The sequence below is a fragment of the Magallana gigas genome, chromosome 8 (genome assembly GCF_963853765.1).
Source record: "Magallana gigas chromosome 8, xbMagGiga1.1, whole genome shotgun sequence".
Taxonomy (NCBI): domain Eukaryota; kingdom Metazoa; phylum Mollusca; class Bivalvia; order Ostreida; family Ostreidae; genus Magallana; species Magallana gigas.
Genome location: NC_088860.1, coordinates 21,289,149 through 21,361,237, shown reverse-complemented (window position 1 = coordinate 21,361,237; position 72,089 = coordinate 21,289,149). Strand labels below are relative to the sequence as shown.

The following is a 72,089-nucleotide window of genomic DNA, read 5'->3' as shown; positions in this document are numbered from 1 at the left end:
TAGGGGTGAACAGGTCACTGACCCCTTGTAGATCTACCCATGACCTATCACCAGGGTCTGTATACACATAACCAGGGTCAGTATACCCATCAGCATTGTCTCCAGGGTCAGAGTACGTATCACCAGAGTCTGTGTGCCCATCACCAGGGTCTGTATACCCATAACAGGGCCAGTATACCCATCACCAGGGTCTCCATACCTATCACCAGGGTCAGAGTACGTATCACCAGAGTCTGTGAGCCCATCACCAGAGTCTACACCTATAACCAGGGTCAGTATACCCATCACCAGGGTCTCCATACCTATCACCAGGGTCAGAGAACGTATCACCAGGGTCTGTGTGCCCATCACCAGAGTCTGTACACCCATAACCAGGGCCAGTATACCCATCACCAGGGTCTCCATACCTATCACCAGGGTCAGAGAACGTATCACCAGGGTCTGTGTGCCCTTCACCAGAGTCTGTACACCCATAACCAGGGCCAGTATACCCATCACCAGGGTCTCCATACCTATCACCAGGGTCAGAGTACGTATCACCAGAGTCTGTGTACCCATCACCAGGGTCTGTATACCCATAACAGGGCCAGTATACCCATCACCAGGGTCTCCATACCTATCACCAGGGTCAGAGTACGTATCACCAGAGTCTGTGTGCCCATCACCAGAGTCTGTATACCCATAACCAGGGCCAGTATACCCATCACCAGGGTCTCCATACCTATCACCAGGGTCAGAGTACGTGTCACCAGAGTTTGTGTGCCCATCACCAGGGTCTGGATACCCATAACCAGGGCCAGTATACCCATCACCAGGGTCTCCATACCTATCACCAGGGTCAGAGTACGTATCACCAGAGTCTGTGTGCCCTTCACCAGAGTCTGTACACCCATAACCAGGGCCAGTATACCCATCACCAGGGTCTTCATACCTATCACCAGGGTCAGAGTACGTATCACCAGAGTCTGTGTACCCATCACCAGGGTCTGTATACCCATAACAGGGCCAGTATACCCATCACCAGGGTCTCCATACCTATCACCAGGGTCAGAGTACGTATCACCAGAGTCTGTGTGCCCATCACCAGAGTCTGTATACCCATAACCAGGGCCAGTATACCCATCACCAGGGTCTCCATACCTATCACCAGGGTCAGAGTACGTGTCACCAGAGTCTGTGTGCCAATCACCAGAGCCTTCAACCCATAACAGGGCAAGTATACCCATCACCAGGGTCTCCATGCCTATCACCAGGGTCAGAGTACGTATCACCAGAGTCTGTGTGCCCATCACCAGGGTCTGTATACCCATAACAGGGCCAGTATACCCATCACCAGGGTCTCCATACCTATCAGCAGGGTCAGAGTACGTATCACCAGAGTCTGTGTGCCCATCACCAGAGTCTGTACACCCATAACCAGGGCCAGTATACCCATCACCAGGGTCTCCATACCTATCACCAGGGTCAGAGTACGTGTAACCAGAGTTTGTGTGCCCATCACCAGGGTCTGGATACCCATAACCAGGGTCAGTATACCTATCACCAGGGTCTCCATACCTATCACCAGGGTCAGAGTACGTATCACCAGAGTCTGTGTGCCCATCACCAGGGTCTGTATACCCATAACCAGGGCCAGTATACCCATCACCAGGGTCTCCATACCTATCACCAGGGTCAGAGTACGTATCACCAGAGTCTGTGTGCCCTTCACCAGAGTCTGTACACCCATAACCAGGGCCAGTATACCCATCACCAGGGTCTTCATACCTATCACCAGGGTCAGAGTACGTGTCACCAGAGTTTGTGTGCCCATCACCAGGGTCTGGATACCCATTAACAGGGTCAGTATACCCATCACCAGGGTCTTCATACCTATCACCAGGGTCAGAGAACGTATCACCAGAGTCTGTGTGCCCATCACAAGTGTCAGTATACACATAACCAGGGCCAGTATACCCATCACCAAGGTCTCCATACCTATCAACAGGGTCAGAGTACATGTCACCAGAGTCTGTGTGCCCTTCACCAGAGTCTGTACACCCATAACCAGGGCCAGTATACCCATCACCAGGGTCTTCATACCCATCACCAGGGTCAAAGTACGTATCACCAGAGTCTGTATACCCATAACAGGGCCAGTATACCCATCACCAAGGTCTCCATACCTATCACCAGGGTCAGAGTACGTATCACCAGAGTCTGTGTGCCCATCACCAGAGTCTGTACACCCATAACCAGGGCCAGTATACCCATCACCAGGGTCTCCATACCTATCACCAGGGTCAGAGTACGTGTAACCAGAGTTTGTGTGCCCATTACCAGGGTCTGGATACCCATAACCAGGGTCAGTATACCTAACACCAGGGTCTCCATACCTATCACCAGGGTCAGAGTACGTATCACCAGAGTCTGTGTGCCCATCACCAGGGTCTGTATACCCATAACCAGGGCCAGTATACCCATCACCAGGGTCTCCATACCTATCACCAGGGTCAGAGTACGTATCACCAGAGTCTGTGTGCCCTTCACCAGAGTCTGTACACCCATAACCAGGGCCAGTATACCCATCACCTGCAGGGTCTTCATACCTATCACAAGGGTCAGAGTACGTGTCACCAGAGTTTGTGTGCCCATCACCAGGGTCTGGATACCCATTAACAGGGTCAGTATACCCATCACCAGGGTCTTCATACCTATCACCAGGGTCAGAGTACGTATCACCAGAGTCTGTGTGCCCATCACAAGTGTCAGTATACACATAACCAGGGCCAGTATACCCATCACCAAGGTCTCCATACCTATCAACAGGGTCAGAGTACGTGTCACCAGAGTCTGTGTGCCCTTCACCAGAGTCTGTACACCCATAACCAGGGCCAGTATACCCATCACCAGGGTCTTCATACCCATCACCAGGGTCAAAGTACGTATCACCAGAGTCTGTATATCCATAACAGGGCCAGTATACCCATCACCAGGGTCTCCATACCTATCACCAGGGTCAGAGTACGTATCACCAGAGTCTGTGTGCCCATCACCAGAGTCTGTAGACCCATAACCAGGGTCAGTATACCTATCACCAGGGTCTCCATACCTATCACCAGGGTCAGAGTACGTGTCACCAGAGTTTGTGTGCCCATCACCAGGGTCTGGATACCCATAACCAGGGTTAGTATACCTATCACCAGGGTCTCCATACCTATCACCAGGGTCAGAGTACGTATCACCAGAGTCTGTGTGCCCATCACCAGAGTCTGTACACCCATAACCAGTGTCAGTATACCCATCACCAGTGTCATCATACCAATCACCAGGGTCAGAGTACGTATCACCAGAGTCTGTGTGCCCATCACCAGAGTCTGTACACCCATAACCAGGGCCAGTATGCCCATCACCAGGGTCTAAATACTTATCACCAGGAATAGTTTACGAATCAATAGGGTCTGTGTGCCCATCATTAGGGTCAGTATATCTATCACAACAGTCAGTGCACTTATCTTCAGGGTTTGTACATCCATTACCTTGATCAGTAGACTTTCACCAGGATAACTGTACCTATTACCTATCACCAGAGTTAGTTTACCTAACGGCCGTGTCAGTGTACGCATCCGTGGGTCTGAGGGCCCATCTCCAAGGTCAGTATACCTATCACAAGAGTCAGTACATTTATCACCGGTATATCTATCACATTCTCTATCATCAGGGTCAGTATACCTATCGACAGAGTCAGTGTACGTATCACAAGGGTCTGTAGCCAATCACAGGGGTCAGTATGTATCCATCACCAGAGTCGTGTAGATATTCTAAGGGTCAGCATACGTAACACCAGAATCTCAAAATCTATAACCAGTGTAAGTATAACCATCACCTGAGACAGTATACCTATCACAAGGATCATGAGTGTACGTATCACCAAGGTATGTGTGCTCTTCACCAGGATCAGTATACCTATCACCAGGGTCACTCTACTTATCAACAGGGTCAGTATTACCTGACTCAGGTAATGGATATACAAACCCTAATGATAAGTGCACTGACTGTTGTGTTAGGTATACTGACCCTGGTGATGGGCACACAGACCCTATTGATGCATGCGTACACTATCCTGGTGAAAAGTATTAAGACCCTGGTGAAGGGTAAACTGACCTTTGTTATGAATTAACAGACCATGATGATGGGCACACAGACCCTAGTACTACGAACACTGACCCTACTAAAAGGTATAATGACCCAGGTGATATGTTTACAGTTCTGGTGATACGTACTCTGACTCTGGTGATAGGCATTATGACCCTGGTGATAGGTATTGAGACCCGGGTGATGGGTATACTGACTTTGGCTATGGATGTACAAACCCTGGTCATGAGCACACAGACTCTGGTGATACGTACTCTGACCCTGGTGATAGGTATTGAGACCCTGGTGATGGATATACTGACCCTGGTTATGGGTGTACATACCCTGGTGATGGGTATACTGACCCTGGTTATGGGTGTACAGACTCTGGTGATACGTACTCTGATCCTGGTGATAGATATGAAGACCCTGGTGATGGGTATACTGACCCTGGTTATGGGTGTACAGACCCGGGTGATTGGTATACTGACCCTGGTGATGGGTGTACAGACCCCATTGTTGGGCACACAAACTCTAGTGATGGATATAATAACCCTGGTGATAGGTATGGAGACCCTGGTGATGGGTATACTGGCCCTGGTTATGGGTGTACAGACCCTGGTGATAGGCACACAGACTCTGGTGACACGTACTCTGACCCTGGTGATAGGTATTGAGACCCTGGTGATGGGTATACTGACCCTGGTTATTGGCGTACAGACCCTGGTGATGGGCACACAGACTCTGGTGACACGCACTCTGACCCTGGTGATAGGTATGGAGACCCTCGTGATGGGTATACCAACCCTGGTTATGGGTGTACAGACCCTGGTGATGGGCACACAGACTCTGGTGATACGCACGCTGACCCTGGTGATAGGTATGAAGACCCTGGTGATGGGTATACTAGCCATGGTTATGGGTGTACAGACTCTGGTGAAGGGCACACAGACTCTGGTGATACGTACTGTGACCCTGCTGATAGGTATGGAGACCCTGGTTATGTGTATACTGGCCCTGGTTATGGGTATACTGACAATTGTGATGGGCACACAGACTCTGGTGATACGTACTCTGACCCTGGTGATAGGTATGAAGACCCTGGTGATGGGTATACTGGCCCTGGTTATGGGTATCCAGACCCTGGTGATGGGCACACAAACTCTGGTGACACGTACTCTGACCCTGGTGATAGGTATGAAGACCCTGGTGATGGGTATACTGGCCCTGGTTATGGGTGTACAGACTCTGGTGAAGGGCACACAGACTCTGGTGATACGTACTCTGACCCTGCTGATAGGTATGGAGACCCTGGTGATGGGTATACTGGCCCTGGTTATGGGTATACAGACCCTGGTGATGGGCACACAGACTCTGGTGATACGTACTCTGACCCTGGTGATAGGTATGGAGACCCTGGTGATGGGTATTCTGACCCTGGTTATGGGTATCCAGACCCTGGTGATGGGCACACAAACTCTGGTGACACATACTCTGACCCTGGTGATAGGTATGGAGACCCTGGTGATGGGTATACTGGCCCTGGTTATGGGTGTACAGACTCTGGTGATGGGCACACAGACTCTGGTGATACGTACTCTGACCCTGCTGATAGGTATGGAGACCCTGGTGATGGGTATACTGGCCCTGGTTATGGGTATACAGACCCTGGTGATGGGCACACAGACTCTGGTGATACGTATTCTGACCCTGGTGATAGGTATGGAGACCCTGGTGATGGGTATACTGGCCCTGGTTATGGGTATACAGACCCTGGTGATGGGCACACAAACTCTGGTGACACATACTCTGACCCCGGTGATAGGTATGGAGACCCTGGTGATGGGTATACTGACCCTGGTTATGGGTGTACAGACTCTGGTGATGGGCACACAGACTCTGGTGATACGTACTCTGAGCCTGGTGATAGGAATGGAGACCTTGGTGATGGGTATACTGGCCCTGTTATGGGTAAACAGACCCTGGTGGTGGGCACACAGACTCTGGTGATACGTACTCTGACCCTGGTGATAGGTATGGAGACCCTGGTGATAGGTATACTGGCCCTGTTATGGGTATACAGACCCTGGTGATGGGCACACAGACTCTGGTGATACGTACTCTGACCCTGCTGATAGGTATGAAGACCCTGGTGATGTGTATACTGGCCCTGGTTATGTGTATACTGACACTTGTGATGGGCACACAGACTCTGGTGATACGTACTCTGACCCTGGTGATATGTATGGAGACCCTGGTTATGTGTATACTGGCCCTGGTTATGGGTGTACAGACCCTGGTGAAGGGCACACAGACCCTGGTGATACGTTCTCTGACCCTGGTGATAGGTATGGAGACCCTGGTGATGGGTATACTGACCCTGGTTATGGTTGTACAGACTCTGGTGATGGGCACACAGACTCTGGTGATACGTACTCTGACCCTGGTGATAGGTATGGAGACCCTGGTGATGGGTATACTAGCCCTGGTTATGGGTGTACAGACTCTGGTGATGGGCACACAGACTCTGGTGATACGTACTCTGACCCTGGAGACCCTGGTGATGGGTATACTGACCCTGGTTATGTGTATACAGACCCTGGTGATAGGTCATGGGTAGATCTACAAGGGGTCAGTGACCTGTTCACCCCTAATACCCCCCCCCCCCCCCCAACAAAATAGCTCCTGAGTAAAAAAAAAAAAAGGAAAATAGATTTCCTCTTTTTTCCCCTCCTAGTCTTGGATTTTTTATTTATTTTGGACTAAGGTATTTGTAGAACCTGGTGAATGGAACAATGCACGAGATAATATTGGTTTACATAAAGTCTTTATACTAGCATACATGTATGTAATGAAACCATGATATTTTGCCACGGTTCAGGCACCTAGCATCGTAGCAAAGTGGGTTGAGGGCAGACTCATCCAATCTTGCCTTGAAAAAAAAAACCCAACTCAAAAATACTTTTTAAATAATTGAAAATCCTAATCCGTGGGGGTAGGGGGCTAAGTGTACCTTTAACTTCAATTTCACAGTTTATTTCCTCTCTTTCATTTCAAATTTTACATGGTCCCAAAAACATTGGGGGGGGGGGGTGCAACTGTATGTTAATTTCCTTTTTTATAAGTAAATCCAAGAAAAATATTTGCTGCGAGAAAACGTGCGCTGGAGGGGGGGGGGGGGCAGTCCCGTCCCCCTGTCCCTGCCCCCATTTCAACCCCACCCCCCCCCCTCCGATGCTAAGTGCCTGTTGTTTTCCTGTAACATTGGTTTTGATTGTTCTCTCAATTATTTATTTAATTTTTTGGTGTAAAATCTAATGTACATAACATTTTAATCACTTCTGATCATATTTTTCATATAAAAATCGCATTTTTAAATTGCACATATATCAGTTCGAAGTTCCTCCAAATAGCTTTCGAATTTCCTCCCAATCGTTTACCGATCCCGATGGAAAGTTGATTCACGCATGCGCACATCCTGGTTATAGTGCCTGGTTATGGGATATAAAAAGTACCCTATTCTATACCTCAAGTATTGGCGTGTGTTTGTTACAATTGTATTTGTAACACGTGATTAACAAAAAAAAATGGCCGACCGTTTGTTTACAAATGTCTAATGAAATTAAACAAATTCTTATGAGACATATGTATCAGATTTTTTCTTTATAACTATATTTTATTTACATGTACTGATGATTTTGCCAAACTAAATATGATAGAGCCATATATAGTTTACTGACAAGTTAGTCTTGACTTGTCCAATTTTCACCGCGATTCTAAGCACGGTCATATTCTTATTCAAAATATAGAGGTGTGAAAATATTATGTTCATCACAGAGCAGGTTCTGCATGAACACACAGAAATCACAAATATAATTAGATGCCGATCAACTAACGGGGTCCGATTAACAGCGTTCACCCGTACGGTGAATTTACAACTAAGATGAATTGATGGCAATTATTTTACAGTTACACATGTGCACTGATTGGTCATACGATGAACAGTATGTTAAGAATACTTATGAAATTAAAATACAAACGCGTTAAACAAGCCGGGAAATAAGACGTACACGTCGGACTGATATATAAACAAAATATAATTTAATTATTTGGTATACTTTCTACATAAAATGTATACGAATGTACATTGTAGAATCAAATTTTAATAATTGATTAAAATCACGTGCACCACATGGCTAGTGCTGGATTTTAAACTGATTATGTAATATAACGTATAACTTCAGTAAAATTATAAATAATGCTTATTATATCTTATAACAGAAACATGTGCATGTTTCATACACATGTATCAATATCTGTGTTTACAGTACAGAAAGTAAATACAAAGTATAGAAATGCACGAATCACATAGACGTCGAACCGGGGGGGGGGGGGGGGGGCTTAGTGCAAAGTTAGACTTAACCATTAGGCACATAGCCCCCCCCCCCCCACCACTTTTTCTCGCCGGAAATGTAATTGTTCCTAAATTTACCTTGAAAGATTGAGAAGTTGGAGTAAAAGGCATACTAGCCCCCCCCCCCCTCCCCCCGACACGGATTAGGAATTTCATGATTTCGGGAAAAAAAATTTGGGTAGGGAAATTTATTTTCGGAAGTATATAGTATATAGGTATCATTCCCCCCCCCCCCCCCCCCCACACACACACGGATTAGGATTTTCATGACTTTGGGAATTAGGGTTTTTTCCTCAATATTTCTGAGGATTAGTCTAGCCCCCCGCCCACTTTTAATTTGCTTCCGACGCCAGTGAAGTAAAGTCTGAAATGCATGTAAATAATTAAACAATTATTATATTAGACTCAAACTCCAAGTGGGTTTTACTTGTTATTATCAACTGTAGAATTAAAAAAAAAAATCCTGTGTACATGTGTTGGCGTGGTATTAAAAAAAGAAATGAATTAGCTCTAAACTTCAGGTTGTACGAATATTTGGTATGATTTGTAAAAATTTACAACGACTTTACCTTAATTTGTTTGCTTAATTAGTTACTGTACCTAAAGGTTCATTCAAATGATAACTAAAGGATTTAAGAAGGAGTCTTACAAAATAGGTACATTAATTTATTGAGTGTATGAAGTAAAATACTTCTTCATACACTGTTTGCGATATACAACTAGCTAGATTTTTTTTTACTACATGATTATAATTTACTTATCAGTTAAACTAACTCGGGTACACACAAATTGAAAAAAAAATCCTGCCGGGCTCCAGTTATAAACTCACGCTTCGTACTGTGTATATATGTGTTATGTAACAGTCTTTTGTTCACTCCTGACAGAAAAACCCTGCAATCCACACAGAATATACAGGAAAATCACAGAGGAGGTCACCTGGACAAAGAATGTATACACATGTATACACATGCCCGAGTACCTAAGATTAATGATTTCATCATATGCATTAAACAATATCAGACATCAGTTTTTCTTCTCAAATTCAATTAATTACTTAGTAAGGTTTTTAATCGCCTTATTTTCCACATTTGAAGATAGTTACATGTATACATATAGTTTCAGTCACGCTGAAACCTTTACTATACATTTTAGTATGTACGGATTCATTATCATTAGGCTAGAATTAAACTTAAATCTGTTGAAAATAAATGATATCACTATTAAACTCAAATTAATTTTAGTAATAGTTTCAGCAATGCGTAAACCATTTGGAATCTTAACTTAAAGTTTCAGCATACTGAAACCTAGCGGAAATGTTCTGAAACTGATTGATATTTCCATAATAATTTACACAACTTTTCACACGATTCAAATTAAGTTTCCGCATTGCGGAAACCATCAGGAATCTTAGACTAAAGTTTCTGCTGACTGAAACCTAACGGATACTTGCTGAATCGATATAATGGTTTCCGCATTGCGGAAACTATACATGAAACTTCAACTTCAAGTTTCAGCAAGGTTTCCATATAGTTTCAGTTTTGCTGAAACTTGATTTTTCATCCAGTGTTCATATTTTTCTTTTTAAATTGAAGGGCTATTTCAACAGAAGTATCCGTCAAACAAATGAGTGTTAAATATTTGATATGTTTAAAAACGCATTTGGCTGAAAGGAACATTCAGTATAAAGAATGTTAAAATAAGATCTCAAAAAATGAATAAATTCTTTTAATGATCCATTTTATAATTTTGTTTTCATAATTTGATGATTAAACTTCACATAAGAACTGAAATTTAAATAACAACTGAATTAAATTCAAAAGCTAGCGACCATATACATAATAAACTGGGTTTGAACAACGTTTTAACGTGTATTAAGACATTCTTAGTTTGTTTAAGAAAAAAATCGCTTTGTAACCTGCGAAGTTGGGAAGGGGAAGAAATATGAAATATATATGTGCCCTATTGAATCTTTTTGTTTTTCTTTTCAATGGCCGATGCAGGTGCAACTATCCCCTTCAAAGAATTGTTCCATAAATCCATACATTTGTATCTGATCTCTAATAAATTGGCAAACACGATTCATCAGGCCACTGGGAGGAACTGAATCCAGTGGTAGGATTAATGTTCTATGTAGGAAGCTCATCCAGTATGGATCAGCGCATGAGAAACGTCCTCGTCAGTACCATCTGACGCTATTATCTCCCTTGCTGAAAGAATGGATCGCCGTGTCGCTTCATCAAAAAAGAAATATCATTTTATATTTCATATATAAATAAAATTAACTTCTAAATGTTTATAAAAATTAAGAATTTATTTTCAAAAGTGCGTCAAGTGTCATGATGTAAATAAAAATATTGGTCTACACTCATAACGCGCTTTGAAAAAATATTTCAAAGTGCGTTGGTTTAGACCATAATATAACGCACTTTGAAACTTTTTTTCAAAGTGCGTTAATTTTTTTCCAAAATTTAACGCACTTTGAAACTTTTTTTCAAAGTGCGTAATTTTTTCAAAGTGCGTTGCCACATACGTCTCTATAGTATCAGAGGTAACATATTGGACAAGTGGAATGCATATATACATAAACCAGTAGGTAATTTTAGAGTTTAAGGGAAGACATCAAGAACATTAGACCAAGATAGAAATTTTACAGTCATTGGACACGATTATTACGATGTTTTAATATCTATTTTATAATTTCGCCAGCAGAATTGATATATCAATGCATATATTAGAAAAAGAGTGACTCCCTTTTACAAGATGCATGTGAATTGTCTATTCTGGACATTTAACGGCCAATCGCTTTTTAATATCAACTTGATCGGCTTATATCATCCAGTGTCTAATGACAGGCAATTCAAAAGAATTGTCATTTAATACACTGAATTTAATGGATCCTACTGCTAACAGTACACAAAGATTACAGATTTAAAGAAAGAGGAATGAAAACATTCTTTATTCTATATCTAATTCTGTACTTCAGTTCGGCTGTATTGCCTGGTAATCCAAATAAGTTTTTAAGTAGAAAATGAAAAATACCCATGGATAGAATGCTTCTTCAGTAAGTCATCACAGCTCTTCAATAACATGTTACAAATTTACCAATAATGGACGACATACGGAAAGGCATGTTGAAAGGTCGACTAGTATCACCGGGACCAAACGCATAACTTTAATCATTTCTACCGACGCAAATATTTTTTATAAACGATACCAAGCCAACATGTCGAGAGGGAGCCAGCTATATCTAGGATACTTGTGGCTGATCCTCGCGTTTTGTGGAGGCCCTGGGGTATTGGTGGACTGCCAGACCCCGGACGACGTGAACATGTTACTGAGCGACCTGTTCACTAACTACAACCCCAGAGTCCGCCCCGTGCAGAACCAGATGGACCCAGTGGTTATGGACGTCAGCCTGTATCTGTTCAGCGTTAACGAGGTGGACGAAGTCAACGAGAAACTGGTGACCACGGGGTTCCTGGACTTGAAGTGGAACGACGCTCTCCTGCAGTGGGACCCCAACAGTCACAGCGGTATAGATCTACTGAATCTCCCACAGGTATGTACACTAGTCATTTTTAAGTTACCGATTGTGCTGCATACATGTGTATATATGTACTTATCGTCTAATGAATAAACAAAATACTTTTGCACATCAATAAAGAACTCTTTGACAATTTTGTGTATCGTAATTTTTTTTATATTCTCGATTATAACATTGTCAGAAATATAAAACTACTTCAGGATTTCCTGCGAAACATTACAATTCGAACTGTTAATACACTTACATTTTATCAATATCTTCACAGAAAGACATTTGGAGACCAGACTTGGTTCTGAAGAATGGTTTCACCAAGTTCAAAGAGTTAGGAGGCGACCATTATTACCTAACAATAAACTATACTGGTGACGTGTTTTGGTACCCGTATGAAGTATTTCAAACACGATGCGCGATTGACATCACCTACTTTCCGTTCGACGAGCAGACATGTGACATATCCTTTATCGTTTGGTGTTACACGGCCTCTGAAGTCGTCATTACGAAGTCTAGCAACGGAGTCAACGAATATGAGTACGAGGAGAACGCCATTTGGACAATAGTCGACACAGATTCCGAAGTTAAGACGGAATCGTTTGAATCCCAAATAACCTTCAGCGTCACTTTGCAACGGAAGCCTCGATATTACGTCATTAATATAATCGTTCCTATCGTCTGCTTGGGATTCTTGAGTCAGCTGGTCTTCGTAGTTCCCACGGAGGCAGGAGAGAAGATGTCGTACGCCGTCACAGTGTTCCTGTCCTTTGCAGTGTTCCTGACGATGATCAGCGCTGATCTACCAAAGAACTCAGAGAGTACGTCCATACTCAGTGTGTACCTTGTTGTACAGATGATGTCAGGGGCGCTGGTTCTCGTGATCTCCGCCATGGAGCTTCGATTACATCACAGGAAAACTACCAATCAGATGTCACTCGTTTTTGTGGGTATTGTCAAAGCGGAACGACGATTGAGATGTGTCACATCCTGTCGATCCTCTGAAAAGGTTGCTAGCACTTTGGTAGAGGAGTTGGACTTACAAGCAGAAAAGAATTCGAAGGGAACTACATGTAACTCTGATATTGAGTGGAGCGACGTCACGTCATCGATTGACTTTTTTTGCTTCTGGGTATTTTTGATGCTAAATGTTAGTGTAACATTATTTTTGTTTCTGTATATTTCAGGAACTATTTGACAACCCAGCTACAAGAACTTTGGAAAATGTAGTAATTCCATGTGTTTGGTGATTAAGGTCGTATGGGGCACTTCCATACTGTGACGTACGGTTTATCGAAATAACAATAAAACCAAGTGTAATTTTATAAACAGTTTCTCTCCCGATATAAAACACCAACAGAGTAGCGCAAGGGGTTAGATGGTTCGCTTCTAATCTGTTAGTCAGGAGTTCGAATTCCGCTTGTGTTTTAAAAACTTTTACCTTAAGTTTCCAACATTTTTGAAAACATATTTTTTGGCTAAATATTGTAAAATTTAAAAATTCTAAACCTATAAAAGTATTTTAATTATAATGTACTTTATTCCCCATCAATTTCGACATATGTCCCATTCTACCTTAAAGAAATGACATGCAACGAAGTCAACTCAATCAAACCACTCTATGTAATCATTTCTCCTGCACCTCATGCTATACTATGTCCCAAGATATCATCGATTCATATTTTCCTTAATTACTAATTATTAAATCAAAAGTATTAAAAATTTCTAAGAGTTCTCCTTTGAAACGCCATCAATAGTTTACACGTCTAAAAATGTCATATCTGCGGGAATTTTGTATTGCAACAGACCCGGATGATAACATTGACAGATTTGGCGAGGTATTCCGAGTGATTTCCGAATGGAGATAAGATGCCAACATTTCTCATTATAAATCTCCATAAGAAATCTGTTTTTAATTTGTTCCTGTGAATTTTTCGAGTGAAAAATGATAATGTGTGAATGAAATTATCTTGGATATTTTCCTTTTCATCAATTCATATTGCACTGTTTTCACAGGTATGTATATTTTCATTAAAGATCTTGAAATGTGCCGCAAAAATATCACAGGACAGGCCATAGCCCGATTTCTGTTAGAAAACCCTGTGAGGTGAAGATTCGATATCATGTAAAACTCTGAAAGGTCATATTTCACTGATACACCTGTATTTTTCTGATGAACTTTTCATTTCACATGGCGATACTTGTTCATGCATGCTAATAACAGTACTTGCTCAATATATGCTGATACGTTTTCATTATATGCTGATACTTGTTCATTATATGCTGACACTTTTTCATTACATACTGACACTTTTTCATTATATGCTGATACTTGTTAAATGCTGATACTTGTTCATAACATGATGCATATGAGTATATGCTGACACTTTTTCATTATATGCTGATACTTGTTCATTATACATAAAGTACATGGTTTCGAGGTCGACATACCTGAATATATGCCCTGAGGTGACAGGAAAACCATGAAAAGTTATGTCGCCCGATACAGAAGACAGAGGGCGACATAGCACTTCAGGGCTTTCCAGTCACCTCAGGGCAAATATTCAGGTATTGTTGTCCGAGAAAAACATTCCAATTTATGTTATTAATATAACATTTTTAAACAAATCAAAGCGCTTAAAAAAGTACTTATTTCATTAACAAGTGTATTTTTAAAACGTCTTCATAAAGGGAATCAATCTGTATATTTCCCGAGCGTTCATGATAATTACCGAACGACAGGTGGTAATTGTATAGAATAAATCGGTTTCTTATCGTTTTTGAAGTCTAGTAAAGCAATTATAGTGTAGTGTTTACAAGTTTCTTTCTACGACAGTTTTCTGATATAAAGGGCAATCTTAAATAGTTTTAATAGAGTTAATCATATGCATTAAATTACATCGTATGTTCATCCACAGGATTTTGCATAAGCATGGAATGAAAAATCGAGGGAGTGGGATATGTATTGCCATGACACGTGTTGTCTAGAACCAATTAGATGTTGCGTTATAAAGAATAGGTATACTAATATTCAATTATTGCTGTTTTTAGGTTAGGTCAATACGATGATTTAGCTACATGTACGTGCATGTATTCACCGATATGAGGCGGGTTGAATATCGTATTAATAGGGGAAAAAATTCATCATTTTTTGTCCAATGTAGAGAAAATCAAATGTTATATTGACTCTTAGGTCACCTGCAAGTGAATATTATACAATTATAGCCTTTTGATGAGGTCAATACATGGTTTTATACTCAGGTGGGGATGTCAATTTTACTCGATTGGCTTAGTCGATTAATCGGAGGCTAAAGTCGAGCGATAGTCGAGTACTCGTTGATGTATTTCAAATTTGAAACTGTGTGTCCTTTTCAAATCAATTAATTCTACTTTCACATACACCGTATCCTTAACCAAAAACATTTAAAAACTTATGAAATACGCACTAGATGTATTTGATTTCAAATAAATTAAGAGGACTGGTATTTTATCTAAATATCTATTAGCTGACATCTTAGCATTTCCTTTTTCGTGCGACTCTTACACATAATTGAGCTCTATATCATATGTGACCTGTTTCATATTAAGTCATTGTCCCGTGCAGCGCCAATTCAACAATTTAAATTAATGATTATAAAAACAAACGCCTTGAGAGGATTACGATTTAATTTTTTATTAATATAAACATCGTATTGTTATCCCACAAATATAACTGATTAGAAGAACCACAAATTGGTCTATTCAAGTACATGTTTGCAAAAGTACACATGTTCATGTACTTCTATTCAAAACAATGATTTGATCTACAAATTTAAAAGAAATCAATTTTAAGCCGCTTAAAATATACCAGGGACCATCTTTCGATGGAACAGGGTATACAATGTAACATGATCAAAAAGGTCTAAAAAAACCAATTTTTTCTTCGAAGCCCCAAAACTGCTGCGTTAAGAAAAAAAATTGAATTTTTTTCACTTTATAACGAGTAATCAACTAAGAAAATTTTAGTCGATGAAAGGCGAGACCGAGCGATAGTCGAGTACTCAAGTACTCGTTGACATCTTTTTTTTATAGACATGATGAGAGTATCTCATTTCAGAGGGGAGTTAACGCTTTATAAACCGCGAAGAGGTTAAATTTATCAAAAAAGCCTACTAAACTGTCCAAAACCATTAATTATTTTTATATCGTATAAAAGTCTCGGGGATAGAAAACAAGAAAAACCCGCGATCGTTGGATAAAAATCATAAACCATCGCAAATCACGAGAGATCCTATTTTGATCGAATATTAAAGTAGATATCGATATCATGGTTTTGATACTGTTCTATTTGGGCATATTCTTACCCTTGTTCGAGGCTCTGTTTTTTTTCTATTAAATATGGCGGCATGAAAGATGAATATGTTGACATGACTTACCATGTCAACATGCAACATATATACGCTTACAGGTTAAAAAAAACACCTTGCAATTAGATATGTAACATAAAGTAAATATCGCCGAAATCTTAATTCCAAAATGCTAAATGTGTCTTATTTATGTCGACATACGTATTATTTATGTTTACATGCAAAATCGTTATGCTAATATGCGAGTAAAATATGCTAAACATACAATTTATTGATGTTGGCATGCAACTTACCTATGTTGACATGAACTTTATAAAGTTAAAAGTTTAGATGAATGTGTTCACTTTCAACCTATTTATGTCACAATGCAATCATATTCGCTAGCCAAGTGTCTGGTTCGTTTTTCTCATCTCCCCTTGGCTAACGAAAAACGAATCAGACACTTGGCTATCGAAGATGCCTACTAGTATTACAGTATGTTACACGTTAAAGTTATTATCTTGCATGTCACATATTTATCTAGCATGTCGACATATTTGATTGAAAAATAACTTGCACATACGGGGAAGAAGTATGCTAACATACGATTTACAACACTGTTATTGTTCTTATTGTTATTATAGGGAAAAGTTAGCTTTGCTTATCACGAAAGGAGAAATTATTTACTTCATACCCTCTTTTTAGGATGCATGATTTCATGGCCTTTAATTCAACTTTAACATTTCAGACTGATTTTTTAGAACAAATTTAGTCGCCTTTATAAGTAGAGGCCAACTATTAGAACACTTATCATTTTAATAAATGCAAATCCGCTTAAATCTTAACATTCTCAATATATTTAAAATCGGCAGGTTAATCCTTTTAACCTCTGCAGTGTTATGGATTAGTTATAATTAAAATACCGATTAGTAATTACACTTTCCCTCAGTATGCATTTCCATCGATTTGATTGAGATGTTACTTTGATTGTTCCACAAACACTCTGATCAACTACATATCATTGAAAGAACTTAAACGAAGATGAACAGGTTTTTGCTTCTGTTGTACTTTTCATTCGCATTTCTTCTCTCTGGAGTCGACGGCAGTACTCCCGCACAGGTGAACAATTTGATCTCGACACTACTCCAAGGCTATGACAAGAGGACCAGACCTGTCAATGATCAGGACAAAGCCGTCAAAATACACATCAGTTTTTATCTTTCCATTGTCAACGACATCGATGAGGTAGCAGAGAAATTCGTCACCACCGGATGGCTTTCTCTATCTTGGACAGACCAGAACTTAGTGTGGGATTATGCGGCGAATCATGACATATACTCAATTCACCTGAACCAGGTAGGACACGACAATTTAAGATTACGGAGGCCTTGCAACTAGTTGATATCGTTAAGACCGAGCGATAGTCGAGTACTCGAACATTCGTTGACATCCCTAAAAAAATGTAAATAGTATATGTAGCTCTGGGTTTTAATTTTATTACGTCACATAGCTATATAGAAACTCCCTATAGAACAAAATAAGAATTTGTTTAACAATGTTATCATTATTTAACACTGAACATAACAAAAAATTGAAAATGTGATAGCTTGGTGTTACAATTATTTAAAATCAACAGAGCAATGTCTAGTAGAGAATCTTTCTTTCTCTCTATAACAAGCAAGTAGCAGCTATTTTCCCCACCTCTTACTAATCACCAAAGCAACCACATTTTCAAACGTTACTTTTACTCAATCTTATATCTAAACGATATCTTGCAGAAACCCGAGAAATAACACTTTAGACATTAAACTATTATTATAATAATAATAGGAATTTCATTTTTTGTACAATATACATATATATTTTCTTATACCATAAACCAACTTTTATTCGCGAGCGAGAAATTTTCGGGAGGTTAGCGAGAGAATTTTCGTCGCGAATATTTCTCGCGTACCAATCCTTTGTCTATAGATTTATAACAATACAGGTCTGGATAAGTCTTGGTCGCTAAATAAAGTCGCTGCGAATAAAAATTGGTTTACAGTATATAAAGGATTTAAAACGATTTTGTAAAAAGAATTAACCATTTGATATAATCGTATTTTTCTCGGGATTTTTCTTCATCATAAAATGAAAATTCAAGGGAGTGGGATATGATGAAAAATATGACGATGACAGGGAAATATGAAGTTTTATTGTCTAGAACCAATCAGATGTCGCATTATACAGAATAATCATATTGAGGCATAATAAATTCATTTGTATATAATGTGTCCGAATTTTTGCTTACTAGCAATTGTTTCTGTTTGAATTTTTTTTCGAATTAAAATCCTAAAGTGTGGATGTTTAGAGGAGTGGACAGGAATAGAAATCTAAAATATTATTGATTATTTTGGCGTAATTTATTTTTATTGCAGCTGACTGAAAAAAATTACAAACTTTTTTTGTCCTTTGATTGTTTATTCCATATGTGTAGTTTGTTGCAACTAAAAAAATTTCATTTGTTGCAATATCTTTTTTATTAAATGTCAAACCTCAATGGCATACACATACCAAAGGATTTTTATTTCAAATCGGGGAGGGAGATGTAGTGGGAGGGAGATATGTTTCTTAAGGTCAGATTTCATGTTAATTCCTAGCCTTGCATGTCCAAAATAAGCCTGATTTGAACAAAAATATTAGGGAAGGGGATTATCCCTTTCATCTGAAGCAACGTCCCCATTTAACAAAAGATGCAGCTAATACGTGTTGAATCACCGAAGGTGTAAGCTGTTATTCTTGTGCTGGCATTTCATAGTCTATTGGCAAAATATTGTCATTTATAAGTATATTTTCTACTGTTTAATTTTTCTTCTGATTTGCCACTAAAGCGTATGATGTTTCATTGTAGAATGATATATGGAAACCGGACATAGTTTTAAAAAATGGTTTCACTAAATTTAAAGAGATGGGAGGAAGTTTCTACTACGTTTCTGTCGATTCTTCTGGTTATGTGTCGTGGTATCCTTACGAGGTGTTTGAAACTAGATGTTCTATTGATATCACTCACTTTCCATACGATAAACAAACCTGCAAAATCGTTTTCATCGTGTGGAGTTACTCAGTCAATCAAGTCGAAATTGAGAAGTCTCCCAATGGTGTCGAATATTATGAGTTTGAAGAGAACAGTGTTTGGACAATTCTGGACACTGAATCAATTGTTAACAAAGATAAATATGAATCAGAAATCATCTTCAAAATTGAACTGCAAAGAAAGCCAAAGTATTTTGTCATGAATATGATTCTGCCTGTCCTTTGCCTTAGTCTGCTCAGCTTGTTAGTTTTCCTGATACCTGTGGATGCTGGAGAGAAGATGGGATACTCCATTACCGTATTTCTATCGTTTGCGGTTTTCCTGTCCATAATCAGTGCCGAATTACCGGTAAACTCAGAGAGTACCTCCACATTAAGCTTCTACCTTGTTCTTCAGATGGGTGTAGGTACTCTAGTACTGGTCATCTCAGCCATACAACTTCGTCTGCATCACAGAAAAACTACCGCTGATATGTCTCAAATCTTCAGAAAAATGGTGAAGCTTGATAGATGTCTGCGCTGTAAATCAGGCTGTTGTCTTTCAAAGAAAGTACGTGCGATTGAAAAAAATGAGATCGAAGAACAGGGAATTCATACGGATGACGACATTGAGTGGACTGATGTCACATCCGCTATTGACTTTTTATGTTTCTGGTTGTTTTTTATTTTCAACATTGTTGTAACCTCATATCTCTTCATTTCAATTATATCATCGTAGAAATAGGTCAAAGTTATGTAAATTGTCAATTTGGTCCTCATAAATCAACACTTTTTAAAAGTGTTTCGATGCGTTAAAACTTTAATCGTTTTGTTATGTAGAAAAGTTGAAATAAATATTTCCATCCATTTATTCAATTAGTTTAAGGACTTATTTGCCTCGAATTGTGTTTTTTTTCCAATTCAATCAGACAAAAATATGAATCTTTTTAAAAGTTTCTAATGGAAAAATACAGAGAACAGCAAAAGTAAAAATTTATAAACGAACGTTATAATTTTGGGAGAGATGTTGGTTGGAAATAGTTAAAAAAAGTTGTAGATATTATTCTTTTACATTTAAGACGTGTAGATCAGATTGAAATCAAGCATAAAACTTCAAAATTAAAAAAAGAGACAATAAAGATTTTTTTGGGAAACAAGTACATTTTCAAGTATTTCAAAAAATGCTGTGTTTACTTAGACATGTAAGGTTATGTCATTTTATGTTATATTCAAATTTTCACTCGGTGTGCTAGCCCACATAAGTGTCATTATGACAATTTTACTTAACCTGCAATATCATATTGCAAATCACCGGTATATCTTGAGAGAAGAACAAGTAATTATGGAATACATGTATCATTGTTTTGTAAACAGCAAAAGTAAAATCGTTAAAATATGAGCCGTTAAAATGTTCCTAATCAATCGAAGTAAAAACTGTACATTTCAAGCGTTTCATAGTATCCCCTTTTAAAAATATTCAATCGTTTATCGTGCCCTCAACATGAACTAGATCTACTGGATAACTGGTTCACAAGGATTTTATCTGAAACATTATGATATTCGTCTTGGAAAGTAATCAAATTTTTATTTGTATTTCAGACACAAAGCAATATAAATAACAGTTTATGTTATTAAGTTTTAAAATATTTAACCAATAATTGAAAATTTAAACCACCGCTGCACATGTTTTGTCAACTGTTGATTTAAGGAGGCAGTTAACAGTACTCCGATGTAAAATAGATAGACAATGAATTATATCTTTTTTATTTATTTATTCTCTGAAATCAACTTGTTAAGAACTATTAATCCCCAATATGAGAAAACTTAATTGAGTTTTGTCCCCTGCATTTTATGAAAATATTTGAATGACAAAAATGAATTAAAAAAGAAAATCTGTGGTGTGAACATTCAATCCATTTACAAATAAAACTATGAAAACCTTATGTGATGCTGATAGTTTTGCAGTTTTAATTCTGCGTAATGATATATGTACAATCTAAGATTATAGTTAAACATTACATGTATACGATGATGCTTAAAGTAATATAAGCTGCATATTTTATGCTGAATTGCTTTTTTCACGAAAATGTTATTTTCTACTAAAATGTCAATAATATCATGGTTTTTTAAAATTTCCTTTAGCCTTATTTATGTGGGAAGAGCCGATATGAGCCCAAATTGAAGCAGAATTGAATTACTGTCGTCCTGTACAAAAATTTAACTTCAATATATTCCTTTGAAGAGAAATCTTTCTTCTGACAAAAATAAATGATTTTTAAAAATCTTATTTTGTGATAAAAGTTCAAGTTATTTGCAGACTAAGTATTTTAGCAGGTATTTAAATGAGAAAGAAAATTATAAAAAATACAGCTCATATTGCTTTAAACATTATATGCTGATACTTCCTCACACTATTTATTAATGTTAATCGATACTTTTTTCTTTCAATGCTAATGCTTATACTCGTGTTTTTTTTTTATCCTTTTTGTATTGTTCTATGATGATTTTTCATTCTATGCTTATACTTTATTATAAATGATGATTCTTTGTTTTTGTAATTTTGTAATACATGACGACACTCTGTATAAATTAATTTTTAACTTTAAAAATAAGAATAGGAATGGCATGGGGTGATAACGAACAGTGTTCAAAATCAAAAGTCCAAAGGAGAAATACAAAAGGAGCAGAGCAAACACGGGTCTCTACAAAAATTACAGGTAGGGTCGTAAGCCATGGAGGAGTGGGCATCCTCTGCTGACTGGTGACACCCGCCTTGTGCTCTTTGTCGTTATAGGAAAACAGAACAATCCGAAAACAATTGGGAGACTAATTATGGTCTAACAATAAGTATAAAAAACGTCAGTCAGCATGTGACCTAGTGGAAGATTGTTTTTGCTGTCAAGGTCGTTGTATCGACCATAGAATTTACGAAAAGATAACTGTAATCGAGACTGTTGATAGTCCTGTTTTATCAAATTTTTTCTCGTTAGCTTGCCTAGCCTTAGACATCGTTCATACGTAGAGCTTGCCCTTGCTTGTCGAATTAACTAAGAAACAAGAAATTCATATGCAGGTGATGGTTGAAGTTATGAAATGTATTTAATTTAAGTACATGTTATTTAAGTACATGTATGTCTAACCAGAACAATATCTAACACTTAGAATGAACCTTTAAAATGTTTCTAGTCATTAAAGGTAAGAAAAAAGTGCATATTTAAAACGTTCCGTTCTATGACCCACAAAAGATATTAATTTTTTTAAACTGTATGTACTTTTAATTTCTGTTTATAGAATAAGATTATGGTTTATCGTAGCCTCAACATGAACTGGACACACTGGGTCACTCGTTCATTAGTACTTCACAGTCAGCATTGTGATTTTCGTCTTCGCTAGAAAATAATCAAATTATTTTCGTATTACATAAAAGAAAATAGTTAATAAGTTTGACAATAAAGTTTTATATTATTTAACCGAATTGAATAATTTAAAACCTTTTAACCAACGCTGAAACTGTTGGATTAAGGAGGCAGTTAACAACATTCCGATGTTAAGTAGAAATACAAATGGTATCTTGATGATAATTGAACAGAACAATGGTGATATTGGTTTACTTTCTTTGCTAGTAGTTAAAGGGACTTGGACACGATTTGAGTTCAAAAATTTTATTTTTATTTTTTATGTATAAAATGGTTAACTGGTGCATTCTAAATAATTGACCAAAATATTGAATGTTAAAGTCAAGTTACAAGCGAGATACAGAGGTAAGAATTGGTTGTTATGTAAACAAAGCTCGAGTCTTATAGTTGTTTACAAAAATGTAATGTAGAGTATTACCATTTTGTAGACAAATGACATGCAAAAAACAATTTAAATTAATTCAATATCTTCATAAATACTATTTTCAACAAAAGAAAGATACACTTGATTGAAACTTACACCAATACAACACATTCGTAAAAAATGACATTTTCGAGCTTTGTTTACAAAACAAAGAATTATAATCTCTGTATCTTGCTTATAACTTGATATTTGACTTTCAAATTTTGACATAGCATTGTAAACTTCTATATTTATCAGTATAAACATTGAAAATGGGAAAATAAAATTTGAAAATTTTAAGTCAAATCGTGTCCAAGTCCCTTTAAGTTTCAATTAGTGTTATTTCACTAAATGTAGATTCATTTTGTAATTTTCGATGATAATTTGTCATTAAACGCTGATGCTTCGTTGTACATATTGCTATGCTTCTTTGTCATTATGATCTCTTACTAAATTGAATAATGATACTTTTTCTACAAATTAATTTCCGACTTTCAAAAAAAAAAGAGTTGAAAGCATTAAACTGGATATATTAATAATTCATTTTTGTTAAAGGAAGTGAACATAAAAAAATTCATTGTTGCTTAATAAATTTTAAAAGCCTTTTGAAACTTAAAAATGAGGTCTGTTACCTTTTTGTTTATTTCTATTAAGAGATTTTATCAATTTAACACTCTCAGTGAAAGACTTATGGAGGTAATCCATTATTCCCAAGCATGCACCTGTTCTCTGACGTAGATAAGCCACATTGCTGCTAGTGACTGGGTCAATGTTGGAACTAGGCCAGTGTTTATGTATAAGTTGATTAAAGTTACAAAGAAAAATATGCCTTGATGTGAAGAAAAATGTTGTGTACTGTCATGAGAAGAGAAGGATTTAGTACATTTCTATAAATGAACCTCAGATTGGAGGTTTTTAAAGTTTACGAGATATCTATACTTACCTGCATCAACTTTTTGCATTTTCCCCGAGCTGCCTACGATCATGCCTGAACTTTTGAGACCACCCCTGTGGTATCATCTAGTGTTTACCCATAATGCACAAGCATACTTCCGTTACAGTTTTGTGAGGGCCTACACAAATAGGACCCAATGAACAGGGGTGGGTGATGCAGGTAAGTATATATATCTCTTAACAGGGGTTTTACCTTTAAAAACCTCCAGTTTACATCAATATCTATACTTACCTGCATCAACTTTTTGCAGAATTTGTAGCAGAAATATTGGGCGGGAGATTACAATCACTATCATATAATAGTAAAATAAAGAATACACTCACCAAAAAAGATATTCTATTTTTGTTCTTTTTCTTTTGCCCATCTCGATGTATCAAGGACTGATGACTTGGCAAACCGAGCTTCTCCTTGAAGAACATCTCTCATATAGAATGAAGTAAAGGTGTTTTCTGTTGCCCAATGAGCTGTCTGTAGAATTTCTTCTAGAGTTGCACCATTGAAAAGGGCCCATGAAGTTGCCAATCGTCTTGTATCATGTGCTCGCACATGAGATAAAGTCTCATTGTTATGTTCATACACAAACTTTACAAGTGACACAATCCTTCTTGAAATTGAATTCTTGGATGCCGGTTTTTGTGAGTCCAATTTGTAAGTCAAGAATAAACACTTTTCATCACCACGAGAAGACTCTGTCCTTTTTAGGTACATTTTAAATTCTCTACAAGGACGCAAAAGCAAGTCTCTACTGTCTGTTGCAAAGCTATAAAACTCTGGTATGAATATTGGTTTCCATGGCTTTCCTAATCTCTGAGTTTTGGCTAAAAACTGTATACATGTATTTGGTAATAAACGTATTCCATTCTGCTTAAGACGTAAATGTGACTCTCCAATTGAAAGAGATTGAATTTCGCTTACTCTTGATGCTGTTGCCAGAGCTACAAGGAACACCGTCTTCCATGTAAGGTACTTCATATCGCATGAATTGATCGGTTCAAATGGGGAATCACACAACTTCCAAAGGACAGTCGGCAAATCCTAATTTGGGAGTCGTACATTAGGTTCAGAATTGTATATTCCTTTTATTAACTTTGGCAGATCAGTGTTGTTACTGACAGATCTATTGCTCCAACTCTTATACATAGATGCTATCGCTGACCTATAACCCATTAACGTATTTGGCTGACAATTACGTTCCTCATGCAAATAGATGAAGAAGTCTGCTAAATCAGGTACAGTGGCCTCAACTGAAATCTTTTGGTTCTTGGCACACCATTCCTTGTGGATTCGTATTCTATTTTTCTTGTTGACCGTCTTCGGGAGTTGAAGATAATTGACTTAGCTTTCTCAGAAAATCTATTCGCTGTTCTTTGTTGTTTGAAATTTTCCAAACCGCCAGATGCAGACTTTCTGGACTTGGATGAATGAACTGCCCTCTTCTTTGAGTCAACATGTCTCTTATTATTGGAAGTTCCCTTGGAATGTCGACCAATAGATGTAGTAGGTCTGGAAACCATGACTGTCTTGGTGAAAACGGAGCGATGAGGAGAAGAACACACGACTCCTGTTTCACTTTCCTGAGTACTTTCGGAATTAATATGGGAGGAGGAAATGCATATGCAAACATTCCTGTCCAATCTACAGCTAGCACATCGCATTCCAATGCCAAGGGGTCTGGAAACGGAGAACAAAACACTGTTAGTTTCCGGTTTTCCCTTGTTGCGAATAAATCTATGTTTGGAGTGGGGAAAATTCGAAAAATCTGCTGAACTATTTCTTGGTTGAGACTCCATTCTGTCATCTTGGGAATTTGTCGCCCTCTGGACAACTGATCCGCTATTACATTCCTTTTCCCAGGAATGTGAGCTGCTTTGAGCTGTATCCCGAGAAGGTGACACCAATGCAGAATCCTCCATGACATCATGCATAGGGCTGCAGACTTTGTCCCCCTTGGCGATTGATGTAAGATACTACAGTTGAATTGTCTGTCCTCAGCAAGACTTGCCTGTGTTTGACATTGTCCCTGAAGTGATGAAGTGCATTCTCCACTGCACTGAATTCCAACAGATTTATATGTGATGACTGTTCTATCACCGTCCATTCCCCGATACATTGCGATCCTTTAGGTGGGCTCCCCACCCGTAAGTTGATGCATCCGTCCACAAGGTTAAGTCTGCTCTGAAGCTCAGAATAAACGTCCCTGCCAGAACGTTCCATCTCTCTATCCACCAGAGAAGATGTGGGATGGGGAAACTGTCGATTTGAATCATATGATCCAGTTCGTCCACATGTGGACGCCACTGGGAAAGAAGGCAGAACTGAATGGGACGCATCTTGAGTCTGGCAAGAGGTACCAAATCTATACAGGCTGCCATTAAACCAAGGACTCTGAGGAATGTACGTGCTGGGATAAAAGATTCCATAACCATGGTAGAAATTGCCCCACGCAGACTGAGAAAACGGTCCAAACTGGGATAGACCATACCCTGTTGGAGGTTGAATAGTGCTCCAAGATAAGTTATCCGTTGCGTTGGTTGCAGAATTGACTTGGAATGATTTATTACCAGGCCCAAGTCCATCAGCAGAAACAAAGTTCTCCTTAGTTGATGAACTAATGTTATTCGATCTGCATTTTTGAGAAGCCAATCGTCCAGGTACATATAAATGGAAATCTGTTGACTTCTTAGATGTGCACCTATTGCCCCCATTAATTTCGTAAACACTCTTGGGGCTGTTGCTAGACCGAAGGGCATTGACCGGAATTGATAATGGATATTGTCTATGCAAAACCTGAGGTATTTCCTGTCTTCTGGATAAATTGAAACATGTAGATATGCATCCTTTAGATCTATTGATGCCACCCAGTCTCCTACATTCAGAGCCTGTATTATTGACCTTAGAGATTCCATCTTGAAATGTTGATTTTGAAGAAATATATTTAACGGTTTCAAATTGAGAACCGGACGGTATCCTCCGTCTCGTTTTGGAACAACAAGGGGGTGCTGTAAAACCCCTGACCTTCCTGGGTCTTGGGAACAATCTCTATGGCATGCTTTTCTAATAAACTTTCTATTTCTTCTAAAATACATCGTCTTTACATCGTCTTTGGACGACATCTTGTACATTTGTTATTCTTACTCCTGTATTTGGAGGATGTTTTATGAACACAAGTTTGAGTCCTTCCTGGACTATTTTTAAAATCCAATCGTCGGATGTAATTTTCATCCACTCCCTGTGGTACGAAATGATCCGATAGCCTACTTTGGCTGATTTCTGCAACTCGAGTCGAATCTCTAATTGATCCGTCAAAATTACTTTGGGGGGCGAAACCCCAAACGATCTTGTGCAGAGCCACGAGTTTGACCTCTGAAGGAACCTTTCGAATTGAAATTTCGTCCTCTTCCTTTAGTAGTCTTTTGATTCTTTTCTGCAGCAAACTTTCCCTTCTTTGCAAAGGATGACTGCTGTTCTTTCGGTTCCGAGGTGCCCATTGAATCATCTCTCTTTCTTTTCCTTGCAGAACTGAGGGCTGAACCATCTCTCTGCTTTGAACCCCTCAGGTGCTGTGTTTCTTTAGCATCGCGCATACTTTCTGCACTTGCGTGAAGAATATCAAAATACTTCCCACAAAAGAACTTAGGATTCAGAGTTGTCTGTACAAGTAGTTTGTTTTCAGTTGCTTTGTTTTTAAAAGCAAAATCCTCAATGTGAATGGCTCTGCGGGCTGCAACTGCACGCACTTATATGCGGGAAGTAACATCAGCCATTGACTTGAACACCTGCATGAGTGCTTGTAGGGCCTCTGTTTTGTCCTCATCAGATACAACTTTATTAACGTAGGACATAATTAGAGAGGCATATGTCAACTCTCTAAGAAGAAGTCGAGATCCTTGATCTATCTTCCATAACTCATTGTTGCGTGAATGCAACATAGGGTTGCAGAACCGGTAAGAATTTTTGTTTCCTTTTCTCCCTGTTGTAGAACTGCTGTCCTCAATGTTGTCATCAAGGCGCAGCGTTGTGCAATACTTGTCAAAGTCGGAGGAAGTGACTCTGTATTTTTCATCATCTGATGCTTTATAAGTCCGAATTGGACCTTTTCGCTGGAATTCTTCATCAACATCTGTTAATATGTTCAAAATGTACCCATCCATAGGCAAACACTGTTGTGGGGTAGATGATTTTGTCCCAATCAAACGATTTGACATGTATGATTTGAAGTCTCGGCTCTGATTTTCAGAGGCATCAACTGAGTTCTGTAGACACTTTTTTAACAAAATTTTTCCAGTCTACCATGCATGAACTATTAGAATCTGTGTCATGCGTATGTACTGAACCCAAGACAGAGTTATCAAACTCTGAACGATTGTCCTCGTGAACATCAATAACATCATCAAGTGAATTGCTTAAGACTTGATCAGTTTCACCTCTGTGGCTTACCAGATCATCGTCATCCGATTTTCTGGAGCGTTGATCATCTGACGGTCGAAATCTATCGAACCTGTTACACGCCCTGTCTGAACGAACGTCAGACGTAATAGCACCAGTCGGTTGTTTATTCGAATCCTGGACCAACTCTTTAATTCTAGCGTCAATCAACCTTTTCTTGCAATTCTCTTGATATTGCTGCCATTGGGCTTCGAAATTTCCCAACATGAAAGGCGGAAAATTACCTACTTGAGGTGGGACTGAACCTTGCGTCAAGTCGCCGCCATTTTGACTCGTTTCTGTCGGAGAAAGATTTTCTGATGCAGCTACGTTTCCCGCAGAGGAAACTTGACTATCAGAACAATTGCCATTATTCCCCACAGAGGGAACTTCTGGATTTGGCAATGTAACTGACTTTCTCCCCGCTTCAGTATTCTTTCGCTCGATCATCTTTCTGATTAACGTCCGTTTTTCCTCTGACCACTTACTGCAAACTTCGCATGGAAACGCTTCGTTGCAAACTCTGTGTCTATAGCACTCTGAGTGGTCATCCAAAACGGTCATTTCTCTATTACATTTTACGCAAATTTTAAATGAATCAGACATTTTAAGACCGCTGGCTTAAGAAATTTTAATCAAAGAAAAGCACGCGGCTTTTCTTCTCGAAAGCCCGAACAAAACTGAAACGGAAGTATGCTTGTGCATTATGGGTAAACACTAGATGATACCACAGGGATGGTCTCTAAAGTTCAGGCATGATCGTAGGCAGCTCGGGGAAAATGCAAAAAGTTGATGCAGTAAGTATAGATATTGATGTAAACAACTATATATGATTTGTGCAAAAAACGAATAGATAAATTAATTTGTGAAATATGAGACCATCGCATTCAAGATATTTGTACGGAGATGTGGCAGTCAGTGTTTACATAAATAAAATGCTGTTTATGGATTTCAATTTAAATTAATATATAAAAATGTAATTTCATTTTCTCTGGGGGGTTTCTTACCGTTACTTTTTATTTAAATGCCCTGGAAATTTTTCTGATTTGTTTTTATCGTTTTTGATAGATAAGATCTTGATGATATGTACGCCGGTTCTGTTTATGCTGTCAGAAGAATAACAGGACTGCGACACTTTTTAAAAGTCGGGATGCTGAGCAATGCACATTGTGTGCTCATTTATGTATTATCAAACTCATAAACAAGAAATTCCCGAGTGCAAGAAAAAATAGGTCACAATAACACTGATCCACGGACATTCCATTCTAGTTACATGTCACATTAACTGCTGGTGGGAATATATCATTCTGAGATCCAAAATCTTCCTCCATAAACACTGTTTAAAAATGACAAGTCTTTACATCCATTGCAAGTTTCAATTAACATTTTGATGATGGCATTTTATCTCTGTTACTAAACGTGTGTAAAAATGCAATGTGTCTCACTGACGTCAGCATCAGTGCTGCCCTCTCTTAGATGCTTAGAGATAATCCAGCAGGGAGGTAATGATTTTAACAATATGGCAGCGCTCATGGATTGCAAGAATTAGTTATTCTAAGTGGTATATCTTCTTACTGAGGAAAGCTCTGTCTAAACGGTTTTCAGATATCATTATACACATCAAACAGACAAATTTGAGCCCTTGATAATATTTTCATGTTCACTTCCTTTAATACATTCAAGGTTTTTTCCGAGCTTTGCCGGACAGAGCCCAGAAGTTGCGATTGATCTCTCATTTCAGTTTAACGTCCGTTTATTTGACAGTTTAAATAATCCCGTAGAGGTACAGATCTGCAGCTAACATATGTTGTGAGTAAATACAGATCTTTGTACATGCTTTTACAAACATTTTCTGTTGTTGCTTTAAAAACGAATGGAAATTATTTTAGATTTAAAAAAAAGAATTTTAGGTGTCTGCCGATTAAACTGTACAAACAGAAATTTGGTGACAGATGAGAAGATGCGCTGTATAGCATATTGCCAAAGCCTAATTAAAAGATTTCTGAATATGTTGTTCAAAACTAAAATAGAGAAGAAAAGAAACATCCATAGAAGTCATTCAGTTTATTTTATTTCGAATGGATAAGTCAGAAAACCAGTGTACTATTGCATCGAAAAATGATACCTAAATTCGAAACATTCATACAATAATAAGATGAGCACCAGTGGCATACAATGGCATAAAACCCCCATAAAACCTCCTCATTCCTACAGTAATTACTAACTCGATCGTATAATGAATCTGTTAACATCCAGTAGACATAAAAGTATTAATAATTAATGTAATTATCCCAGTTCATCTTATAGCTGAACGGACCTTCATACACAGTGACTTAAAGAAATATTGCACATTGGATAAATCATTTATCGTGTGTTTTATCCACGATGAACTTGACTTTGCTTCACCTGTTTCTATTCTCAAAATGTTTTCTTTCCTATGTCGAGGGTAATACTTCCACTAAAGTCAATAATTTGATCTCGACACTGCTTAATGATTATGACAAGAGAACCAGGCCAGTAAAGGATCAACAATCTACTCTGTCCATCGACGTCAGTTTTTATCTTTCCATTGTCAACGACGTGGATGAAGTGGCAGAGAAACTCGTTACAACTGGCTACCTGTATTTAACATGGACGGACCAAAATTTAGCATGGGATAGTGCAACCAACGATATAAATTGGATTTATTTGAATCAGGTAGGTAGAGGAGAAGATTTTTGTTTTTAGTTCATCACAAAATGTGAAATATATTAATGTTCGAAATTATTGCTAGATTTTGCATCATAGCCTTAAAGTTATTTGATAAATTTTATCATCATTAAAACATTGAAATAATTCCACTCTTTTTCAGTTAAAACCTCCTTACTCTTTCTCAATGTTAACTATAACGAATTTTGCTTTTGCTATAGGATTTTTCTTATCAATCAAACCGAATTTAACTTTGAAGGGGCATGATCACAGTTGTGGTCAAAATTTATTTTTCTGTTTCTGACTGCCTCAGTACAAGTCAACTAAATTTTTTTAATATTTACAATGCTTCAGTACTAGTCAACCAAACTAAGAGTGTTATTCGTCAAATAATAAGCGAGATACAGAGCTCACAATTCTGTGGTATGTAAACAAAGCTCGTGTAATGTTCTTGTTTACATTTTAAAGGGGCATGGTCACGATTTTGGTTAAATTTTATTTTTCTGTTTTTATTATTTACAATACTTTATGAATGCACTTCAAATGATCAAACGAAATTTGGGTGCCCGTCGATGAGTTTTAAGCAAGATACAGAGCTCACAATTCTTCGTCATGTAAACAAGGCTCGTGCCCTGTTTTTGTTTATATAGGTTCAATATACCAGTAAAAAATCTTTTTCAATATGATTTGTCTATATTCTTATTTTTTTTAAGCATGAATAAACAGTTTCTAACGATTAACACATTCATTTTAGGTCTAAAACTGGAATTTTCACTTCAACATTCAAAATATAAACAAAAGCTTTGTTTACATAGCGAGGAATTGTAAGCTCTGTAACTCGCTTACAACTCAACAAATGACACTCAAATTTTGGTTGCCTATTAAAAATGCCCTACTGAAGCATTATAAACATTAAAATCGAAAAAATAATTTTTGACCAAAATCGTGACCATGCCCCTTAAAATATTGAAAAGAAAATCCAGGTTTAAAATGAATGTGACAAATCATAATCAATGCTAGAAACTGTTAATTGATGAACAAAACAAATAAGCAGATATTAAAAAATGAATCAGCTTGAAGAAGAATTTTTACCGATACATTAAATCAATGTAAAAATAAATATGGCACGAGCTTGTTTATACAACCTAAAAATTGTGAGCTCTGTATCTTGCTTATAACTCGTGTAACTAGTGACACTCAAAGTTTAGTTGATCATAAAAAAATGCACAAATGTTGCATTGTAAACAATAAAAAATAGAAAAAAGAAAATTTGACTAAAATTGTGACCATGCCCCTTAAATACATACAGGAAGATATTACATGTAATTCTACAAAAAAATGTACTATATAAGTACACTTGTATTGAAAATACATTATCAAATGCATTGAATTATCAAATGCACCATGTGAAAATTAGAATCCATTTTAATTCGTTTGAAACTCCGTTAATTACACTAGTAATTTTTTCTTTTGCCTTTTAAAATGACCTGGATTAAGAAATGTTTAACATAAAAGTATAGAAAAGTAAAGAACCAAAACACTAGATTAGTGTGTGCTCAAAAATTTAGGCATACATATTTTGACATATAAAATGTTTTCTAATAAACATATCAAATAATCAACACCCTTGTATATATAAAACAAGTTAAATTACGCCATTGGGGTGATGTATCTATATTGAATTGGGTATCTATAACAATCCAGATATAATTCAAAATCTGCGAGGAGACATCATGATGTGTGATGTGTTTTAAAATAAATATTCACTCATAATCAATATTTGTAAAGATCGCTGAAATGACTTAACTTGTTTTATAGCGAGTGCAGCTCGCCGGCGCGCAGCGCCGGTGCGAAGTGAGCTCTACCGGCAAGGCGTGTGTGAATAGAAAATTCGGAATAGTTGCACATTCATTCAACGGAATTGTTTGGCGTCAGTAAATCGGACCAGTTATGCATTGTTTTAATCGTCCCAGTAGTCTTTACACTCTCACGAGAATCAGCAAGACAATATAAAAACAATAACGATGTATACGACATACAGTCAATGTTATCTCTTAAGTTCACCTCAGTACACTCTCAATCAAAAATAATCGAGTGATGTTACAAAGGTTTACACATTGATCCGATAGATTTTTTCGACGTCAGTAAATTTTGACCCACAATTCATAGTACCAATGGTTTCCAACCTCACGTTCTCGCGAGAATCAAAGTGAAACTTTTGAGAAGCATATAAGATGTGTAATTTTAAGAACATCATGCTTTTTAAGTAAATAACACAATAAACTTCGCGTACTTTTATTTCTCAGGAGAGTTTTAAAGAGTCAGACGACACTTAACCAACGTGAACGTTGACGTCACAATAAGGGGAAATTACTCTAACTGAAGTTATTGTAAATCTCCTGAAATTACCAAAATCAACTCAGAATCTTGCAAAGCTAAAGAATGAGGTCATTTCTTTAGATGCAGGAAATAGTTGTAACTTGCACTCATTTGGATGAATGCTCACATTTATTTTATTCACTATAATAACGGTAATTTCCTGGAACGTACACGTAGCATCGCCTTTTTTTTAAAGGGGGTGGGTGGGTGGATGGCAGCCTCATCCAAAACATCTTTACAAACCAAAAGAAAAAAATCATGAAATTATAATTCTTCAGCTCTTTTTACAGTTCAATGGTTTGTTATTTTCACTTCCATTTATTACATGCGGGGGGGGGGGTGTCCATGTTCTTTTAATATGATAAGTAAATATTTAAATAATTTATATAAATAAATAATATACATAATATATATATATATATATATATATATATATATATATATATATATATATATATATATATATATATATATATATATATATATATATATATATATATATATATATAAAATAAATTATAGATTTAAGCGTAAATTTAAAAAAAGTTAAAATTAATTTTACTAAAAAAGTGAAGGGGGCAAATCCATGATAAGTCGATTTTCTATGTGTAAATTGAAGAAAAAAAATTAAATTTATTTTGTTTAACATGGGGGGGGGGGGGGGGCTCTATGATGAGTCAATTTTTATAAGTAAGTTTAAGAAAAAATGTCTACTGCAAAAAAAGGGATGAACTGACGTTACAATCACTTTAAAAGAGGAGATACAGCACAATGAACATTTATATATATAACATTTATATTAAAATCTTTATTCTTCAACAACATAGTGTCTGAGATTAAACTATTGTTCTACTTATAAATAAATAAAATTATAACAAATCTTATAAACAATGAATAATGAAAATTTACTGAAAAATAGGTTGTTGTTTTTTTTATTTTGCAATCAAATTCATTTACGTTGTTAATTTTATTTTTATTGATTTATCATAATTCATTGTTTGATCACATGCTGTGCTCGCCCCAACGGTCGCACCGTAAAACATATTAAGGTTTTCTTCTGATGATCAAAGTATTTATGTTCCATTGTAGAATGATATATGGAAACCGGACTTAGTTTTAAAAAATGGTTTCACGAAGTTTAAAGAGATGGGTGGAAGCTTCTATTACGTTTACGTTTATAACTCCGGTGATGTGACGTGGAAGCCCTACGAGGTGTTTGAAACAAGATGTGCAATAGACATCACTTACTTTCCATATGATAAACAAACATGCGAAATCATTTTCATTGTGTGGAGCTACTCGGTAGATGAGGTTGCGATTCATAAGTCATCCAATGGGATCGACTTTTACGAATACGAAGAGAACAGTGTTTGGACAGTTTTGTACACCGAATCAACTATCAACAAAGATAAATATGAATCAGAAATTATCTTTACCATTTACCTACAACGAAAGCCAAAGTATTACCTAATGAATATAATACTCCCTGTCCTTTGCCTTGGCCTGCTCAGCTTGTTAGTTTTCCTGATTCCCGTTGATGGTGGGGAGAAGATGGGGTACTCCATTACCGTATTTCTATCGTTTGCGGTATTCCTGTCAATTATTAGCTCAGAATTACCGGTAAACCCCGAAAGTACCTCTATATTAAGCTTCTATCTTGTTCTCCAAATGGTTATTGGCACCTTAGAACTGGTCATCTCAGCCATACAACTACGTCTGCATCATAGAAAAAAGACCGCAGATATGTCACAAATCTACATAAAGATTGTAAAGTTGGATAAAGGCCTGCGTTGCAAATCATGGGGGAGTTGCTCGAAAAAAGTACAGGTATCAGCAAATAATGAAATAAAAAAGATCGAAGTGTCAGAAGTACCAGACGCTGATCATGATACTGAGACGAGAATCGAGTGGAGTGACGTCACATCCGCTATTGACTTCCTAAGCTTTTGTACGATATTCATCATCAATATTTCTATAACTTTATATCTTTTCATCGCTATTATTGATAATAAGGAGAACTGATTGGAGAAATTGTTGTTAAGAACTTCATCTCAAATGGAACAATTTATGCCTCAAACACAAATGGAAATACTTTTTTGTCAATACAAATTCGTGATCAATTTTTCTACGTATCTTTCAAGCATTGAAATTGTTCCATGACGTGTTTGTGTGCGTGCAATGGTGGATAAGTTTAACATTCATTTAAAAAAACAAAATTATCGTTGAACATATCACTTTAATCATAACATCATCAATCAGTAATTATCATTATATATCTCAAGAATATCAAAACGTAATCATTTGATCGTTGATTCCATAATTACCTTTGACATGATAACTGTAGGGTATTTTAGAACTGGGTGCGAGTTGTCTTCGGTTGTAGTTGGGGCGAATTGTTTTAAAGACGAGTCACCTAATTCCGTCTAATAAGTTTAGATGCTCATATTTATGTTGCATAAAAATTAAAATTTAATTTTCTTTTATTTACTTTGTTTTTAAATGTTTACCCCACTATTTTGATTACTTCGACATTTCTAATTAGCAGGCGGACAATAAAAAGTTAAGTTAGAAGGAGAAAATGTTCACAGTTAAAATTCAAACTTACGTATTTTCTTTAGCTGTACATCAGTTTATCAGAGTCTGTGATAGATTTTCTTTATTACAATCTGTTGCTGCCTAGAACTAAATTCAAATAGAACTTTTACATTTACGCTCGCTCAATAATTTGACTATTTCAATAATATACATTCTTATGTACTTTCAACTCCAAGTTATAATAATTACGAAGGCGGTTGTAAATTATCAGTATACATGCATACGGTAAGAACCTGGTACTAGTAAGTTGTAAGAACTTGTGTGTTTGAACCATTTGTTTATGTTTATACAATGAAATATGTTCAAAGCACTGTGACTGTTGAGTACTGAAATGTATTTCCTGTGACGTCTTAAGTCCTTTTCACAATTGGCGCACGAGCACTTTACAACACTGCAACTAGAATTTTTTAGATTCGCACGAGCTCTCTCATACGTTGCACGAGCTCTCGCATTCGTTGCATGCGTTTTAGTGCTCGCATCAAGTCTTCTCAAAATAGTAGACATGCACACAATTCAGACGCGACCGAATGCGATCCAAAACATCGCAGTACAACGTACGAACATTACTACGAACGTTTATTAACGTTTTGTGTACTCACAAGAGTGATGCATTATTTTTAAAGGTCGTAAGATGAATCGCAGTTGGTAATGCGCGTATTGTGCGACCATGAGTCTGTTGCTCAACATGTCTCATGTTATCTTGCAACGTTTTACTATCATTGCACGACTAATCAGTAATATGCCATGCTTTGCCACTAGTATATATACCCTGTATAATCATCTCTGTTTCAGACCACAATTCAACAAAATACATTTATTGCATGATGGTGAGGGAAATATAAAATTTATTTCTCCAAGAAAAATCATGTTTCCCCAGGGCATCGCCCGCGGAAAATTTGTTTTTCTGGGGGAATAAATCTTCATATTCCCTGAACATTTATGCAATAAACGAACAACATATGATTATACAAAATAAGTTGATTTTTTAAAAATTGTTTGATTGTTTGATGTTCTCTGTTACTCTCGTTTTTCTTTCATAATTTTGAATCATAGATAGTTTAGTTGGTTTTGTGATATATAGAGAATCATAATGATCAAATATTTTTGATTTAATCATATGCTCATATCAGCTTTTTCATTCCTATGAAATCGCCCTGTCATGTGACTTTCTAGACCAATCAAATATAATAGAACAATCATATTGAGGTATAATAATAAATGCTGCTGCATCTCTGTTTCTTACTGGCCGGCATGTTCTTTCGCTTTCAACTATGTCTACTGAAGAGCGTCGGAAATGGGCGGTATATATACCCCCTCTGACTCGCACGAGCATTCGTATCATTGAACGCTTGATCGCACGCCCAATCGCATTGGCGCACGTTCAATCGTCCGATCACCTGGTCTCTCGTGCGATCCTATCGCATTATCATTCAACAGTCGCTTTCATTGTACAACAGTCGCATATAGACGCAAGATATATCGCAAGATTTAATGCGTTAACATCGCACAACGCTCGCTTAGATCGTGCAAATTTCGTACGAATACTTTTTTCAAATGCGATTATTTCGGCCGAAATTTTATCGGTCGCACGAATATTCAGTCGCTACTGCTCGTGCGCCAATTGTGAAAGGGGGCCCCGGGCTTTAGTAGATGTAACAACAAGAAAGCTTAAGGCTTCATTTTTTCTAGGTATGACAAAGTATGATTTAACAAAGTATCAATATCCTAATTTAATGAATGATAATCATTCAAAAACAAAATGTCATCGTGAAATGTTCGGAGTATCATCAAATTATCAAGTTACAGCATATAAAGGTTGATTATGATCATGTTATAAATTAAAATAAGTTTGTGAAAGTATCATCATGAAATCAGAAAGTAAAATCATGTAAAGACAATGTACTAGACATAACAATCACACTAGTATTAATTAATAATGATTATTGATTAAGTCGCAGCATACAACGACAATTAAAGTAAATTTTTCATGTCATTAACTCGCTTAAACGTGAGGGGTTTATTGGCCTCCAACCTTCAGTTAAACGATTCTATGACTAAAGATTATTCCCTGGAGGACAGACAACTGTTAATATTTAATTCATGAAATTGTCAAGCTAATGACAAAGCTCGTCAAATTTAACATGCTAGGTACATGTAAACAGTAAATTAGATTTGTCTGCATTTGAATCTTTTAAAAAAGTAGATTTCTTTTAGAAAATCGTAACAACATTGAATCAATGTTTTATGATAGTGAAGCAGAACGATTAACGTTAAAATATATATAGTGATAACTAAAATTCAATTCATCAAGTGTGTGCTGTCCAAGTATTGTCCGGTCTTTCATTTCAGTCGAGAATTATCGACCTAATATTTACATCATGTCTACTTTTCTATAATGTTTGAAAAAAAATATGAATCTATATATGGCATGAGTTTGTTAAAATCTAGATGGCTAGATAATCAACACATGAGACATCAGGCCCCGAGGTTATAAAACTTTTTCCATACTCGTACTCCATCTCGTACTCCGTACTCCGAGTATGTGCTCCACTGAGTACGACTCCAAAAACCGAGGTTATAAAAGTTTTGGAGTACGTTCTCCGTTGAGTACTATTTGGAGTATGCTCCAAAAGCCGATCGATGTATTTTACGTCTCTGGAGAAAGACAGAGAACGGTAATTCATGTACATGTAAATAGTCCTGGCATGTAGGCAAACTGTACATGTATTCAGATTAATTATTTATCAACAAAATGTAACACTTTCTTTACATGTACATATTACCTTCTTCATCTGCAAGCATGGAGATGTGTCTGTATCTATAACTTATGAATTTTTGAGCAACAAAGACGATAAATCCAGTGTAAATGGTAAAATTATCAACAAATTGTGTTTATGTCAAATCTCTCTCTCTCTCTCTCTCTCTCTCTCTCTCTCTCTCTCTCTCTCTCTCTCTCTCTCATGTGACTCAGATAGTGATTCATGCATGTGATGGTTAAGTATAATTATATTGTAAGGAACAATATGAATATTATAGAATGAAGTAAGAATTTACACGGATATGAAAAGAATATTTCAACATAGAATTTAGTTCGATACTAGACTTTGACCCGGGTTGACATTCCTATCGGACATAATTTACGAAATAGATACATCGACACACCGTATTATTGACATTTACATGTACATAACAAAGCTATAAGCCTACAATAATGCTATTAATTTCACTTCACTTTTCTTAGTTTGAATAATCTAACCGTGTCTCGGGAAAGGCCCTCAACACAGTTATAAAATGCCTCCATATACCCGTAATGTAGCAGAAAATTGCAGAATCGCCCCGGAACGATTTTGGAGAAAATTAATGAAGTTGCCTTGAAAATAACAGTCAAATTCATCATAAGAAACCTTTTTGAGACTGTAAATATCTTTCATTTAAAAATTTAATCAATATAATGGAATAATTCAAAACATTTTTTCTATCGTAAAACATTAAGACCGCGGAACATTAACTGGCAAGATTGGAAATATACAGCTAATGTCAATTTCACCCGTTACATTTGAAATTGGCGGGGACAAATTGAAGCGGACGTCTGAGAAAACATAGTGATAGAATGTGTTTTTCAATTCACCTCAGCGTTTCTATCTTGTTAAAGTATACGACTTAAAGCGATCAAAAAAAAAATAATTTCAGCAAGGTGATTGATAAAGATTCTATGTCATCAATACATGTAAGTAAATAATAAGGAAATATGAGAAGATCTTAATTTGGGAGATATCATACGCAAGGCAAAGCTTTGCCCGGTGACTTTAGAAAATCAGTCGTCACAAGTTAGTGTTTAGCTAGTTAAACAATGAACGCGCATATCATATCAATTCGTATACATTAACTTAGCAAAAAATAGTTTTTATCTGGATAAAATTTGAAATTATTCACCCGAATTTGAATAATTCTCCTGGGGGAATAAACCCGATTCAACAATGGTCCCACTTGATTTCAGACTTGTTACAATGTACATGTACGACTGATTCTCTGAAGTCATCGGACAATGCTTTCCTTTATTAAATATAATCGCTCTAAAATTGGGATCTTTCCATATTTGCTATTAATTATATATTAATTGATTAAATAAAATGTTTATCAATCGCTTTGTTGATACCAAATATTATTTTTTAAATTGTTTTAGAAATGCTGACGTGGATTGAAAATACACATCCTATATACAGTTTCAATCCAATGTTTTCTCAGACGTCCGCACTAATTTGTTCCCGCCCATTTCAAATGTTTTGACTGTAACAGGTGAAATTGACGTAAGCTGTATATTTCCAATCTTGCCAGTTAATGTTCCGCAATTTAATTCATTTTAACGATAAAACATATTCTATCTTCACTCTCCTGAGAAATATAATGTGAATTTTTTTTTGCATGTAATCAAATATTTTTTGTCATCACGAAGACAAAAGTAAGTACATGTACTTAGTTGAAATGTATATTTGTTATTTTATACTTTCTCTCATAAGAAATCATTAATGCATGAACAGAATATAAAGCAAAATTCCAATGAAAATTTACCCGTATTTGTATTATCTTTTCTGAGTTTGTTAATGCAAATATGATATTGTGGAAACACACTAACGATCCCATTAGCGTGAATGTATTGCGCAAGCGCAAGATTGTAAAATCCAAAAAATCAAGATGATTTCCGTTATTTTTTTTTTTTAGGAATTTTCGTTAATTACTAATTAGCGAAGCTTTACTGAGAAAAAATAAAAACAAATTGGTAATCTTCAAGTACCAATGACGTTTAGAATATATAAAACAAAAGACAGTATTCTTCCGATTTATCGGTATTAAAGACCAAAAATGTGAGTCTATTATTTTAATATAGTAGTATAGATAGTATAGATATCTTAAGTTTTCCTGGCTTTTTAACGATTTTGATATTTTACATGTCAGGATAAGGTCAGAAACGACGCCAATACAAAACTGGAAAGTCACTGCCCCCAAGTTGATACATGTATCTCATAAGATATTTAGTGAGCAGTACCTGTATTTGGAAAAACAGGAAAGAGTTTAATTCAAAAATAGAAACATATACTTGGGAAAATCACAAAAATACTGAGAAGATCCGTTTATTTTCTCACTCATATAGTATGCACTAAGGAAATTATATGGGTATTCCAATTTAATTGCAACATACTATATTTGCCTTTCAAAATTCTGGTGAGAAAAAAAAAAAACATCTAATATCTTGAAGGGGTGGGGTGGGGATGGGGGTTGGAATTGCATCAATGAACATATGCCAAAAGCCAAGGACACATGTAAAGTTTCTCATTTCAATTCTTTTGGGAATGTACACGAGAGTTTAAGAAAATTTACTAATTGAAATATTTTTGAAATTTCCAATATGAGGACCACGTTAAACCGAAACAACATGTTCAAGGAAAGTGTGTACTAAAGTTGCTGTAACCCTTTTTGTGGGGTTTTATTGATGGTTCAAGTTTTTCTCACTTAGTCAAGGCTTGAAAATGTGTGTTTAGAATTTATACATACACGTACTGTGTCATTTTTAATCTTATGTAACGTTCATTGATATTTTTGAGCAAGCCTTTTCCTATTCATCTTTAAAATTCGAAATACATGTGTTAATTTTGATGCATTTGACATAAATATTTGGTTACTTTAGATAAAAAAGGAATAACTATATGAATTATCTAAAAAGTTACTTGCTAATAAAATAAAATAATTTAAGAGATGAATATTCACACAGCTTAGCTATATAAAGAAAAATCTCTCACATGAAAATGCAATGAAGCTATTTTATCACAAGTAGTGCATGTATTTTCAATCGATTGCATAGAATAACAATATAACCCCCTTCAAATCTCTCTCTTTCTCTCTCTCTCTCTCTCTCTCTCTCTCTCTCTCTCTCTCTCTCTCTCTCTCTCATAAATTCTAGCTTCTATCATGCGGGTTATGATTAATTTAAGTTATCTTTTTTTAACATAAACAAGCTTTTAATTAACTCTAAATAAATTATCCGAATTCTCAAGCAGAATATATACGTTGATCATACTTAATGTTTTTCCATAACTGTGTATTTAAAAATAAAATTTGATGTCATAACACCAAATTTTATTTTTATATATTCATTTGTAGAAAGATACTAATACATGTATCTATCTATACTACATGTACTATATTAAAATAATAGACTCGAATTTTTGGTCTTTAATACCGAGAAATCGGAAGAATATTGTCTTTTGTTTTATATATATTAAACATCATTGGTACTTGAAGATTACCAATTTGTTTTTATTTTTCCTCAGTTAAGCTTCGCTAATTAATAATCAACTATAATTCCTCTAAAAATCCCGGAAATCACCTAGATTTTTTGGATTTTACAATCTTGCGCTTGCGCAATACATTCACCCTAACGGGATCTTTAGTTTATGTTTCCACAATATTACATCTACATGAATAAACTCAGAAATGATAATACAAATACGGGTAAATTTTCATTTGACTTTTGCTATATATTCTGTTCATATATATTAATGATTTCTTATGAGAGAAAGTATAAAATAACAAATATACATTTCAACAAAGTACTTAGATTTGTCTTCGTGATGACAAAAAATATTTGATTAAGTTACATTATATTTGTAAGGAGAGTGAAGATAAAATATGTTTTATCGTAAAAATGAATAATGTCCTACGGACCCAGTTTTACAAAGAAAATACGTGTACGTTGGTGAAAAGGTGTTGAATTCTTCCATTATTTGGATTAAATTTTTTAGTTGAAAGGTATTTGCACTCTCAAAAAGGTTTGTTGTGATGAATTTGACTGTTATTTTCAAGGCAACTTCATTAAATTTCTCAAAAATCGTTCCAGAGCGATTCTGCAATTTTCTGCTTTATTACGGGTATAATGGAGGCATTCTAACTGTGGTGAGGTCGGGTGAGGGCCTTTCGCGAGACACAGTTAGATTATTCAAACTAACGAAAGTGTAGTGAAAGTAATAGCATTATTGTATGCTTATAGCTTTGTTATGTAAATGTCAATAATAAGGTGTGTCGATGTACCTATTTCGTAAATTATGTCCGATATGCAATGTCAACCCGTGCATGCACAGGTCAAAGTCTAGTAATACTTAAGACTATGGGGTCACCGGGACCCACCATCCGTATATTCGAGCGTTTATAATCAAATGTTAAGCCAAACAATGCATTTCACCTTACGTATACTCATTCATGTCTATGCTCTCGATGTTTTAATTCGAAATGAATAATAAAAATCGTAAGGTAGGTGATGTTCCATGGTAAAATTTCTTTGATATTTGGAAAATAAAAATCAAATACTGGCAGATGGTTCGGAATGGATACTCTACCTTCCCGCAGTAAAAATAAAAATAAGTTGCTGGCTATATTAGACAAAGAACACATCTAGATCTCTGCAGCTATATGTAGTATGTATGGTCACCTAGGAAACCAAATATGTACGTCATAATTTTAAAAATATTGTCAAAACAAAACTTGAAAATTCGAAATCTTATCTTTATGTTTACATCTAATGCCCTTTAACTTGCGTTTTAATTACTTACTGCTGATTCTTGATTACTTTCTATATTTCCAAGTAAGATTGCTTTTTGCTAACTTTTAAAATAGGTTTTTATTATCTTTAATGGTATCGATATTTTGAGATAGAGGAAATGAACCTTGTTCAAAATTACTCTAAATTTCACAGCGTTTTTGACACTACATAGGAAAGGCGATTTATAAGCCAGTATTTTCCACATGCAGACAGTAGCTGTTCTATGATAATTTAAAAAAAAAAACAGTTCCAGGGGTAGATCCAGAATTTGAAGTTAGAGGGGGCGTCAGTGTAAGACAGGAAGTCTGGAGAGGCCGATTTGAGGCCTCTAGATGGTCCAGGGCAAAGTCCTGTTGGTGACCCAAGGAGCACAACCGGCCCCGGAAGCTCCAGGATTCTAGAGATTTTGTAGGGTAAAAAGGAAGTCTTCAAATAGACGTTTGAGATATTTCTTTTCGTGATTACCGGTATACTTAAAGTAATAAAATTATTTACAATTTTTAAAGGTTTGTAGATTAAAGACCTACAGTCATCAAATTCCTCTGTCTTGTAGAAATCCAAGAAACATATCTTTTTATTTTTTTCTTTCGAATGACTGTAAATTAATCAGTTCAAAAATCAAGTTCAATGGGACAATGTCAATTAATGAAGTTTTAATAAAAGATAACTATATATACCAGCTTATATTATAATAACAATGGAAGAGTCGTTAAAACACTAGTTAGTATAACCAATTACTTAAATGGGGGTATATGGGTGACGGGTCATATTTGAACACAAGGACAGCGTAACCATAATGTTTTTTTCTGGGGTTTTTTAGTTTCACCATTGACCACACGCGTTTTCTTCCTATTGCACAATTGAAATCAGTCTAATGTAGAGAAATCCCCCAAGTTAAAAAAAAAAGATAATTAAGACTCGCAAGCTGTACAATTTCTTTGCCAGAAGGAGTATGATTTAACTTTATTTGGACAATTTTTTTAGGGCTGTGGGGGGTGGGGGGGGGGGGGGGGCGGGGTCGACCTCCTTTACTCCGCCACTGATTTACCGCTTATTCTATAAAATGTTTAGAACTAACCTACATTTTCTCTATAATCAAAAAAGGGACCCAGAAAGTACATCTGATTGAAATTGATTAATAACGATACATGTACATTGATTTCTTTGTTTTAAGTGATGGGGTGTATGGGTCGTATTTGACTAAAAACAGAATTCTTAAAAAGTCGAGCTATTCAACGGTAGTATTTTGTACGTAGATTTACATGTATATGTACATTAATTAATGAAGCAAACTATCTAAAAGTTATTTTGATAATCTTGGTTGCAGTTCGCCCTTACTCTTAAATTCACCTCCATTATATCTAGATATGTCATTAATAAAATGGTAAAAACTTTCCATTTTAATTCATATACATGTAAAAATGATTAAATTATAGCGTATTATACAGCAACGTTACAATATGAACAATATAATTATATGTTTGCACTGCATTTTATTTAGATTAAATGTCTTGAGTACGACTTTGAGAAAGCTTCATAGCTTACTCAGAAAATCGCCGTTTTGTACTCAGCCGGAGTACGAGTATGAGTATGAAAAAGTTTTATAACCTCGATACCTTGAGTACGAGTACGATTTGGAGCACGGAGTACGATTTGGAGTACGACATCGTACTCAAGAAAGTTTTATAACCTCGGGGCCGGATATACCTTATTTTGACCTTTTTGCACCAAAGAAACAATTCAACATGCAAAAAAATAGTTTTAAAAGTGTCAAACTTTTACCTAAATTATAACAGAATTTTTTTAAAAATTCTTATTAATTCAGAAAATAAAACCAAATGTTAGGTCTATTATGTAATTAGATTTTTAGATATGGCATGAAATAAGCTAATTTTAGGCAAAAATTGGGGTAAATGTTTTCTAGACCTTTATGGAGTATAAGCTAAATATTTGTCGATCGAAATGTTAAAAAAATGTTCAGATAGTTTTTTATACAAAATAAAAATATCTAAACGCAGAAACTATCTGGAAGTTTGGTCTTTATTGAAAATTAGGAAGGCAAAATTACAGAACTCTAGAATACTTGAGTTATGAAAACCTCTTGAAACCCTTCCGCCACAAAATATAGTCCCTTACTAAACTCTGTAAATACGTCAAATTCGTACATTCAATTTTTATTCAATGCAGTTTTTTAAGTATTGTAAAATATGAATAAACAAGTTGAAATCAAATGCGATGCAGAATTTTCAGAATAAAGGTGATTCAAATTGGCTACCTCAAAACAGAGGAACGAACCTCTTTAAAGCTCCAAGTACAAATACATCGATATTAAATGATATGAATCAAATCAAGTGTATAAACAAAAGTATGTGAAATATACATATATGTAACTCTTTATTTTAATTACAGTTAAACCTCAATTTGTCGCAATATCAGACTGATCACTCGGATTTACTCAAATGTATGTAGAGTTATTGCTCTTCGATACACTTTTGTATCATACTGCCACATAAAGACCGAAATTTAGTAATATAGTCGGACTGAATATCCGATAAAAACACGCTAACCCCCCCCCCCCCCCCTAAAAAAAAATACCAGAAATCTTTATATAAAACAAATGATCAAGATCTTTTATTATATCCTATATTTTCTTTAGCCTGCTGTTTTCTTGAACTGTTATATATTAGTTCCTTTAATAAGTGTTATGATTCATCTATTACTCGTTACTTTTGGGATTACAGATTGAAAATTTGAAGGTTTTATGTGGTTAAAATTACCTTCTGGCGCACAATATAATCCTCTCCCCTACCCTCACCCACAAAGCCAACGTTAACTTTTTCTTCTCTGTACGCAGGTGCTCAATTTGTCCCGGAAGTCTCTAAGCAAGTTTTCAGACTGGAATTAACCAAATATTGATTCAGGGACATGGACAATTTCCATCTTATATAGTAATACCACAGGCAAATTCCAGACATGAATTCTGCGTACATGTATTTGGGCGAAAGAACCTATTACCCTTTCCATTAATCTGTGAATTTATAAGTTTTTGCTAGAGTTTTCAATCATTTAACAGAATTGTTCGAAGTCGGCTAACGCAGAATAAAGGATTATTTTCATTGCCGTTATTTTAAGTAAATGAATTATATTATACAGGTATAAAAAAGTGATAGTACATATAGATCTGCAGGTAACCCAATACTTTATGATAATCATATATTAATTTTTTTTATATTTTCAGAGAAAAAATTTCTTTTCGAAATATATTTTGTTTTGTGCGCAGGATGAAAATGATTCATTTCAATACGAGCTTTTAAATAAATTTTCCGATGAATTGTGACTTAAAGAAATATTTTACAATGAAAAATATTTCGACATGGAAATTGCAGCTCAGGTTGATCTTTTGAGTCTGATACCGTAACACAACTTTGTAGAATTGGCTCGAGAAACACTATTAAAAAGGTATTATTTTCAATGTGTGATTTTTTTCTTAAAATTATTCTTTCGGATATCGAAGTAACTATTTGAAAAAGATATGATGTCGATACACGTATCTAAATAGAAGTTGATGAATTATTTTAAAATCATCAATAAAGATTCTACTTTGCAAAACGCAGAACCTGCTTATGGACACGAGTTATCTTGTCTGGGTTTTCCTCTTCTTTCACTAAAACGAAAGATTTTTTACCTGCATTTATTAATGTGCGTGCGTTTTATGTTCACCTGCCTATTTTAGATTTAAACAAAAAAATATGTTAATGAAGCAGTTAGTTTTAAATTATTACATAATGAAATAAACAAACACATACATCAAATTATACTTGGTATGTTAGAGAATAAAAATATATAAAGGTTTTATCAAATTTTTGATGCATAACTTGAAGATAAAAAGAAGTGTTTATGTGCCAATCGCCCTGCCATTGATGTATTTGGTTGTATTGACAACATAAACTACAAAGCAAATATGTCATTCAAGAAGCTATTACATCGATCGTAAGATATGATTTGGGGGACAATTATAATTTTCGTAAATTAAAACTATGTTATCCCGGCGTTGAAGCATATATTTTAACTTAGTATGCAAAGTCTTTTCTTCGGGAACAGCATGCTAGCTTCGGGTAGACTTTCATGCGAAGAATATCACAATTCTGGGTATGGTAAATAATTTACATTTAAGAATTACCTAATGTATTATTGCTCCTTAAAGATGACATCACGTAATTTTCTACTCATATTTAAACTATTTAAACTATTCTTCGATCTTATTTCAGTAAATGTATCTCCCAATTGCCATCTCTTGGAAGCAGAAAACTTGGTTTTTTATTTATACAAACTTAAAGCCCTTCACCTTCACCTTAGCATTATTTGTGCTATTTTTGGTTAAAATTGGTCCTGTGGTTCCGCAGAAGAAGTAAAAAATGTAATAATTTTAACAGACGGACAGACGGATGACGGACAAAGAGTGATAAAATAAGAAAAAATCTTTTTGGCCTTTAACTCAGGAGGGGTTGAAATAAGAAAATGAAAAATATAACGTCAGCCTTTTGATTATCGTTTGTATTTATTTGAAAAATGATGCACATGTTATAATTAATTCGTGTATTATTATTAGAAATGTATCAATAAATTTATGCTGGTATATATTCATTTACATTCAAAAATATAGATATACATTTAAATGAATAAATCGTCAGTCTTTTTCTTTCTTTTCAAAGATTGGCAAACAGTGAACAGTGAGGTAAATCTTATCAATGCGCCAGCTGTGAAAATGTAAGAGGTTAAATCAATCGTATACCTTGAGTACCAAATGTCAACCTACTATTTGTGTCACATGGAGCCTCCATAGCTCAGTGGTTAGAGCACTGGTCTTGTAAACCAGGGGTCGTGAGTTCGATCCTCACTGGGGGCTTTTACATAATATAGATATGAATTTTTGGGGGTGGTTCAACAATATGGCACACGCAATAAATTATCTATTTAATAATGAAGCAATCCTCATATAACTGCATACCCCTTTCTCTGTCATGTTATACAGTGAAAGAGTGTAAGGGGGTTCCGCTCTCATTTTGATTTTCATGGTTACCATGCTTATAACAAACAAACCGATTTTAAGTAGAACACTTTTTTATGAATGTGTACCCCCCCCCCCCCCCAACAATGACCTTGGAAATATTTCTGGATATATCCATGGCCAGTTACATGTATGTCAATTATTTAAGACCTAATGGAGCCAAAGAAACCTCGACTCTACATTTTCTCTAATGACCATATTATATCACTGTCCTCGATTGTCTGTAAAACAGTTCAGTCCGACCGCATTAGGAAGGATTGTACATGTATATCGCATTGCTCAAAAACAAAAATATTAATTTTATTACCTGTTATTTTTTTATGTTAACCTTGGTGTTCCCTGGATAGCTTTAATTAGCACGCACACAAATAAATTTTTGGTGTCAACGTTTTATTCTTAAGAAAAGTATGTTCGGGTCCCCTGTCATTTTGATTCACACAGAGTTATGTATCATGCATAATACCGCAAATACCTGTAGGTCTCCCGATTAGCATGTAGTTTGTAACATCCAATGGCGGTAACAAGAACAAAATGAGTTCATTTCAGTAAGGAAATAGAATTAATTAACAATGTTTTTCTATAAGTACTTTGTTCAGTTCTTTAAAAAATTATTGTAACAGACGTAAGTGCATATATGAACATGTGAAATGTACATACATGTATTTCTGGGTATGAAATTCGGTGGGTGGGGGTATGTGATTTCTTTCAATCTAATTAAAATTTGACTTTCTGAATCCGCTATATACTGCTTCTCAAACTGAAAGGTCATTTTTTAATGTGTCAAAAGTCACAGGAGGTGAATAAATCGATGCAGATGTTGAGCCGAGATCCGAATAGATAAAAGATAACAGGACTGAATACACGTACGTAATTCAATCAATCTGTACTGTAGGCTAGTATGCTTTTAAAAGTATATTCAAGTAAGCAAAATTGTCAGAGTAGTGGGAATTAAGTCATAGTGATCTTGCCAAATTAAAAAGAAAATTAGTGAGCTTAACCGTGTGTTGGAAACAGAATCTAACAAACCAACCTCATTAATGTGCTTTCAACTTTTCCTATCGTTTTTTTTTAAATTATAATTTTAAGGTGGGTCTCTACTCAGCATTTTTTGGAGTTAAAAGTTTTTTTTTCTTTAAATCATTAGTTTGTCGCCTTATATAATTAACAAATCCATAAAAATTATGATTTTTTTTTCTTCAGATTTTATCGACAGCATACGGAAATAAGGTCTTCATATCTGAGCATTGTCTTTTTATAGACTTTAGTTTATAGATATCAAATTAAATCAAAACTATGATCACTGATTTATAAATAAAAGAATAATTTTCTGAAAGAATGATCCAAAAATAGAACGACTTCCCGTATGATGGCCTTCAAAATGACATAGAGACACAAATAAAGAGCTGGGAAATAACTTTTGATGCCGAGATAATCAAATTAAATTGATGTCGGATGTACTTTTTCATTATCTCTGTCCTGTAAACTAGAGCCAAGGCATTAAGGGGGATAACGCTTTTCGAGATACCAGAATCCCCTTCCTCCCTATCTGTTCCGGATCCGGTTGATGCCGTCTATGGCTCAACAACATAAAAACATTTTGGCTGAAAAGAAAATCATTTTTCGGCGCAAAGAGACTTGATGGAATCATCAAAAAGTGTCACGTGGTTTCTGATGTTGGGGTTCCCGCGGGTACAGATCCAATGTGATGATTGGGATATAAATAGATAATTACAATGAAGGGATGTCCTTTTATGTCGTTATCACACAAGTAAATCATGCATAATTTGATGCTGATGAATAAGGTCTGTTTTGTTAAAGAGGCGAGAAATGACAATGAAGTCACTCTTGAAAATTATATCATTAGAGTTGTGAATTGTAGATTGAAATGTGCGATACGACGGGAAAAACGATATGATAGTCATGATGTGGTCACTAGATTGTAAATCAGCTTTATGGCCTTGAATACAGCCACTACAGAAACGAAATAGAAGCAGCACAATGGATAACAATGACAGAAATTCGTTCATTACCTATATAAACAACAAATGCACCAGCAACGACAATCACATGGAAACCAAAACCAGACAACGTTTTTTGCTGTTTACAACTTTCACCATAAACGCAATAACAACATGTCACTGTAATATTGAAATAAATGAATTTTCTAAATAATGCAGTACTAACATTTCATATTACTAACTGTATCTTGATTTTTATAAAAAAAAGTTATAAGTTATGTCCTTTTATCTAAAATTTATTACTTTCATCGTTGATTTTCCCACATGAAAAACCTAGTTTTAAGCATGTAACACTAACCTATATTTCGTTCTACGAAAAGAGCTATTTGCAGCCTGCAATTTGTCGTCGTACAAGGGTAAAAAAAATGTGAAACTACCTGCAGTGGGAACGTACGTAAAATGTCAAAAGAATTTGCAGATAATTTGTCTTGCAGTTAACTACGTAGATGCCATCTTAAAAATGTAGGTCTGAAAATAACCTTCATATTTTCACTTGTTTTATATCTGAAAATCTAATGGCAATTTGTTGCCTTTTATATGTTATCGCATCACATGATGCCACTTATATATTACAGACGTAAACAACTTCATGAAAACTAGATGGGCAACAAAAAAAAATTGAAACCGAATTTCCAACGAGCACTATGTTTTTGTTTGACATTCAGATTACCTTATATTTATATCCTTAAAATCATCTTATTTTCGTCTCCTACTGTTATCGCCTACTTTTAATTACCATCCTTAAGGTCAGTGATATTATATTTTCACAAGAACGTTTTTCTAAAGATTTCAAGAAATGACCACGACTTGCCGCTTTTACCCATTGCCGCGGAATTCACCACGTCACATATACTGATATTTTTAAAATTCTGTACTTAATTGTTGTTCGTATATACTAGTATAGAAAATCCTTTTACCAATTTTCTTTGTTTTGTTCAAAAGCGAAAACATAAGACTTTTGTGCACATATCATACATGATAAGGATGAATTAGATAGAATATTAATATTTGTTTCAAGAGCTACAGATGTTGTTGTTGTTGTTGTTGTTATTGTCGGACAACAACTTTACGATCAAATATTTGATATTGAGCAGTCGGTAGAGCCAACATATAGCGAGTTTTTGTCCTCACATTTGCGTACTTCTCTGACGACCATTCACATTGATATGACATTATTTTTATGTTGATATGACGTAATGTTTATGTTGATATGATGTTGTCTTGCAAACAACTTCTACGTATTAGTACAACACTAGGTGTGCGCATTTTCAGTTTCCACAATAAAATTAAAAACAACTGCAATGCAAGCAGATCAGAGCTGCTCGACCGTTGGACCTTGCGCTCGAAAGAAAAATTATCAAAGATGTCTAAAGGGTATCAACAAAGCTTGAACATCCTTGGGCAAGATAAAAAAAAAAGAACAAATCTAGGTTTCAAACTGTTTTACTGTCTGTTTTTACGAGCTGCTGAATATCTGGTCTATGAAGAAATCGCGGATTATCTTGGAAACCAAGGGAGATAACCCCGGAGAGCCATTAAGAAAGTGTAAAAACTCTAAAAATAATTCAGCATCTCAAATTAAACAATCTAACTTTTATCTTAGCTATGTGCTATATTCCTTAGAATATGGCCTAATATTTTTTTTCTGGATATCTGTTATGTCGATTAGTAATTCTGTATCGTCTGTTCCCTCGGATTTTTTTTCTGTTCTTATTCTGACCTTTAATGTATGCACTTTATCTATCATCTTCTCAAATAATTTCTGTAGAAGACATTTTTACAATTATGATATATATTCTGAATTAAATATTAAAACATTGCCTTTATTTGGCATTAACTCGGTCGTTTAAAAAACAACAATTTATATTGGAAATAAAGTGATGAAGCAAACGTATAAAAGTTATGATTTAAAACAATTTCATTTCAATAAATAGAACATACATGTAATTACATTTGCAATGAACAAATAATTTATAAAGGATATGGGTCATAAAAATACGAATACTGTTCCAAAATTAATACATGTAGTTTCATAAACTACTTTGGAACAAAGCAAAAAAAAAAAAATATATATATATACAAATATATCACATGACGTCATCACAATTTTCTATTTATTAGATGGATTTCGACACAGTCATCAATGATAATTATTTTTCATCTAGAACAAATAGATGTTGGTTTCCCGATGGCTGAATTTTAATCAAAGGTAGTTAACTTTTTCTATCAAACACCAGGCTATTCCTGAGATCTATTCAATGTTTTTGTGAATACCATTTTTACTTTAAAAACAACAATTTAATTAAACATTTGTCAACATTGACTCCTTGTTAACAACAATGTATTTAGCTTTGTTATTTTCCCCATCAGATCCATTTCGTGCTGATGAACTACTAGGAAAAGACCCACGTAAATTGCGCATGTGTAAAAGACGTTTGAACGCAGTCCGAAACTCCAGGTTATAATATGCATATATGATTGGATTTAAACAGGAATTTAGGTAACCAATCCAAAACAAGATTGATCCAAGTAACGGTGGATAGGGACAATCGTCTGCGCATAAACTGGTTATTAAATACCAAGAAAAGAAAGGTAAAAAACACATAATGAATGCACCCATCACAACTCCTAAAGTTTTCGCAGCTTTGTGTTCTCGTTTCCATCTCGTTCGTTCCGAGACTTTGCCGGATTTCGTTGAGGCTGGGAGTAGGGAGTCCGAATTACCATTTTCAATGTACTTGTAAGAATAAAAACTGGTGGTCCGAATGTGTTTTTCTTGTCTTCTCGCAGTAATGAATATTCTGAAATACACAAAAATCATAATGGTACACGGGATCCAAAAGGAAACGCTTGATGAGACGACAGCGTAGATTCTATTCACTTGAAATGTACACGAGTCTGGGTTTTGTTCCAACAATTTAAAATGTTCGTTTGTAGTGTAAAACTGAGCATGGATTGGAATATACGAAATAAGCACCGATGCGACCCATGTTGTAAAAATCATTGCGCATGCGCAGCGTTTTGTCATTTTCGAATCGTATTGGAGCGGATAGTTGATGGCAATGTAACGGTCAACACTGATACAGCATAGGTGAAGTATAGATGCTGTACTAAAGAGGACGTCATTAGAATTAAATATGTCACACATGGCTCTTCCAAACAACCATTTTCCCGTGATTTCTTGGCTTGCATTGAACGGCATGACCAAAATTGCAACAACAATGTCGGCAAAGGCCAGGGAAACTATGAAATAATTGGTTACCCTTCCTCGAAGTTTTTCAAACTTTTTAACACTAATTATCACTAGAGAATTCCCTACGATGGCGGCCCCCATGATGAGTGTCATGGCAACCGCTTTCAACACTACCACAAAGATGTTCACCGAAGGTTCCAGTTCGCTGTCGTGCGCTGATCCATTAGAGAGAGTGTTGTTGAGAAGATCCGTACTTCTGTGCATATCATTTACTTTCAACATTCCAGGTGAAACTTAACTGCAGCAATTGTGCTTCCGGTTCTAGACAGGAATAAGTAGTTTTACTTCCGGTATGTGTACGTCCTTCCGAGCTCTCATCGCAACCATTACCCAGAGTCCTTCCTTTGATTCATTCTCTGTAAAACAAATGATAAAAAAATTCAATAAGATTTCCTTTTCAATCCGATCACAGCCCTTACTTAATATTGTATATCCATAAATAGAGGGTATTCATTATTGATCAAGGTGCCTTTTCTTTTTTTTTTCAACTGGCATGCTTCAAAGCGGAGAGAGAAAAAATCCAAATGCATCGTGCTCATTAATATGAAGTAAGGGCCCAGGGGTCCTGAACCGTACAACGTTCATTGGGTCGATATCCAACCTGTTACTAAAAATACGAAAAGAAAAGAAGTTCATGTCGAAAGTTTACAGTTTCTACGCAAGTATGACATGGCATCACTTAAACTTGCCACTCTCTTCACATGGGGTGAGCGACCTTTGTAATTAAAGTCGTATGATACCTCCCTCCTCGCGACTTCTACCAACTCGAGTCATCTTCTCGAAACAGCAGGGAATATAAGGAATTATTATCTTTGAAATTATAAATTAATGTTCTTCCAATTTGAAATCCAAATCAAAAAGTGTCCATCCTTTTTTTTTTTTATTTTGTCGCCAAGGCCATCTTCTGCGAAATCAAAATGGTAGACAGAGCGTGCCCGTTTGAGGTGTATACGGGTGTAAGTGTCTATAAAAGGAAGGTCTCTTGACGTTAAAAGGTCAATCATTTGTAAAACGAAAAATTAACCACGATCTTTCAGGTAAAAGTAAGAAAACAACAAAAATTTTTCGATTGAATTAACTAGAAAAAAAAACCTACTCAAGATTGTGAATGTAAATGAGTGAGTTAAACATGCGTTACCAGTATATCGAGTATCATCTGACTATCAGGCTGTTGATATAATCAGTTTTATTATGCAGTTTTTTATGAACTAAAAATTGCTTACTTGCGTAGATAAAGGTACATTAAAGCACATGTTTACACTGAAGATAATTCCTGATTCGGAAGATGCAATCCAGGATTTAGTGAAGTACATGCATCTTTTGCAGTAGAGCTAAAGGGCATCGCCTTTAAGAACAATATAACATCTGTCCTCCCTCATGACCAACAAAGAACTGTATCGCGCACCTGTTACCTTGTATAGCTCTATTTAAGCTAACTCCCGAATACTTAATATTTTATATAACCAGTCAATATCGCGGATACATCTAATCACTGCTAATTTTAAACTTTTAAAGTGCTTCTTGTTTGTGGTATTGAGAGCATGCCTCCTAATTAGCTACGATGAATCTATAGATGAAAGGTGTTTAACGGGAGAGCGTCATTTGCCTGCCGATTTACGATTTGCCGCAAAGCGTTATGGCCATCGCAGCCTATATTCATGAATGAAAGTGGCTACATAAATTTAACATACGTATATGTATTTAAAATGATGACTATATAAAACATAACTTTACGTTTTTATGGCATATTTAATGACACAAATTTAAAAAGCAAAATATTGAGAAATATTGAAAATAGAAACGAGATGAAAGGGTACTCGGACATTAAACATTAAAGGAATGTTTTACGCAAAGAGCAAAGAGATGCCTGAAATTTGTGTTGAAACATTAAAGATTTCCTATTCACCGCGGGTGATGACACATTCATTTACAAAATTCTCACACATCGCCCAATTTATGGTTTCGATGATTAGTTTTTTTTCCACACATCAATTTTATCAGAGGAGGAAGAGTAATCGCCAAGGCACTTGAACTTCAGTACCACGGGAAACTGAACGCAGCTTTAAAAAACATCGAGACATCTAAGATTTCCAAATTCCAATTCTACCCATTTTACGAAAGAAGATCGAATCTTTATGACCAAGACTGTAAGATTTAATGTGGCATTTTTCTAACTTTGTTTGTTTGCCAGTGAGTTTATCTCCTTAGTTTTATTTTCAATCAACAAATAAAAAAAAATATTTCCGATAACGTTTACATTGTAATTTCCAAGGTCAAATAAAAAATATACATTCCCCGTTTTTGACAGACAGGTTTTCAAACAATAGAAAACATCAAATCTGAACTGTTACATCAAGACGGCGTGGCTTCTCTCTATCTCCAAAACGAACCATGACACAAAGGAATGCATGTTTTGCACAGTGAAACCGCGATTTCTCTTTAATACAATAAGGCATTGGCAGTAAAATTAAAATTGGTTCTCTTATATGACAAGACAAACCTATTTAGAAAGAATTAAAAAAAATCAAGAAGGTGCATGGAAGCTGCATTTGGCCCAATCTCGGAAACAAATTATGACAAGAGCAAATTTTGAATCGATTGAACAACCGTTTCCTTTTAATATAAGTAGTCATATCATAGACGCTTGTGAAATTTGAACCAATTTTCTGTCTTGAGAATACAGACTTGGCAGGAATAGGGAGAAAAAAGAACAAAGAGATGTATACATACATCATGCAACGTTGCTGCATTTTTTTTTTTAAAAATTTTAACTCATGTTCTTAAACAATTGATGGCCATTGGTAAATATAACACTGACTCTCTGATTCGACAAGGCTAAAGCAAATTAACACAGAAAGTATAATTATGTATCTGCCTTTGACTGCAGCCGCGCGAAACAGTCATTAGGACAAGAACACACTTTGCAGCGGTTAAATTGTTAAGGACAATGCAATTTAGACCGTTTCGAATACTCAACATGACATACTTATTAGGATGGAGCAAAGCAAAATGGTGCCAAAACAACATGTATTTCAGAGGCTGCGTGTGACAGAACATAAGGCGGACGTCCGTACCGGAAACGGGATGAGACGATTTTATCAAAACAGACATTGGGCTTTGTCTGTGTGTAATTGAAGTTGCATGTAAATAAAAGTTTAACAAAATCTTTTTCTTGTAGTTTTAAGAGATCGATAGATAAATTGCGCGTAAATATAAAAATAAAAATCCCACTTACCAAAATTCACAGCGGACAATAAAATAACAACGATTTATCTTTATAATGATTCAAGTTATTTATAACTTTGTATTTAAAATATATTGCCTGGCTGATTCATTGAAATAAAAGTTTCATTCAACGAGTTTTCTTTTATTTTTAAGGAATATACTAGTACCTCAATTTGCTTTCTTATCATCAGATAGAAATGTCGACACTAAATTAAGAAATTCTCTGCATGATCTATCAAACATTTTATTACAGGGTTCATGAGAAAATTAATATATCTGGAAGAAATCGTTCCACATAATTCATCGATTTGTTTTAATTTTATCACGGGATAACGATTTATTGCTTTCTCATCATCTGAAGCATATTGTATACGTAGCAGTCAATGTTTTGCGGAAGACAGAAAAAATTACCATGAGACAAAATACGATTGAGTTTGAATTATATTTGTTAGTTCCAAACTCTGACTACAACAATTTTAACATTTTTACGCCGATGATGAGGAATACAAAAGATTTTTATCACATCTGACTTACCTTTATAAAAAAGCATTGACAATAAAATCCATAGGCAAATGTATTTGTAAACTTGTGTCTTTCATCACATTTCAAAAACGGAAAAAACACACGGATGAAATACTACACTCCACTTTGTGAATCCTTGACTTTACTTTATCACAACTTCAGGCATACACAATAGGAAAAACAATTTCAACAATCTGAAAAAGTTATCAAATACCCGAGAAATCTAACTCCCTCGAGTGGCGTCCAGACAGGCAGAGAAGGGTAATAAATCCTATTTTAAGAATATAACCTTCTGGATTTAGCCTTGTTCTGAATGACGGCTTGTCAACGCACTGTTAAATTTACCAAACCCTCCCCGTCCATGTAAATAGTCGCGTTCGATTCCTTACCTATTGATCGGCGCGCAAAGAGGGCGTGATCCACCGTGTACTCACGTACAGCGGAGAACAAAAAGCTTGTCTCTGTCTTTCATGCAGCCTACTGAACTTGCACTCATGAATTATAACGACGCGCAAGGCACATACGATACCATACATTATGTCTCAGGTTTATTTATCATAACTTGTTATTTTCTTTTCTTAAACAGTTTATCATATTTCCCGTTTTTGTTTGGGTTTCAAAGTTTATTCCGGACCGCAGACGTTTGGCTGGTCGCTCGGTCAGCGATACTGGGCATCTGTAAAAGACCCACTTTCAATCGTTAACCAAATTTTTTCTCCCTCAAAGTGTGTTAAAATAATTAAGGACGCGCTCGATCGGCTAAGGAGAATGATATTAGCGTTAAGTGTGCAGTAAGTATGTATATATACTCTGTAGAACAAAACTTTATATGATATGTATATATATAAATACACCAGTAATTATCAACGAAATGTGCTTGTGAAATGCTAGCTTTATAAACGCTTCTAATGACCGTCTGTGGCCAAGTTCTACTGTAACCTTGAGGGGGGAAAATGATGATTTTGACCTTGAAAATAAAAGCTGCATAACCTTAACCTCTTACTAGAATAAATGTATAAATTTTTTCGCGGTTTAAAATAAATAACTTTATAACTCTAAAAAGACACAGAGCCTCTCCCCAAACTGAAACTCTGGAGTAAACAATGTGAGGGGTTTTTTGGTTTTCATTGTAAATACTACAAATTTAATGGTTGGTAAATTTTCAAAATTTAAACCACAATTATTCTGTTTAAAAATACACAACTGCCACATTAGAAACAACAAATTAGGAAACATTTATATTCCAGTGGTGCAGTTAGCGTTAATGTACCAGAGGAAATGTGCTTCGTGGGGGTAGGAATATACATATGTAGTTTTTTCTTCTTTGCTTTGTCAGCTTATTAGCATGCATGTAGCAAACAGTATTAAATTAAGATCAAATGTACATGACACTTTTTAAAAAAAGTAATAAGAAAACTCTGTAAGATATCAGCACAGTGCCATGTCCTTATCGAGAACGTGGAAAAACTTCCTCGAGGAAGAAATAGACCCCTGCGGACAAAAACGGGTTTTTTTCTCGCAGAATGATTCTTTTTTTCCCTCGTTTTGTTTTGTACAGATTAAGTGGGTGTCATTGCAGTATAAGACATAGATGCCATGCCAGTTAAACGTCTCATATTAACAATATTATATGCGAGCAAAACAAAATAATTAAATGCTTAACGGGATTCCGCATAAACACGCTAATGGCATTTTCTACCACAGATTACTTAATCAAACACACTTCAATCGTGCCCACGAGATGAATAGGAACGCGAGGTTTCTCGCATTGCTTACATTTGTAACCTGTAGTATCGTGTATCAACATGGAGACAGTCGTAGCAACGACATGTGTTTTATTTATATCAAACATTCTTCTTAATTTTTTTTTCCAGGCGGATTTGCATAATTTTGATGAGTGGGCATTCATCAGCACAGCATTTTTGAATTTTTTTGTAGGGCAATGTCACAACATGAAAAATTACACCCGAGATTAATTTTTCAATTATAAATAGAAAAATTACACCAGACGGAAATTCAAAACCGAGACGAACCTAATGGGGGGCTCGTACATTTCATGCCATTCAAAAAAAAGATAGCGAATCGGGGGGAAACACAACTTATGCATAGGGTTAAGGTTTTCATATTTTCTTTTTTAAACTGATCCATTGTCCGGCCAGTGAACCTAGTAATTTGATTACCCAAATAATTCCTGCACAAAAAAAATCACCGGCAAAAATCTCTCGTTAAATGGGTTGGTTGAAGAGGGGAAGGGGGATGGTATTGTCGAAAGTCATATGATTCCACTTAACGCCCAAAATAGAGTAAACGGATGCTTAAGATGACAATAGTTATGTATGTAATGGGACACGCTGCATTTAAACCATATACTTATATTGTCACACTGCTCTACCTTCTGGAGACTCTTACTGGTGTTTTTTTTTAATAAGAAAAAAATTAACCTTGAGAGAGAAATAGTACATATAGGTGAAAATGCAAAAATATGTATGCATACAAGTCACCTTACGTGAACTTGTATTAGATGGCGTAGAATATAATTTCCAATCGATTAAAGATAAGAACAAACAGAAAATCATTTCAAGCTTGTATCTACACCTTTAAGAGGGATTATAGGTTTATTTTTACTATAATGAGTCTAATTCTTATTAATTAGTGAATTTGTAAGTTATTTAATTAGCAACATAGATATATATATATATATATATATATATATATATATATATATATATATATATATATATATATATATATATATATATATATATATATATATATATATATATATATATATATTTTGATACAAACTTTACAAGTAGTTTTAAACATGCTTTTGCTTTTCTCACCTCGTTAACGACCGTCATGACAATTGAAAAACTGAAAACCCTAATTAGTAAAGTTAACAATTAATATAACTGACTTTTCGCTGAGCCAAGATATTTCTTCATGCATGGAAATCACCAATGCGTTCTCCTAAAGACCCATATAAATATTCATACGATCCACAAACTAGTATAAATGGAACAGTTAAAAGTAATATTATATTTATTAATTATAAAATGTCAACACCATTTCAAAATAACAAATACAGGTCTAAGTTATTACAACAAATGTAATTGCCCTAACCCGGCTTATTAATTGGTTAAAACATCTTCATCAACAAAAACAATTCGCTCAAATAGAAAAATAAGTTTGACAGCTTTTGGCATTAAATACACAAGTAAATTGCAGTTGGAGAGTGGCACCTAAATCATAAATCCATTAAAAGGACAAACACACATAAGCAATCTGAAAGACTTACCAACAAATCGTTTTGACCGGGGACGAAGACAGAAAGTCACACAAAAGAAAACAAGTGCTATCGAGATAAAAACTTCGACAGGTCATTAGTCAAGAGAAATTCTGACCAAATGACCGATATCAAAACCCAAGTATTTCTTTTAACCTCGTTCTAGGTACACTGTATATGTGAAATAAGTTCAAGGCTAAAAAATGTTTGTATCTTTTGTTCGAATTCCTTCTATTACTCGATCAGATGTTTAAAATCACAAACTAGAAAATAACGAGAGAGTCATTTGTCAAACTGCAATGGCTTGTAAAATTGTGACAGGATCGTTCAGCTTTTGATTTTAACCGATTTTTTTTTTTGATTTTTTTTTGTAAAATAATTTAATTTTACGAGGGGGGCATATTAAAATAAATTAGTGAAGATTGAAGTTTTGACAATTTTATGTTCAACAAGATTGGAAAACGCCTCCATTTTTATGAGTTGTTTCTTGAAAAAACAAAAATTACAACTCGGGCTTGGCCTGACTTTTGCTTTATTCTAAAAACAGAACTGTTTACAGGAAGAAAAAAGCTGATTTGAACTTTGTCCGCAATGATGTGTATAGGTTTCCATCGGTCAGTGCACAAAATAGAGATATGTTAAAACATTTTACATGTTTAAACTTCAAAAACGATATTTCCGACATGAGTGTCATTGATAAATCTAGGCTTTGGTGGTGGGCTCTTTTTCTAAACGGTTGAAGTACAGTATCAAAAATAGATATAGTTCACAGAGAGGATTGATCAGATAACAAAAAAGAAAAATAAATAAATAAAAAAATAAGGAAAGAGACGTATTCTAGCATCGGCAATGGCAGACAGAGGCTCCCCAATGACTGATCACTTGAGACTTTTATATAAAATAAATGACCCTGCAGTTATTCATTTGTTGTGTTTGAACCGCCATATATTTTTTGTTATCAATAAACCTGATATTTATTTCACATCTATTGCTTATTGATTGCCCTTCTTGGGTTTTTTTGGTCAATTTCTAGATCTCTTTGAATATTTTGTACTTGGATTCTTCAAAATGCCGGAAGATGAAAATTTATATCCTGAAGACGGGATGAATTTTCAAAAGACATGGGTCAAAACTATTTTCATTTCATCCTTTTCCGAAAATTGGCAAAAAAAAAAACATCCGCTAAAATACGAACTCCCTTCCATTCCTCCTAAGAAAGTAATGATTCTGTCAATTAATATCTTGTACCGTACTGAATAAAAATCTAACATGCAGATAAAGAAACGAAATACATTACAAACCCTTTTGATCATTACATTGACACATTGCATGAGTGATTGAATGACACATGGTACTAGAATAGGTTCATCCTGGAATATTCTAAATGTAATGTTTTATTGTATAGTGAACCATCAAGACACTCTCTCTCTCTCTCTCTCTCTCTCTCTGAGAGATAAATATTGACGGACTCATAGTTCAAATATCTGATTTCATAACCGTTTATTGCTATATTTTGGACCATTGAAATCAAGGCCATTCGTTCGGTCTGTACATAGTAAATTATTATATACCTGCTCTCATAAAGAATTTGGTCTAGATAAAGATAAGGGTTCGTAGACACCATACCACAAAGCCGTCCGTAATCATCTGGGTAATGCAACAAGCTAAAGCCAGGATTCCCAGGTCTCCAATCTATGGACAGACATTTATTCGATAGGATCTGGCAAATGTTAATATTAATTTAGCAATGATTGGGGTCGTAACAGGCAACATGGCTATGACCATGGCCAGGCTTTATAAAATGGGGCATGCGCAATAAGCAGGTACCTCAGGACGACCCATCCTCTCGGCAAGGATCAGAAATCTTTTCCTTTTTAACCTCGTTTGTGTCATTGGCCTTCCACTGTATATTGTCTTCGAAATAGAAGATCAGTGGGGGTTATGCCTGGTTTTATCCGCCTGTCATTTTGCAAAGTTTTGCTTTGTCGAAATAAACATTCGGTGCATGTCAAGGTCAATATTTTGTCTTGGACATTTGTTGAGGCCAAAGATCAATTGTTTTGTAGGTTGTTTCAAAAGCATATATATATTTTCAAAGAACATAACAATACAGTGTACTAGTATTCTATTTATCGATCAACTAAAAATGGAAAATTAGAGAAATAAACATTTCGATTTTTTTTCTAAGATTTAGATTTTATTTAAAAAGACATTATAAAGACAAAACTAAATCCCTGCGGAGAGAGAGAGAGAGAGAGAGAGAGAGAGAGAGAGAGAGAGAGAGACACACTTTTACAGGTTGATTCCGCTGCATGATTGGTGAAAATTTTTCGTGATTGTCACCTCAGCAGCGTATGATAGTTATGGAGCTATTGAACCTCTATTTTTATATAAATAGTCTTACAGACGCACTTCATGCTAGAATAGAGACCTTTGTAATCTGCTTACGTGCTATTTGAGAGACGTGAAGTCAGACGATAAATTAATATTCTTAAGTTTATTACGGATAGGCGAGAGATGAACTCTGTTTGGACCGCAGACTGGGAGAAATAAACGCATCTGAACGAACCCTTGATTTTCAACTTCATAACAGCAAAAGTTTCAATTTTCGCAATAAAAGTCTCAGATTCGGAGTATAAAGGTAATTACGAGTCAATCATTTTTTGATAGGTCGATGACAAGGTTGTGAGGTTGAAACCAAGAAAACAACATCGAAAATGTGGGAGGTTTAGTTTATAACCGAACGTCAACATGAAGTTTAATGGAAACGACTGGAGCAATGCGTTCGTATATAGGAATAAAAGATAAAAGGAACGAGTTTAATCCCAATTGAGCAGCTTCCTGAGATTAGGAAAGATTAAAAGACCCCTCAATGCCCTACTTAATCCAAAAAGCCTGTTAATATCCTTTTTTATATCCTTCATCACATTTTTCATTTTATTCCACATTTACTTCTAATGGTCACCGTTTTTTCTCTTTGAAGAAAATGAATAAAAAATGTACAAGGCTTCGATTTTTACATTTGTTTTCGTTTTCGCTTGACATGAGGGAAGTGTTTCAACCATGGAGGCAATTTATATATTAGAATATTACCTGAAATTACGCGAGATTTAGTTTTTGCCCCCCAGGAAACCTTCTAACAGACATGATAATGAGAAGAGTAGAAGATTATATATCACAGAGCTTTGCTTATTAGTCGATTTGTTGAAGGTCAGATATAATTGATTTTGGCATTCACAAGAAAAAATAGAAAAATCAACAAACAAAAACAAAAGTAATGCCATCGATTCTTTGCAGACACTGACGGGTGAAATTGTAAGAACACTTTAATTTATTATAAATTGCTGGTCGGATTTTTAAAGATATTATGAAAGAAACATGTAAGGAAGACTATCTATCGAAATTTTTTACGCACTGCATTGTCTTTCATATTTGGATTAAATAATTTTCACCATTTTTTTTTCATTTAGCAGGAAAGCTTACTAGGTTAATAAACCAAATGATCGCACTCAAAACGAATTTTATATTTCTAAATATAGAATTATGGAACCATCAATCATTTGATAAATTTACGATTATCTACAATATCATAGTGATACAATTAAACATCATACAGTCCTGGCGTTTCCGGAACTGTCACGTGGTGTTTGCCGGGTGAAGACAGGAACAATCCATAAAAAGGGGGGAAAAGGACATAAATGTACTAATAAGAGATGGTGTTCTTTATCAAAATAAGCAGATTGGATTGCTTTGCTCTGGCAGATGAACCCCATATGTCATTAAAAAGCCGTCATGTTATTTTGTCCATGAATGCCCAGTTGATCACCAATGGACACCGCTTAAAGAAGACAATAGCAGTAGGAAATCGGTCATCTTTCCGTATAATATAGAATCATTACACTGAGATGACTCCATAGGATGGATGCACAGATGCAGAGATAATTCGACTCGAAAGAAAAATGAGATGGTAACAATTTTTTCCATTAATAAGATATATGCATCAGAGGGGGAGAGGGGATTTCCTCTTTGATTAGAGGGTGTTTACAACATGAGGAAGGTTTACACGCGGATCACAACGAATACGAACGAACTATGCACACAAAGCTTGTTTTTTCCCAAACATACAAACCAAATACACAACCTAAGTGTAACAAAATACACGTTTCTTTAACTTTGAAATAGAATTTTATTACAATAAAAATATAAGGCCAAAAAAATGATCATTTAAACTAGGTGTACTATTGATGTTATGTAAGTTCTGTGTATTTTTATATTCCCGTAAAGGAAAATTTGATGACTATTTTATCCATCTGTCTATTCTACATCTTATCTCGGTCAATTTTAAAGGTCAGAGGTCGATATCACTGAAGATCAATGCTCAAAGAATTGTATTGTAAAATTTTGTATTTTTGACATTTTCCCCTTCATCTTTTTGACCATGGATAAATAAAGTGATCTTTTTTCTCTCTCTGAAAAAGTTTCCCTAAGCACTAGAAGAGTGCTTAAAAACATAGCTATTAGCAATTTAGACACATGCTTGGCGCATTGTTTGCATGGCTTTGCTGCATCACGGGAAACCGAAATATACATATCATTTACAGAAGGCATGTCGATTTCCACAAAACGCTGGAAAGAGTATGCCGACTTCTGTATCTGAGCAAGCATGAGAGGGGATATGTTGCTTTATGTAAATATAACTTGATACCTAGATCTATTATTGAATGCTTGTTTTACAGAGCATAATGTTCACTAAATCCATTAGAAGCGGACCATTGGATTTACAATGGGTGCAACTTTACAATAAAAGGATACAAAAAAAAAGAATAGCGGAAACAACCCAAGTATTTAATATACTAAGAAATAAATAATTAATTATGCCGTGTGAAGGGTTGAGAAAAAAAAAGCGGTTCCTATTATAGATATAATAGAAAAAAACAACCCAAGTATTCAACCTACTCAGAAATAATAATTAATTATGATGTGTTAAAAGGTTCAAAATTAGCTGTTTCTACTAATTTTGAGATTCTTGACTTGAGAAATTATTTAATGTGAACATATGGCTCTTACAACTCTCTAAAACATCTCATTCATACTTTGATAGATAATTCAATGCTAATCTCAAATTTAAACTTTGCGTGGTCGTATAGAAATGTTATCGAATTTTTTATCAGCATTGAAAGACCATGGCATGTAGTGTTATTTTAGGAAGAGAAATTCTATATGCATTTGATTGAAATACCTTGAAACATTATCTATACCGTTGTAATCATATAACCATGTAAATATTTAGATCTCATCTCTCTTTTTAATAGATAAACATAAGGTTTATGATCTGTTTATAATCAGAGGATAGGGTAGTTTCCTGTAGAAAATATAACCTCGTTCTCGGGGGCAATCTGGAATCATCCGCTTTAGAAAATGAATAATATAAGAGTACATAATAAATTTCTTTTCAATCTGAATCATTGCAGTTTCTGGGTTATTTTTTTTCTTCAATATTCTGAAAAATTAACCCCATTCATAGTTAACCGTATTTTTATTTCAAATTCTAGGTGGATCCTATATATGATAATATGCTTTAATGTCTATTACTATTGTCTGAAAGTAAAGTTTTTTAACCATTTCCATTAAGCGATTATTTTAATGCTCTGGGCTGGCTGGAAATCGATTCCGGAAGGGAAGGTACACGAGTAGGGAAAATAAATTATATGAAAGATACGTGCATAAAGAAGGCCGACTGTGCTTATCAAAAGATCTGTGGCAAGAAGTCTGCTACAAACGTCAATCATCGAGATTCTCCATTGCATGCTCTGCTCATTCTATTAGCAATGGTAATAGACAATGTTCACTGGATATTAATGAATGATTTTTCCATTCCTACGCATTGGTTCTTATATTGTATTTCACATCGAACACGTCAAATGAGGTTTGTCTTTCAAAGGCCAATATGCTTGGTTGTTTGTTTTAATAAGTCGTTTTTAGAAGGTTAATATGTTTTCATTTTCTTAAAAAGATGAATTTAGCGGCGAAGAAGAGATTCACATCAAAACAGCAATTATTGATTTAGAACAACAACGAAAACAATGTCATAAAACAATATGACAATATGTAGCTGTTTGAAAAAAAAACAACAACAGCAGTAAGTTATGACAGCACTATCAGCAAGCGGCGAGAACCCCACCCCCATACAGAACAACACACAACAGTAACATCACCACAAATATGGTGGCCATCGGTCACAACAACAATTTTACTAATGACATGATGACAAATTCAACAACACAGAGTCAACAACAACTAGGCCTATATCATCATCATCATCATCATCATCATCATCATCATCATCATCATCATCATCATCATCATTTAATATTGCTCCAAGATTGTTGTTATAACTGCAGGATGATTAACACACCATCATCATTATCAACAACAGCGACATCATCATCAAAATGGCAACAATTTAATTTGAGTCAACAACAACACAATCCTTATCATCAAACAACATAGCGATGAACAACAAGATGATACAGGTGACATCATAATCAGTTTCAGAAATAACAACCAAGCATACCAGCGCCAACATAAAAAACATAAAAAGTCTCTAAGACAACTACGGAAACATCAATAAAACAATCATCAAATACCAACAACAACAACAGAAAAGATTATAAACAACAACTGTGTTCTTTCATTGTAACAATACACTACATGTAATACTATATCACCAACGTCAACAACACTTCTTAGAAAAACACAAAATATGAACCATAACGATCCTAAGAATGACAACATCAAGACAACAGCAAGGGCAGTAAAACAAAGTCTAAACGACAACAAAAATGTTCTTAGATTGCAACAATGCCGCCAACTGGAACAACATTTATTATAATACGATAATCAAAACGATAATATTGCGAAAACAACAGTGACAACAACAAAAGCAGCAGCTACATGAATATCAAAGAGAATTATAGGCATAACATAAGGATAAAGTCTTGAAACTGTTTAAGAAAGTTAATTGTTTGTATTATGTATAATTGTTTTCCAGTTGCTGGGCAGTGCAGTGGGTAAGGTGCTGTTAGAGGGATAGTGGCGTCTTGGAGATATAAAAAAATTTAATCGCATTTTCAGTATATGAATGTGTTGTGGTCAATGGTTAAAGCAAATTGGTTTGAGAAATACCAAGTAATTGCACACTAGTAGATAATCGGATAAATCCGCTGCGGATATGATTAGCTGTAAGTTATCCTTATACATAAAATCAGACATTATTGAAGTTTAGAAACTATCTTGTAACCACTCATGTATGTATGCACTACTCATATCATATTTAATGTTCGGTGGTAAACTGAGTCTCTATACATGTACATGCAAGCCAATTTCCATCCAATATATGGATCATAAAATCTGCGGTTTATATCATTATATTTACATTCTACTGTGTTTTTCCATTAAATTCTGTGATCTTCAAATGCCTCTAAATGCAACAAGTAGTCAAAGGTCAAATTGACGAGTTTTTGTTATGACGTCACAAACGTTAAACGCTGTAAACTGCAACGTCACAAGCGAAAATCAAAGTTCACGCTTGTGGCTGTTACTGTGGCTCTTCCATTAATATTAACTTACCCTTAGGATAAGATAGGAATTTTAAGGTAAGAATCGCATTTGCAGACAAGGCAAGAAGTTAAAAAAATGTAAATATAAGCATTAAATCATGATTTTTTGAAGTATACACTCTCATAACTGCAGCGGTGTGTGCATACAAATTTTCATAACGCGCTAACGCGCGTTACTCAATTTGTATGCACACACCGCTGCAGTTATGAGAGTGTATACTTCAAAAAATCATGATTCAATGCTATATTACAGGTTTCAAAGGGCTATAACGAGCCATGTTGTAAAAAAATATTTCATTTCATATAAAGTAACATTTTGTTTTGAAACCTATATTTCATGCTTTCAATCTTAGCGTCCTCTTACTCCTTCAAAGAACAATTTAATGTTGCGGATTCATTAATTTAAGGTTTGCATCACTTGACATAATTATACATGTATCAACAGCGACCGATTGCTCAAAGTAGTCGAAAATGAAATCAGTGTTACATTCAACTAAAAGGCAAAACATGTAAAGCATCTACATGTATTATAACATCGATAGACTTCTAAAAGAGACAACTGGGGAAACCAAAGATATGATTCGAAATCGATTTTATATGTATAATTAAAAAAAATTTAATTTTTTTTAATCATTGTCATTCAAAGAATGAAAGGGGGCCATCAAGTGTTTGCAAGAAACAGCCCCTTTTGCAAAATAAATAGTATTCGATGCCAGGAGTATTGAAATCGCCCCCCCCCCCTGCCTTCCTTCATTTTAAGGATTTTTATATTTCAGTTTTAAATGTGCTTTACTGATTAAATTAAAAGTACTTGACCGAAGGCAATAAAATCTTTGACCGAAATGTTTTGAACTCTTTTATTTCCTGCTTCATTTATTAATAACGGGAAGTTCGTCAGTTCAAAGTCTATACAAGTATATATATCCATTCTCTTTTGAGTGTAGAAAGGCTGAGGTTACGCGAAAACCCCCCAGAACATTTACCGCCTGACCGCCTTACGATGAGGCATTGAAGTTAAATTACATCGCAGTAAATTGAGACTGAAAGAGAGTTCATCCCTAATCAAAACCCCATAATTTATAGCACTTTATCATCGATATTACTCAACTTTATCAGACAGTCTACCGAAAATTTCAAGGCCAAAATTTTTACAACCGATTACGTGCAGGCGGACTCTGGTTCAATACACATTCTTAATTTTAATGCTGCAGGGTCGAAACTTGAGCGATTCAGATCTTTTAGCACCATTCCTAATTTTGAAGGTTTTTCCCTATCGTGAAAATAAGATGAATGATTTTTTTATTTGAGTCTTGACTCTGAGCTGTCGTGTTTTTTTTTTTATAGTTTCCGCTGATTAACCCAAGCCCCTCGCTATTTAGTATTAACTTTTATTTTGACTTGTCACTTTGTTGACCGACGCGCGTGTAGATAAATGTTTATTTATAATGGTACAGAGTAAATATGATAATAGAACTCCCGTGTCAAATTCTTTCAAAGAAATTTGACGAGCATGCAACCCAGCTGTTCAATACAGTAACATTAAATATAAATAAAATATTCATTTTTTAACAAATGCATGTACAAATCTGAAAAGACTTATAAAGACTTTGATGAAACATATAAATTTGAAATACAGCCTTAGGCTTGTCATCGAAATCTACGAAAGGTCTTTTCTTTTAATATAAACTCTATATACAATTTTTTGATTCTTTTTATATCTATATCAACGGTCTTAAAACTCAAAATTAAAGAAAGAAAAAAAAGTTTCACAGGAAATAAATTTTGAAAACTCCAGTGAAAATACAGTAACAGTTACATGTATGATAAGAAAAGAGTAGATATATAACAACTTCACAATTAAGGGAGCCTCGTGAACCCATAAAAAAATACATATTTGTTTTACGATAAAAAATCTGTGTGTATAAAAAGTTCTGGTGTTTTAACAGTTAACACAATAATAACCTTATACTGTATTTTTTATTATACATAAAACAACTGTTAATAGAACTTACCTTGAATGCTAAGATACGGAGAAGAGATGAAGTCAGCACGTGAGATGCATAGTTGTGCAACTACTTCCCCGTACCCAGATGAAGGGGGTATTTAATCTGTGGTCACGTACCAGGGGTCAGCGATTGGAGTAGAGGTCAGTTATCCCGTTATCACAAGAATGCAGTGGTCTCGGGCCTGTTTATTGGTCCTGATCAAACAATTGGACGGCTGCTGGCAGACGTGGTGATTTATAGTAAAGAAAACGGCCAGTTTATGGGGCGGCGCGGGATCGGTAATTATTTCCCATCTGCAGATTTATAGGGATCGGTAATTATTTAAGTTTTTCGACTTTTCACAATTATCTTCCCAAAATGTAGAACATGCACGTTCTAGTTTGTTTACAAAATGATGGGTAATTAAAACATAAAAAAATGAATTCATAAATAGAAGGAACTGATTACCTGACAGCGATTGTTTATGTGAAGGTTATATAATCTGCAGCAATTTAAAGTCCATTACTCATTTAAATTATTCGTAAAGTAAACGATTATATATGTGGCAAAGATGCAAATCGTATGCCCCAAAACACAGTTCATCACATTAGCTTCCATTGAGAACTCGCGTATAATATACTCCCACTGAGAAACGAATTGTGCAAGCCAAAACCATCAGAAAAACATTGTCATATACTTCTGATTATGTTCTGTAATTAAAAAAAACACCACAAAAAAATCTCTGCTCAATTGAAGGTAAAGCAACCCTTATAATAGAGTTAATTTTCCACCAAAACGCGGCACTGTATGAAAAACGATAAAACGATAACAATCAAATTTTGAAAGAAAAAAAATATGTATATAAAAAACAAAAGAAATGAGATTGCACCAGTTAAATTGGCAACGTTTTGTGCACAAACTCAATTCCAATTAAAGTCGCTTTAAAATAGATAAAAGTACGTGTTCCATTTCCTTCACCTATTTTCCTCCTCTACGTCCGTATTTTACAGAACCTGTCTGCTTAAAATGTTAAATATATCGGATGATGAATAATTAATTGGATGATAGACTGTTTGATTGCATGAACATGCCATGCAGTTTTTACAATTAACCATTATAAAATTTAAACGAAATGCCCGAAAAGGATTCCCACAAAGTTGTAATGGATTCCAAATACGTGCAATTTTTGTAGCTACTTTATTATCAAACATGTTATTAAAGGTATG

At 35.4% G+C, this 72,089-nt stretch overlaps 3 protein-coding genes and 1 non-coding gene across 7 annotated transcripts; 3 read left to right on the top strand and 1 right to left on the bottom strand.

The window, feature by feature from the left end:
- The first annotated feature begins 11,514 nt into the window (after positions 1-11,514).
- LOC105343340 (neuronal acetylcholine receptor subunit alpha-3-like) lies at positions 11,515-14,711 on the top strand. The gene is made up of 2 exons (XM_034472396.2): positions 11,515-12,086; positions 12,337-14,711. Exons 1-2 carry the CDS (start codon positions 11,751-11,753, stop codon positions 13,255-13,257), a joined length of 1,257 nt encoding a protein of 418 aa, XP_034328287.2. The 5' UTR covers positions 11,515-11,750; the 3' UTR covers positions 13,258-14,711.
- A 2,639-nt stretch (positions 14,712-17,350) lies between these two features.
- LOC105343307 (acetylcholine receptor subunit beta) lies at positions 17,351-21,393 on the top strand. The gene is made up of 2 exons (XM_011450623.4): positions 17,351-17,740; positions 19,275-21,393. The coding sequence occupies exons 1-2, from the start codon at positions 17,426-17,428 to the stop codon at positions 20,172-20,174; spliced, it is 1,215 nt and encodes a 404-aa protein (XP_011448925.3). The 5' UTR covers positions 17,351-17,425; the 3' UTR covers positions 20,175-21,393.
- A 27,327-nt stretch (positions 21,394-48,720) lies between these two features.
- Positions 48,721-48,793, top strand: Trnat-ugu (transfer RNA threonine (anticodon UGU)). Its single transcript has one exon. It is a non-coding gene; the product is annotated as a tRNA-Thr (tRNA).
- A 4,041-nt stretch (positions 48,794-52,834) lies between these two features.
- LOC105343310 (octopamine receptor beta-2R) lies at positions 52,835-58,733 on the bottom strand. Of its 4 annotated transcripts, none has more exons than XM_066068990.1 (2): positions 57,986-58,733; positions 52,835-54,582 (listed from the first exon to the last, which is right to left on the bottom strand). In XM_066068990.1, the coding sequence occupies exon 2, from the start codon at positions 54,446-54,448 to the stop codon at positions 53,276-53,278; it is 1,173 nt and encodes a 390-aa protein (XP_065925062.1). In that variant the 5' UTR covers positions 54,449-54,582; positions 57,986-58,733; the 3' UTR covers positions 52,835-53,275. The 4 variants fall into 4 exon arrangements, with proteins under 4 accessions (XP_065925062.1, XP_011448929.3, XP_011448931.3 ...); XM_011450627.4 differs by having other exon boundaries at positions 58,188-58,733; XM_011450629.4 differs by having other exon boundaries at positions 58,363-58,733.
- Between the last annotated feature and the right edge of the window lie 13,356 nt (positions 58,734-72,089).

Bases quoted from the DNA above. Each gene is read 5' to 3' on its own strand.
- LOC105343307 (XM_011450623.4), top strand. From the start codon at position 17,426: ATGAACAGGTTTTTGCTTCTGTTGTACTTTTCATTCGCATTTCTTCTC. The intron at 17,741-19,274 runs GTAGGACACGAC...GTTTCATTGTAG, and splicing joins ACTCAATTCACCTGAACCAG to AATGATATATGGAAACCGGA.
- LOC105343310 (XM_066068990.1), bottom strand. From the start codon at position 54,448: ATGTTGAAAGTAAATGATATGCACAGAAGTACGGATCTTCTCAACAAC.
- LOC105343340 (XM_034472396.2), top strand. From the start codon at position 11,751: ATGTCGAGAGGGAGCCAGCTATATCTAGGATACTTGTGGCTGATCCTC. The intron at 12,087-12,336 runs GTATGTACACTA...ATATCTTCACAG, and splicing joins ATCTACTGAATCTCCCACAG to AAAGACATTTGGAGACCAGA.